The 71,009-nt window shown below is 39.5% G+C and overlaps 2 protein-coding genes and 1 long non-coding RNA gene across 7 annotated transcripts; 2 read left to right on the top strand and 1 right to left on the bottom strand.

The window, feature by feature from the left end:
* The first annotated feature begins 18,336 nt into the window (after positions 1–18,336).
* LOC138955839 (uncharacterized) lies at positions 18,337–23,472 on the top strand. The gene is made up of 4 exons (XM_070327356.1): positions 18,337–18,651; positions 20,130–20,531; positions 21,106–21,159; positions 23,405–23,472. Exons 1-4 carry the CDS (start codon positions 18,591–18,593, stop codon positions 23,470–23,472), a joined length of 585 nt encoding a protein of 194 aa, XP_070183457.1. The 5' UTR covers positions 18,337–18,590.
* Positions 23,473–23,850: 378 nt separating this feature from the next.
* Positions 23,851–58,649, top strand: LOC138955837 (uncharacterized). 5 transcript variants are annotated; one of them, XR_011452391.1, is made up of 8 exons: positions 25,913–27,134; positions 27,957–28,038; positions 29,361–29,592; positions 49,320–49,475; positions 49,875–49,918; positions 52,802–52,865; positions 57,687–57,785; positions 58,140–58,220. XR_011452391.1 is itself a non-coding variant. In XM_070327354.1 (6 exons), the coding sequence occupies exons 1-6, from the start codon at positions 23,867–23,869 to the stop codon at positions 58,185–58,187; spliced, it is 492 nt and encodes a 163-aa protein (XP_070183455.1). In that variant the 5' UTR covers positions 23,851–23,866; the 3' UTR covers positions 58,188–58,649. The 5 variants fall into 5 exon arrangements, 1 of the variants encoding a protein (XP_070183455.1); XM_070327354.1 differs by lacking the exons at positions 25,913–27,134; positions 27,957–28,038; positions 29,361–29,592 and adding an exon at positions 23,851–23,947 and having other exon boundaries at positions 58,140–58,649; XR_011452392.1 differs by lacking the exons at positions 49,320–49,475; positions 49,875–49,918; positions 52,802–52,865; positions 57,687–57,785; positions 58,140–58,220 and adding an exon at positions 30,739–30,856 and having other exon boundaries at positions 26,096–27,134.
* Positions 30,746–40,416, bottom strand: LOC138955838 (uncharacterized). The gene is made up of 2 exons (XR_011452395.1): positions 40,082–40,416; positions 30,746–30,817 (listed from the first exon to the last, which is right to left on the bottom strand). It is a non-coding gene; the product is annotated as an uncharacterized lncRNA (long non-coding RNA).
* Positions 58,650–71,009: the final 12,360 nt, after the last annotated feature.

Below are 71,009 nucleotides of genomic sequence, written 5' to 3'. Positions count from 1 at the left end.
CGAGAAACGACGATAAGTTACAGTTTTATGTCCAGCTTTAGGGATTTTAATACCTTTCCTTGACCAGGTAAGACAAACTGGATAATGATCACTGCAGGATAAAATAGGAACGCATGTTTCAATAATATTTTGTTTTTCTGACACATAAATATGATCAATAAGAGTTTTAGAAACAGCCATGACCCTAGTGGGTAACTGAACCATTTGTTGCAAATCAAAGCTATTAATTGTATTATTCCAATTTTTATGTGGCTTCATTGAATCAATATTAAAATCTCCTAAGAGCAAGATTTCTTTTGAATCCAGTGTTGCAGAGTCCATCATAATAGTAAAGTTATCTGCCCAATTTACTCTTTCAGAAGGGTTTCTATAAATAAATCCTAATAGTAAGGGCGGAGATCTTTTCAATTTAACTTCAATCCATATTGATTCAACTCCATGAACCTCAAGATGAGCTAGTCGTTTATATGTAACTGAATCACTTATGTAAACAGTAATGCCTGTTTCATTCGTTTTAACAGGATCATTACGAATAAGAGTATATCCTGGAACAATGATGTCAGAGTCTAACACATTATCTGATAGTCTGGATTCAGAAAAACCAAACATATGAAAACTTTTTCCAGAATTAAAAAGTACATTTGAAACATCAGTCATTTTGTTATATAAATGATTAATATTCAGGTGTCCAATGCGAAGCCCTTCCTTATTCGGCCAAGATGTTTTAGTTGAAGTCATGGTAATGTTTATAATTCCACAGCTTTTTTTCTTTTCCTTTTTTTTCAAATAATGACGAAAAGCAAGTAATGAAAAGTGACTACTTTTTCACAGACTATGCATGCCTGTTGAAAAGTTGCTTGCAATTTGAAAAAAATATAATACAGGTATATAATAACAATAATTATAAATGTTATACTAACAATTCCAAATTCGTAATAATAAAACTGAATGATGTCAGCAACCCAATATTGTCAGACACTATATTTCCAAATCTATATACCACCACATACACAAGGTGAAGATAAACACCACTTAGTCAACACATCAATTCAGTTGAACTCATAAGTTCACTGACAATTGATGAAGAATTAAATAAATTGCTACTAAATTCAAAGAGAATTAAAATGTCAGGAATCCGTTGATCCTTAAATTCAGAAATAGCAGCAACACCGTCATATAATCATATTGATGCACTTACAAATGTAATCAACTCCTTTTGATTACATTGTTAACAATCATATGATAAACAGAGGAAGTGTACGTATTTTGTTCTCACAAAAAAAGATAGCTCAGCCATGAGCATTGTCACAATTCGAATTTCATAATAATCAAACTGAATAATGTCAGCAAATCAATCTTATCATACACTCAATGACCAATAATATACACCATAACGGACACAAGGGTGCAAATAAAGACCTCTTATTCTACACATCAGTTCAGTTTCACTCATCATTTATTTTTCAAATGATGCAGAATTAGATAATTAGCCGTTCATTTCACAGATAATTGCAATGTCAGCACTTCGTTGATCCATAAATTCAGAAGTAGCAGCAACACTGTCACATAATCATAATGATGCATTAAAAAAATGTAATCAGATCCTTTTGATTACATTGATAACAAACCATATGATAATAAGCAGTGGTGTACGTATTATTTCTCACACAAAAATAGCTCAGCTATCAGCATTGTCACAAGGAGGGAAGTGATTGATTGATAAAAATAATGTCAATGTTATATCAGTTGTTCAATCTCTCTCTTTTTCACACACACACACACACACACACAAACTCACACACACACAAACTCTCACACACACACACACACACACACACACACACACACACACACACACACACACACACACATTAACAGATATAATGTAAGAATTCAGATCTGACAGCGTCAAATTGAATCATAACACTAATGTTTACTTCAAACTAGAGTTTCAAACGCAATGTTCATTGATGCGTAGGCTGAATGATTGTTAACATACGGACTTTTGAAGGATGAGTATGGCAACCAGCGTGTAGAGTGAAGATGTGGATTGTAATTCATAGGGGGAGGAAACCAAGGTGGTAAAGACTGATTATTTGCCCACCAGGCATATTCAGGTGATGTTTCTCTTTGTATTGCCTGACCCACACCTTGGGAGCAACCGGTATGTTTTTGATGTCCAGCCACTGCAAATCCTGGTGGCTGGATATGAAGAGGCGGCGATGGGATTTGCAGAGCTGACGGCATGCTTCTGTTGGCGGACATTGGAGTTGGAAGTAAGGTTACCCTGCCACCGGTTCGTACTGCTGGGCGATGGTTGAGTGAGGGCAAACGAGGCTGACCAGCATATTTAATGTTGCATGCCAGCCTCGCGATTCCTTTGGGACTTGGGTGTATAGAGTCCCAGTACAAAGCCTTTCGTGGTGCTCCACTCTGGGTGGTGAAAGTTTCAGTGTGGTCTGTAAAGACAACTTGTTCACTTTCACACACAGTTTTCAGTGCAACATTGGAGGCAGACACAGTTTTCTTCAGTGGATGGTCTCCCCGAGGAGGCACAATGGAAGATGCATGAATAACTGCCTTTGGGAATACACTTTTCAACAATTTGATTAAACTTGTCCATATGGCCTGTGTTACAACGCTGTTCCAGCAAGTGTTTAATCCTATGTGAAAGACGACGTGTTTCACATTTTGGCAGTGTGGGATGTTCATTAGCCAGTGGATAAGGTCGTTGATGTTAATTCCTGACACACTAATCTTTTGCGTATGACATCTTGGAAAAACAAGTTCAGTTTTCACAGATTTGAGGTTGGAGTCGCCAATCATAACATGGGTAGTTCCATTAAACACTCTTTCCTCTGCTAGTACCTCACGTGGTTTTTTTAGATCCACATTGTTTTCATGTTTGTGTTCATTACCAACACTTCTTTCTTTGTAAGTTTGCTTGGGAGGGTTTTGATTGATGACTTCATCGTTATCAATAAGTTGAGACTCACTGTCCTGTCTTTGACTGTTCAAAGAGTCACTCATCACGATAGCATCACTGTCCCCATCAATGTCTGTCAGCACTGCATACTTATTGAAAGTAGGTACTTCAGCTTTGTGTTGTCGAGGCTGCACACTGTATTCAACTTTATTCATGTCAGCTTCAACAGAGACAATAGAAGTTGAGGAAGAAATCGTAGATGCAGAATGCTCAGCTGGATTGACAGGAGTTTGGACATCTTTTTTCTTTGAAAGTTCTTTTTTTAAATCGCCAACTTGCGATTTTAGATCTGAGTTCATTTTTTTTAATTCAGCAATCTTGTTATTTAATTGTTCCATTCCTTCTTTCATTTCTTCCATTTGTACTTTTTCATTATGTTTCAGGTCAATTTTGATTTGATGTTTTGCACTCTCAATAAATGACAACAGCATATTTGGGGCATCTTTGTACAGCTCCTGTAATTGTTGAGTCTTTTTGTTGAGCGATTTCATCTGCTTTCTAATGGAATTCATTGAATATTGATGAATTCGAGATTTGTGACTAGGTTTGTGACTCTTGAGTTTCGTGATTTGTTCAGATTGTGTCAGATTTTGGAGTGAGTGTATGTCTGCTGAGAAAGCTGCTTCAGGACTGGATGGTGATTGTGTAAGTTGAGGAGAAGATATAGGGCTGAGTGCTCGAAGACGACGAGAGGTTCTTTTAGTAGTGTCAATGTGTGAAGGTTTTGTGATGGAGGAGCATGAGGAATCAATTACTGGATTAACATCAGGTTCTTCAGCATTTCTTTCCTCCTCAACTGCCACTGGAGACGCAGTTTTTGTTGAGAGGGTGTCATGTAACGACATCTTTCCCTTCTCCGATATTGAAAAAGATGGTAGTTTTAATCTGGATACATGTTCATTCACCTTAGCATCTAGGGTTGACTCATCACTTCTAGAAAAAGCATACACTGTTTTGATACAGTCAACTAGTGTCTTAAATTCTTCATCCCGCCACCTGGGACATTTGTTACCTTGAACAAGTACTTTACCAGTAGTGTAGAAGATTGTTATTGTTATTAGTTTTTCATTTACACAATTGACTTGAACCTTGGTTCTGTACAGATCTTTAGAAGGTAGTTCACAAGGTACATTACACAAGTCATTATTTTCCTCAAGGCTGATTTGTCTCAATGGATTGTTTGCTTCGTCCAACCAATTTACATTATAGCCAGGACGTGTGTTTATGTCACCAATGTATCTCTTATGAATAATTTTGCGTGCTAATGGTAAATATACATTAGGAACTTCGAAGGTTAGTTGATTTGGGTCCCTCTTTATTTCCACAGAGGGAACCCAGTCAGGGAGTTGATCACAATAAATCATCACATGTAAAACAGTTTTGTGTGCTCATGGCCAGCAGATACATTTTATTTACTATAGTCACACATGGTGACCATTAAATGAAGATCAAGATGAAATAAAGCTCCTCTCCGACTATGTCAACTTCCATAAAAAGGAACACACTATAATCCTTCAGGTCAGAAAATTGTTCCAAAAAGATTGAATAGAATGCGATCAACGTATGACGTTTTTCGATGACGTTCTGTTGGTTATGAAAACCAAGACATGACGTATTTTCAAGTTATGGAATGTGCACATGGTGTAAAAACGTCATGACGTTGTGTTGCCTATTTATTCACATAGAATCACAAGGAAAAAAACCACAATGACAATCAGCTTTTCATGTCCTCACTTGAAGTTGAACAGCCGTTTCCAAGACCCCAACTGTGACAATAAACGAAAACAACTAGCCCGCACCAAGGAACGGAGTATCCATTTTGTTATTATGAAAGTATTCCATTGTCACACAACAGTCAGAAAGCATCTCACAGCACAGTCCCAGAAATGAAAAGTGTATTCACAAACGAAAAAGGTGTTTTCCGCATTAAATGTAACACAGACTCAAACCTTGTTAAGCATGACACGAAATTGAAAGTTAACTATTGATAAAATACATTACCACACATGGTAGGAGAAAAATATGTCAGAGACATTCTACGGAGGGTCAAGCTTGGCCGCCATTTTGTTTTCCTCAAAAACATTCGCCTTTTGTTTTCCCCGTGCTTAGCAACAAAGAGAGAGAGAGAGAGAGAAAGAGAGAGAGAGAGAGAGAGAGAGAGAGAGAGAGAGAGAGAGAGAGAGAGAGAGAGAGAGAGAAACGCACGCTTGCAAAAGAAGTGAGAGAAAGAGACAGAGGGACAGGGACAAACATTGTGACAATGTGACTGAAGTATATGGGTTCATCGACAGAGAGAGAGAAATAGAGAGAGAAATAAAGAGAGAGAGAGAAAGAGAGGAGGAGGGGAAGAGAGAGAGCGAAAGAGAGAGAGAGAGAGAGAGAGAGAGAGAGAGAGAGAGAGAGAGAGAGAGAATAAGAGCAAAAAAGGTAAGAGAGAGAGACTTTCAGACAAAGAGAGACAGACAGATATAGAGGGAGATAGAAAGAAAGAGAAAAACGGGAGAGGGAGAGGGGGGAGAGAGAAAGAAAGAAATAATGAGAAAGAAAGAGACAGAGACAGAGACGTAGACAGAGACAGGCACAGAGGGACTGAGAGAGTAAGACAGAGAAAGAGAGAGAGAGCACGTAAGACAGACAGAGAGACTACGATAGAGAGAAAGAGAGAGAGAGAGAGAGAGAGAGAGAGAGAGAGAGAGAGAGAGAGAGAGAGAGAGAGAGAGAGAGTCAAACAGCAAGTTGAGTACAGTGCATTGGTTTCTGGAGTGCCACCAGGTACGTTACAGAATACTCCGCACAAACCCCCGTTGCCTAGACCATTCTCGGCGAGCGGTCGCCATTGTTACGCTTCAGTGACCCCAGACAATGGTACTCGTACCGAGTGCTTGCAAACGTTCGCGAGCGTTCGCGAGCGCCACAACAAAACTATGCGTTGCCTAGAAAACGTTTGCAAACGTTCTGTGGCGCTCTGCCTAGGCAACGCACCCCAGATCTGCCCAGGCTTTACATGGTGTGAGAGCGTCTTTCAACTTAAAGACATCCTATCATATCTAGATTCCTTCAGTTAATGCGAACACACACACACACACAAACACACACATACACACACACACACATACACACACACACACACTTATACACACACACACACACATATACACACATCCTTGTGTTTTGGTTGATCTGGAGACGCAAACTTTTTACCTCCATTCTGGCGACTCTTTTATTTGTAATGCTAGATGAAAAAGAAAACCATCATTGCACTTCTCTAATTATGTGTTGAAAATTGCGGTAATTTCAAAAAAGCAAAAGCATACTTTATACACACTCTATTGACCACATGTGTAAAAAGTTCTGGTGACCACACACACGTTTCTTACATTCAACCACAAGACATACATATTTCTGAAGAATTTCATTTCCCGCCAGATTTGTAACGACACATACGCAAAACCTCTCTGATGACCACATGTGTAACTTTCTGATGACCACCCACACTCTGCTCACCGCATGTGTTAAAGGTTATGGTACAACACACAAAGGTCTTACATTCAAACACAAGCCATACATACGTAACGTTTTGCTGACCACTCAAACATTCTGCATTCAACCACATGACAGCAATGTGCACTGAGATTTGAAACCTACACAGGTGCACATTCAAATACCTAAATTCCCGTTACTTTAACGAACCTGACTTGAATCTAACTCAATATCTTATCCTAACAAATCTGTGCATTTCTTATACATGGCAAATCTGAGAATGTGCATGCATTGTGATGCTTGTGTCTGCCATGTTTTCCATATGGTATACTTATGCCAACGACATTTTAAAAGACTTCTTGTTCTTTTTCTTTCTTTTTGTCTGAAGAGGTATAACTCGGATCTTTAAACAATCAAGATTGCGTGTTGGGGTTATTCATTTTGCATGTTTGTTTTCGCCTTTCTCTGAAATGCTCCAGCATCCGAGCGATTGCTTTTATTGGCCAGAAATTGAATCGAGGTGCTTTCGATACATCTTCTGTTCAAAAGGAGAGAGAGAGCTCAGAACTCAGAACTCAGAAAGTGTAATCGCTAAAACTTGAAAGTTCATTGCGATGCGGAGGTTTGGGGCGAGGGAAACAATTTCGAAATCACTAGACGTTTTACAATGTACAGATTTTTAGCCGACATGGTATTTTCCGCATCAGTTTTAATATTGTGATGTGCAGGGTTGCTCTCCTTGTGAAATACAAATTACATCGTTCTCTCAAATGTCTGGATGAGAACAAGAGTCCCGAATCACACGCGAACCGAACAACGAGACTGTCAACCGAGATAGGAACTTGTCACGTTTCGTAGCACAGACACTTCGTGTTGCACTGTCCTTAGTTTAACTTTGAATTTTCCTCTGTCGACTGGTGACCCATTGCGAGGTACCCCTGCTCTTCTGGTAGCATGTGGCGAGTTGCTTGCTTAATCATCCAGTATGTGCCTGGAAGATCGTCGCTGCTGCAGTCCTTGATCAACACAAAATCAACTGTTTCACATAGCAGTGACTGTCTGTCGCCTGTGTTGTCTCTGACCCCCCGTCGAAAGGAATTGTTCCTGTGTACATTTTTTAACAGAGCGAACAGATGATCTGTCCTTCAGTTGCGATACATACTTCTTTATGGATGACAGACTATAACCAAAGTCCAGCGCCCTTTGCTCTGATATGTCCTGTGTTTCTGTGCATCCTCTCTGTGACTGGGTTGTCAAAAGACGAGAATTAAAAAAAAGCGGAGAGAGAGAGAGAGAGAGAGAGAGAGAGAGAGAGAGAGAGAGAGAGAGAGAGAGAGAGAGAGAGAGAGAGAGAGGGAGGGAGAGAGTGAGAGAGAGAGAGAGGGAGAGAGACAGAGAGAGAGAGGGAGAGAGAGAGAGAGAGAGAGAGAGAGAGAGGGAGAGAGAGAGACAGAGAGAGAGAGAGAGAGAGAGGGAGAGAGAGAGAGAGAGAGGGAGAGAGAGAGAGAGAGAGAGAAAGAGAGAGAGAGAGGGAGAGAGAGAGAGAGAGAGAAAGAGAGAGAGAGAGGGAGAGAGAGAGAGAGAGAGAAAGAGAGAGAGAGAGGGAGAGAGAGAGAGTTTTGTGTTAATGTGAGTTTGATGTAATTTATAATTATATGCATTCAATTAAAAGCAAGGTAAATTCAATTCATGTTTAATTGAACTTTATTCAAAAACAAAATTATTGTTAACAACAACAAAAATAACTATAATAAAATTAGAAAGGGACAGACACTTTCTCTATCCGCAGTTAAATTGGTGAAACAAGATACATTATTTCTCATGGCGACTATCATATGCTTTAACGGCATCACAGATAACGGTCAACAACAATGGTCACCAAAACAAAAGTAGAAAGGGACAGACATCCGCAGATATTATGGCAGTTGTCATTGCTTTTGCTTAGTTTTTAGTGATAATTGCGTGTTGGTGCTGTGTGAATACCTACCTGTGTATCTGAGCTAGCTGTGTGTATTTTGTTTGTATTAAATCCACTAGAGCCAAAAGCAACACACACACATAACAAACACAGTTTTGAAACATTTAGAATCGAGCCACGGACCCGCCCCATTCCCGTTTCAACATGCTTAACTAATATGCGGACCAACATTCTGCAAAAATATGTTCACGAGTAAACGAAGATCTTTTACCTTTTTTTTTAACAATTCTACTTAGCGCTCTTTACTCATTGACATTCTTTTCAAGCTGGCACATTGCATTCAACCTCAATGTTTGAAAGTCTGCGGGTTTCTCTTCTGTTGAGTGAAGGTGACTTCAATGACATCCTTTGTCCAGTCAATACAATACACGTTTATGTAAGACACCCTCTAGTCCAATGATCGATCAGTTCAAACGAAGCAATATCATATTTCACAATTATTCAGCCAGCTACGACTCACAGTCACACATGAATGCATATCGCGGCATTGGTACAGCTCTCTTTAACAACTTGATTTATTGGATAACCACAAAACCTCCAACTCCCAGTGTAATAACCCCAAAGTCGCGGGTTAACCCCGATCGTGTCTGAACAGTGTCTTAACATGGCTATAGAATTTTGTGGGAAATTCCAACCCGGTGAACAGTTCTGGCGCCCTGTGCTGCAATTTTCTGAACTTATGCCAGCTGTTGACTGCACGACGTCGTTCTAAAATCAAATTATGCCGGAGCTGATGAAAGGAAGTAAATTATAGCGAGTTGGGGCGTGCCAGTGTGTGTGTGTTCAATGGTTTAAAGGCTAGTAGTGGTGGAGAGGGATAAAAGGGGCGAAAAGTGGGGGAGGGGGGAGGGGGGTAGGGTAACTTTTACACTGACATTAGAATTAAGAAGTTTGCCCTAGCAGATATCTGCTTCTTTGCAGCTCGTGTTAAGGCTGAATGAAACAAAAGACAACAAAAATGCCCCGAAAATGGAATACCATCCTCTCATACCTATTGCCAACATGCTATTTAACAGTTATTTTATTACCATCATTTTACAGTGGTTGTAACCAGTCATTGTTCTGTATCTTTAGTGAAGAGCGCGGTTAATGTTTTTTTTGCTTATATGTTTTGTATTATATTGCGTATATTACATGTTTTAATTTCTAAATATTTGTCGTAAAAAAAGGCAATGTAGGATTAACCATTTTGTTTTAGATAATTACAATCAGGCATTACCTAACATAAACTATTTCTGCCTGTCTGTCTGTCTGTATGTATATATGAGGGGGACTCATTATATTTTGCAACCTGGCCAAACTGATGAAGTCAGAACTTTGCTTTTTTCATAACATCAAAGACCAATTTTGAGAAGACTTGTGACATTACTTGATTCCGTGCAACCGTTTTCATGTAATGCAATACATAATCCAGTAAGGGTACTGGGTCGCCTGCCAGCAGTGTTGACCTTTCGCAAAGAGATTTTTAGAGCTATGCTGTATTATGGCTACTTCCAGGGAAACTTTGGTCAAGAGTGCTTTTTAAGTTTAAAATACTGTTTTGGAAATCAATCTCCATAGAAAGCCACTGTTTTCAGGTGGTTCAGACAGTTCATTACTGGCGCGTGGACGTTAAAAAAAACGTTGACCGTTGTGATCGAATGGCAACAATCGTTACCCCAGAAAACGTGTCTAGGGTAGACTCCCTGATTGAGAAGGACTCAAAAATGAAATACGCTGAAATACACAATAGAATGAAGATTTAATCGGGAAGTCTCACTTGTAGTTTTCACGGCTGCTGTGGCGTGTGAGGAAACGTTGTGACCGTTGGGTGCCCCATAACCTTAGTGAAGAGCAAAAGAGGGGTAGGGTGGACTGGTGCACCCATATGCTATGAACATTTCATCGCGTTTGGGAAATCGTAACAGAAGACCAAACATGGTAAAACCATTAGGACCCAAGATGAAGCAACAGTTGGCGGTGTGGGTCTTCCTAGATGAGAACCAACCCGTAAAAATCAAAAGAAACAGAAGTGCTTCCTAACAAACGATCGTGCATTTCTTTGCAAAATCCGGCCACGTTGCCACCATATCACTTGAGGAGAGACAACCGATAACTGCTGACTGGTATGTCAGCCACTGCTTGCTTAATTTCACGACGTCCTCGACCGGGTATCCGTGGCTTACTGCTCCATCACGAAAAACCCAGCACGCACACATCAGCTGTAACTCTTGACTTTCTGGCCCCCAATGATGCACAGCTTGTTACCTACCTACCATTTGCACACGCCTTAGACACCTGTGACTGCTTTCTGTCCCCTTCCGTCAAGAGGCAGTTGAAGGTAAAGCAGTTCCAGAACACCAAAGATGCCCGAGCATTCCCGAAGGCGTTAATGTTGACATACCCCAGTCAACGTGGTGGGGTGTCATGGACAGCTGGTTAAGTGGATGGTGCAATGTGTACACGCTGATGAGTGATTTTTTTCAAAAACTGGAGTTGACGTATTGGCTGTAAGTGTTGTAGAAAACCCAGGTTGCAAAACATAATGAGTGGCCCTCGTATGTCTGTCTCTCTGTGTCTCTCTGGTGTCTCTCGGTTTTGATTATTTTAAGCTGCTTTTTACATTTAGTCAAGTTTTGACTAAATATTTTAAGATTGAGGGGGAATCGAGACAAGGGTCGTGGTGTATGTGTGTGTGTGTGTATGTGTGTGTGTGTGTGTGTGTTTGTGTGTGTGTCTGTGTGTGTCTGTGTGTGTCTGTCTGTGCATGTGTGTGTGTGTGTGTAGAGCGATTCAGAGTAAACTGCTGGACCGATCTTTATGACATTTTACAAGAGAGTTCCTGGGTATGATATCCCCAGATGTGTTTTTCATTTTTTGGATAAATGTCTTTGATGACGTCATATCCGGCTTTTTGTAAAAGTTGAGGCGGCACTGTCACTCCCTCATTTTTCAATCCACACGCCTTAGACACTTGTGACTGGTTTCTGTCAATAAAATTGATTGATATTTTGGCCAAACAATCTTCGACGAAGGCCGGACTTTGGTATTGCATTTCAGCTTGGAGGCTTAAAAAAATAATTAATAACTTTGGTCATTAAAAATCTGAAAATTGTAATTAATATTGTTTAGTTTTTTTTATAAAACGAGCCACAATTACGTTTATCCTATTCTTCATCGTTTTCTGATTCCAAAAACATATAAATATGTTATATTTGGATTAAAAACAAGCTCTGAAAATTAAAAATATAAAAATTATGATTAAAATACAATATCTTGTCTTGATATTTCTGCGTTTTTAATGGGTCGCTGTATGAGAAAGCAAGTGTCTTTTCCTTTTTGCTAAGATTTTAATAAAAGTTAAAATTACAACAAATCTTTTTCAAGATTTAATAAAGATATTATCTCTTTTCTTTGAGATTCTATGACTGGCTGGCACTACAACCAACTGGCCTAGAACTTGACTCCAACAACAACAAATATATGTGCGTGCACAGTATCAATGTCACTTGAAGGTGACTCGACAGGCCTGTATGCAATATTAGAAAAAAAACTATCACTAACACACTCAGTTCTGAAGCACAAGTCTCTTTCTGACACGTTGGAACTCGTACCGATTATTGCAAGCCTGGCAAAGTATTTTCTGGAGAGCTGTTGTGTAGGTGCCAAATATTCTCTGCGCTTCCTTTGTAGCCATTTTATTGCCAGATATTATGCTTTCACTAACATTGACGTATTAGGTGACCCTATTTATCCGATGAAGCTTTCAAGTGTTGAAACGAAAAACTTTTTCCCCCTTTTGCATTTTCTAAGGTGAATGCGATCCTATTGACCCGATTCCCCCTTTTCGCACAATCAACGTTTACCTCAAGTCGTGGCAAGCACGCCTGAAGTTACTTTTCAAGATGATGAGAAAAAAAATGGCAGTCTTCAAAATTGTGATAAGTTTGCACAAAATGGCGCCAACAACACATTTCTCTAATCATCTTTGTTTTGCGAGCTCGCTTGGTGTTCCTGCATCACTCTTTTACAAAGTGTTCAACACACATAGTGTCAAGTCAAATAATGATACACATCAAAGTAAAGTAGTACATTGTTCTGTATTTTTAATGAAGATTGCAGTTAATGTTTTCGCTTTTATATGTGTGTGACTGTAATGCATTGTATTGCAAAAATGACATGTTTTTGATGTCTAAATATTGGCCGTAAAAAAACACTATGTCGAGCTAACGGTATCTTGTTATCAAAATAAAATCAGGCAATGACGAACATAAACTCTGTCTGTATATTTGGGTGTTTCTCTCTCTCTTTCTTTCTCTCTCTCTCTCTCTCTCTCTCTCTCTCTCTCTCTCTCTCTCTCTCTCTCTCTCTCTCTCTCTCGCTCTCTCTCTCTCTCTCTCTCTCTCTCTCTTTATCTCCCCTCCTCTCACTCTCTGCCACTTCCTGGGTAGAGTTCACCTTTGCTAATATCCCGCGCCGCGTGATCCTGTACTGCTTGTTGATATCGTTTCTTCCGAACTATTATGGCATTTCTTTGCCGCGGTGTCAATAGGAGCTGCCCCACTTTCTCCTAGATTATTTGTTTTTACTGTTCAGTTGGAAAAACAAAATCTGGTTGAGTACGTTCTGTCAATGTCATGCGAACGTGAATGTGCTTATCGGTCTATGCAGGTTTACTTGCCGTATATCTTGAAAGCGGTTAATATTTCTGCCCTATCACAACACACACACACAAACACACACACACACACACACACACACACACACACACACACACACACAAACACACACACACACACACACACACACACACACACACACACATCCTCACTCACTCACTAACACGCACATATATTAAACAGCTCCTTAAATCTGAATAATGCCACCTATTGAAAGCAGTGGTCCCTTTAAGCTCTTAACTGCAATTTGCATGAACCAAATTCTCAGACTCAACAGGTAATGCAAAAAAATGATTACAATATTTCTGCATGACCGAATCGCAGAATGCTCTATAACGTAGGTCTATTTCCATTGTGTTTGCTGAATACATTACCCGAGTCACAAGATTGCTGAAAACGATTAGTCCCCAGTAAACACTGTCAGCTTGCCTTGCTGGCAAACGCTCAACATATCATATCGATCTGTGCGAAAGCGTATAACCAGAGACTGCCTACGTGACTGCGATGATATTACACAATTCCACGCGCAACACGTGCTGACATAAATCACAGAAGCAGGCAGACTCGCTGGGCCTTCGTCCTTTCAATGTTTTGTACTACTCTTGTTCAGCCAGTCCTCCGCTTCTTAGACGCTAGATATGGCGAGTGTGGTGAGGAAGTAGCGTTTCTTAGGCAATTCTCGCCGCAAGGAAGTCTAATTTAGCAAGCTGAACTGAACTGCACTGAACTTTCTTTTACAAGGATGCATAAACACACATACACACACACACACACACACACACACACACACACACACACACACACACACACACACACACACACACACACACACACACACACACACAATGAAATAGGAGAACAGTTCGGGCGCTGTAGATAAATGAAGAGGTATACTCTTCCATGCAGATCGCGGACACCTCGCTCTTACTTTCATTATTATTTCTTCTAAAATGTGCCGGTCAAGATACCCCGTGTGCATTGTTCCAACACTCATGGCTGGTCAAAAATGGTATTCGCCCTGCAACACAGGCACCCATGTATACAGTAAAACAGCCGTTTTAAATACTTTGCAACACCTGTAGCCCAAGCAAAACATGTGTCCGTACCCCTTCTTATTAAAACACAGCTTGGGCCCTTGTTGATTTTAATCAATCAATTTTCTTATGCAACAAGTTAAACTGGCTTTGCATGCGATTATTCACTGGCATAGTTAATACACTTACAAGCCGTACATTTTCATTGTTTTTACTGTTGAGTTAAGCTACAGTATTAAACACAATGTCAAAGAAGTTTTATGAAGGAAATGTTGCCCACAGGCCTCTTTTGATTGGATTACTCTTCAGTTTTTCAGTTGTAAAACATACCTTGGCATTATGTCAATTATGTTTGCATTTTAATAATATCTGATAAAATATGTCAATCTAGATCAGGCTTAGACTCAGAAAGACTTGTATTTCGGCAACATGACTGATGAGCGACTCAGTGACGTAGCGAGATATGCGGTTCGTAGACCTGTGCAACAAGATTCTGTCAAAATAATTCGATGCAGACTTTTGTTTTCCCAAAATTAAAACACATTAATTTGTGTTATTAGCTGTTTGTTTCCATGTTGATGTGTTGTGTACAATCAAACCCCTTTTTTTAAGACACCCCAGCCCCAATTTAAGGCCTCTCCCCTTTAAAGGCTTGATTTTGTCGACTTTCTGTTCATAACCTCTGTGCACACAACTCCATTTTAAGACTCCCTTCATTTTAAGACCTGAACTTCTCAGATTGTTAAAGGTCTTAAAAGGGGGTTTCAATGTACTGCATTCTGTTAACTAATGTTGTTTCTGGCCTCGAGTCCAGTGATTCATGTTGCTTCAGTGGTTGGCGAACGAATTCCGCACTGACCAATGCCAAATCAGTGCCTTGTGAGCTTTGTTCAGTATTGCAATTGATCACCGAAAATACTTTGGAATAAAGATGAATAGAGTAAAATAAAACAAAAGAAAGGAGAGTAGAGAAATGAACAAAAATGAAGAAAATGGTTTTTTTACCTCACTGGCACGACTCAAGTCAAGTCAAGTCAAGTGAAGTCAATATTTATTAAAAAAACTAAAAAAACTAGCGTTACATGAATTAAAAAAAAAATATTGCAATAAACACGACAAAACAATCTGTAATAATGAAACACAACACCGAAAATAAATCAAGCTTAATTCATAACTAAATAATTGTAATCATACATTTTGTTATACATGAATGTATATGTTTCTGTGTTCGTTTTCGTTTTAATAAAAAACGTCATCAAATAATCAGAACACTTTCAAAATACTCTTAATTAATACAATATATCAGATTCAATAACTTTCGGTTTTTTTTGTTAATTAAAATAAACGTTTAAAGTTGACTGCATTTGAATTTCTACGAAAATACAATGGTAACAACCTTTTCCGCATATTTTCAAAACAATTACACTGACATCTAACACATATTCTTTCGTTATGTGGTATATTTAACATTCGGCCTTTCTGTATTGGCAATTTATGATTTAATGTTCTAAAGCGTACAAAAGAGAGTGCTAGGTTATTGGGTAAAATGTTCAAATAATGTTTAAATATAAATGTATCTTTAAACAATCTATAATTCAAACAAGTTTCTTTTTCATTTAATTCTGAAAACCACGATTGTATATATATTGATCTTTTAGGCATTGCAACGTTTTCAATTTAAACCATTTTTCGGAACATCGTAAATTAAACTGGTAATTCCAAAAACCACTAAGACCAAGAGCATTCAAAGTTGTTTCAACATGTTTTAAATAGGGTGCTTCATATATATTTGTTACATAGAGGCGATGCAAAAAACGGTACAATACATTTGAAAACTTATTACTATTAATACAATCCACCAATTTAAACCAAAAACTAAATATTCTATTTTTAACTAGGACATCTAGTGAAAATTTGCCTTATTCGCCTAATACCATACACGTTGGGGTCGACTTTCTCAATTTCAAAACAATCTTATAAAAACGAAGCTGCAATTTCGTTGTTAAATTGACCAAATTTGGGCCCCATACTTCACAGCCATATAACATAATCGGTGCAACTATTCTATCAAACAATTCAATTTGAATATCTATGGAAAACGACAATTTTCTACACTTCTTTAACAAACTAAACATTGCTCGAGAGGCCTTATCATATAACCAATTTTGTGTTTTATCAAACTTATTTTTATAATTAAAAAGTAAACCCAAATATTGAAAACCAAACACGACCTCAACTAATTCATCTTTATATTTAAATAATGGCAATTTTAGTATTTTACCTCTTGAAAATACAACTATTTTTGTTTTTTTGGAGTTCACTTGAACCTACGACCAGAGCATGTCTCTGCTACGACCTATCGACTCTTACCACAGCTGGTTCGATAACCACTGCGCTTGCAAGATAACGTAACAAAGCAAAAACATGTTTGGTTGTCTTTATAGTACCGTTTTTTGAACATGATATGTGACCCTCCACCACGAAATGAGTCGCATGTCACCTCGCGCGGTTCTGTACTAGGCTTAATATAAGTCCGGGGAGTGTATGATAACAGTGTGAGGGTCACCTTAGTCACAGGCTTATAACTCAAACAGTTCTTGCTCTTTTCTAAAACGGTTTTCACCACTGGATAGAGCATAACAAACTCTTTAGGAAAATGTAAAAATATGAAAATCATGCAAAAGTGACATGCGACTCATTTCGTGGTGGAGGGTCACATATGGGGGGGTAAAGACACTGGTGATTTTTTCAAACCGGTGTCTTGTGCCTATGCTTGTCCCCAAGCTGTATTGCAACTTCGAAGGGTCTGTCAGTGTTCGTTTGGTTCAGTAAATGATTTAGGTCAGTCCCTCACACGGTTTGATATGCACGAGGAAAACGAGGAATGACTGTCATTTTTATATTTAGTCAAGTTTTGACTAAATATTTTAACATCGAGGGGGAATCGAAACGAGGGTCGTGGTGTATGTGCGTGTGTGTGTGCGTGTGTGTGTCTGTGTGTGTGTGTGTGTGTGTGTGTGTGTGTGTGTGTAGAGCGATTCAGACTAAACTACTGGACCGATCTTTATGAAATTTGACATGAGAGTTCCTGGGTATGAAATCCCCGAACGTTTTTTTCATTTTTTTGATAAATGTCTTTGATGACGTCACATCCGGCTTTTCGTGAAAGTTGAGGCGGCACTGTCACGCCCTCATTTTTCAACCAAATTGGTTGAAACTTTGGTCAAGTACTCTTCGACAAAGCCCGGGGTTCGGTATTGCATTTCAGCTTGGTGGCTTAACAATTAATTAATGACTTTGGTCATTAAAAATCTGAAAATTGTAAAAAAAAATAAAAATTTATAAAACGATCCAAATTTACGTTTATCTTATTTTCCATCATTTGCTGATTCCAAAAACATATAAATATGTTATATTCGGATTAAAAACAAGCTCTGAAAATTAAATATATAAAAATTATTATCCAAATTTATTTTTCGAAATCAATTTAAAAACACTTTCATCTTATTCCTTGTCGGTTCCTGATTCCAAAAATATATAGATATGATATGTTTGGATTAAAAACACGCTCAGAAAGTTAAAACAAAGAGAGGTAGAGAAAAGCGTGCTATCCTTCTCAGCGCAACGAATACCCCGCTCTTCTTGTCAATTCCACGTGCACTGCCTTTGCCACGGGCGGTGGAGTGACGATGCTACGAGTATACGGTCTTGCTGCGTTGCGTTGCGTTCAGTTTCATTCTGTGAGTTCGACAGCTACTTGACTAAATATTGTATTTTCGCCTTACGCGACTTGTTTTTCTTTCTTTTTGTTGTTGACTTTTCCGTCTGGTAGACACTCGGTTTGATATGACAAATCTTCTAAACAGACAAAGGTACCATGACACATATATAGCCCCACTGCGCGGTATATAGTCTCTCACAATGAATGGTATTATCGATTTATAATTGTCGTAATATACCCAGTACAGCCATTCTACGAAGTAGCACATTGAGTGTGTGTGTCGAGTTCATGAACATCCAACGCAGAAGAAGAACAACAAACGCAGTTTTGATTAACAGCAGGTATTTAAGTATCACATAATTAGAAGTGAGAGATGTATGGCATGTGTGGTTAGGTCAAAGTCCCGACTGGAACTGGTTGAAAAGAGGTCGTCCCTCCATAAATTGTAGAAGGCGCTGATGAATATGTTTTTTCTTCTTTAGGGTAGTAGATAAAAGAACAACCACTCCAACCCGGCGATATGGCGTCCACCAAAACATCTGATACAACAAAAACGATTGCAAGTTAAATTGCGCACTTCAATCAGACACCACCTTCGCAGAGAGAGGCCGCAGTGTGTGCGGCTGCATGTGGTTTATTGAGCAGTACAATCAAACCAAAGATACAATTGGGATTCAACAAATTGTGTTGAGTAAGCTGCAGAAACACAATTGCATTTGAAGAGCAACTGTGTATGACAATGTTTTTCTTTCTAACAAAATTGGGAGCGCTTCTTCTGGTCATTGCAGGAAAGGGTAAGTATTAATTTGGGTACCATTCCCGTCAGTTATTAGTGAACAAGATATAGAAGATACCCCAGGAAATCATGAATGCGTCGGTTATGTCATGAGCGGCCTGTGCACGTCAACATTTCTGTTCGAGCGGAAATAAAACCCACCAGGATTCAACGTGCACAATATGAGTCTTATCTTATCGTGTGAACATTTGAAGATTGTAAGTTTCCATCTGGAAATACTGCCAATTAAAATTAAGTGAATTTTGGAATAAATATTTTCCGGTAAACTGGAAAGTGAAATGGGGGTTTCAGAAATTAACCGGTATTCTTTTTACAATTTCAAATGCGCAGGACCGGTAATTGAAAGGGAGGTGTGTGTGTGTGTGTGTGTGTGTATGTGTGTGTGTGTGTGTGTGTGCGTGTGTGAATGACGTCATTGAGAAGTTACATTACAGAAGGATATTTTTGGTTGGCTCGATTTTATATAAAATCGAACTGGTCGTAATTACCGAACTGTATTGTTTTCTGTTGTTTGTAATTGGAACATGCCATTGTTCTTCGGAAGGAAACTCTTGTACAACCTTAACATGAGCAAATACCCTTTTGTTGGCATGTGATATATGCCCGTTCCTACGACAGGAAGCAGGACACTAACGAAATATGTGATCATCTATTCATTATTGCGACCTGTTACGTTTGTAGGTACACAAACTTATCACTGAAATGCAGGATGTACTTTTCTCTCCTGCTTTCGCCTGATCACGTCTTCCAAATGGTTTTGCAACTAATGACAACAACAGAGTCTTCACTCTTGTGAATGGTTTACTGGAGTTGCCTACCTATGCACAATGGCAACTTCCGGCAAAATCAATCAGAAAACAATCAATCATGCGTAATTACAACCAGTTCATTCTTAGTTAGGGTCCAGACTTTGTTTTCGCAGTTTAGTCAAGCTTCTCCATCCATAAAATCAAACCCGCTGAAAATGTTTGTTTTTTTGTAATTAATATGACTTGTTGATGACACGTCTACTCATGTCTAATCTATTTCAATACTCACGTTAACATCGGTTTCTACAATCCCTCCACTCGGGTACATACCATATATCAGCAGCGATAATTTCTTCCCGTACAGATTGTCAACTGCATTTGTTTAACTAATTTCTTACATGCTACTAGTGTAAGGTAGGCTCGATTTCCAGTGTGCTGGAATATTATATTTATTCCAAAGTTCACTTTATGTAAATATGTAGTCTTTTCAGATGGAAACTAACAAACTATAAATGTTCACAGGACGCAAAAAAGACGTAGAATCCTGTTTTCTTATTGTGCGTGGAATGTAAAACCCTGTCAGGATCTGAGATTGTGAGTCGAAATGTTTACAGGGGAATGACTTTGCCTTTACGTTGCTTAGAATCAAGTGCTAGTGCTGTATGGTAGGGAATTTGGAACGAAAGTTGTCATTGCAAATTGTCCATACTTTTCATATTGGTTTCAGTTACCTGTGCGGATGATTTCGACTTAACGTGTCCAAGTGAATGGAATGATGGAGGAGTTGAACAGCTGGTGTGCACTATTCCTCTCAACAAGTTCAGTCCTTCTCCTTCGGTATGCAGCTTTTACAACGACACTGCGGAGTTTAAAATCGTCAAAGGCGGAAACGCTAATCTTGGTTGCACAGTCAAGGACATTGACACCGCTTGTAATAACAACATCAATGCGAATGGCTGTGGGTGTCAGGAAAAGAATGCAACTTATGTAACGCTAGTCTACAACATCAAAGCCGCAAGGAATCTGCACGAAAATTCAGGGTGGAACTGTGTACCACAGTGTTTGGATTCGAGTGGAAACCCTGCAATCACGGCAACAATAGCATCAGAGTGCTCTCAAATTAACTTCGGTAAGGAGAGCCGCTTGACATCATTGTTTTACAATTAAATGCTTTTTTCGCATCTTATAATAAATCTCCTTAATAAATCATTCTTCACGTTTTAGTTTAGCGGTCACACGGAAAAAAGGCGCTTAGTTAAGGAATTTATTTCACAGGCGGTACTCCCCTATCCTAATAAAGGCTGACAGAAACAAGCGGGCATCGCTTTTCCCGAAGAAGAAATTTGAAATTATTGAGAAAGTTGAACACAAATCTCATGCACTAAAAGATTTTCAGGTCTTAGTCCCCACATTATGAAATGCTCTAATACAGAGGAAAAAGAACAGGCAACAATTCTACATTGGAGCAAACAACCTGCTTAAAAACGAATTTTTAAAGAATAATCTATTGGATTACTATTGTCATCTTTTCTTCTTTTTACCCGGTATAAAAAGGAAAATCAAATAACTTTCATATAAATACTGACTGGATAAAAGCAATCTCGCTTACTAGAAATCTGGCATTCATGCCCTTTTGACTTTCCCATTAAAGGGGATCTGACTGCACATACCATTCCTGTTCTTGTTTGACATTCCTTTTTCAGCACCTGGTGACGAGCAAGACCTCTTAGCCACGCAAACATTTGTATTCATTTGTGGTAAGATTTCTCTCTCTCTCTCTCTCTCTCTCTCTCTCTCTCTCTCTCTCTCTCTCTCTCTCTCCATCTCCCTCTCTGTCTCTCTCTCTCCCTCTCTCTCCCTCTCACTCTCTCTCTCCCTCTCTCTGTCTCCCTCTCTCTCTCTCTCCCTCTCACTCTCTACCCCTCTCTCTGTCTCTCTCTCTCTGTGTCTCTCTCTTCCTCTCTCACTCTTTCTTCCCCCCCCCCCTCTCTCTCTCTCTCCCTCTTTTTTTTTTAGTCTGTTAATCGTTTGCTTGTTCATCGTTTGTTTTTATTACTTATTTAATTGATATTCCAACATTTTTAAAATGTATTATCATTAGATTAAACCCTCCCATGGGCGAGGCCTGGATGTAAAAAAGCACCTGTTTGCTTATGCCACTACCCTCGTAAATAAAGAATGTGTCATTGTCATTGTCTCTCACCCTCTCTCTCTCTCTCCCCTCTCTCTCTCTCTCCCCCCTCTCCCTCTCTCTCTCTCTCTCTCTTTCTTTCTCTCTCCCCCCTCTCTCTGTCTCTGTCTGTCTGTCTGTATGTCTGTCTGTCTCTCTCTCTCTCTCTCTCTCTCTCTCTCTCTCTCTCTCTCTCTCTCTCTCTCTCTCTCGTATCCCCCATCAAGTGAAAATATGTTGTTGTTGTTGCTTAAATTAAGCTGTTTACCAATGTTACTGTTTTTGTTACGGACACCTCTGTTAGTCTGCAGAATTAACCCTGTTAAATATGTTTGAACATGAAACAACGAGAATGTTGTATGTGCCCAAGCGGCGAGATGTTCTTTTCCATACAGGTAAACGCATAGGCAGATGAAATGGGTGGTGATATACAACATTGTCTACACTGAGAGCAGAGTGTATTTAGATGAGCTGAACTACGAAACTCGGCTTTCGTGAGAGAAAACATTGACGCATTGGTATCTATGAAAACTACATAAATAATGATGATGACCGGAACAGGAGAGCTAGGCGATGCAAATCGCTCGCTGAATAAAATTAATTTAATTATTTGGCGAAGTTTCGGAGCCTTTTTGAGCTAATCATTGAACGTGTTTCTAAATCACAGTACAACGAATGTCCTTTGACCTTTTTAAGGTCCAAATCGTCAGAAATTTCTCCAAAATGGCGGCTTAGACAATATATCTTTAAATAAACTTAGCGAACCCCAAATAAAGCATTATTGTCCATGCCTTTTATTTAAGATTTTCTCTGCAATTTAAGGCACTCAACTTGGCTATCTGGTACACCTTTTTGATCAAAGATGCTCTTTTGCAGAGGTCATATGACCTTTACTCTAATAACTAAGGGTACCCTCGAAATCGAACTGACAAAAATCGTAAGGGACCAGTTGATGCATCCACTATGATTCCTAATAGGCCCAACTTGGCAACTATTACCATCAAGAAGACTGTCACATTAATGTTATGTCCAGAACAGGTTGAGCTGATCATGATTCAAAACAAATTAAATCAACAAACATGTGACAGATTTTAAAACTTCTCTGAATGCATAATATCTTAACAAATACCTCTAATAATCCTCATTTTAACCCAAAGTACGTCTGCGATGTCGGTATACTATCCTGCTTTCATTTCTAAAATACAGCAATGTTTTGTCTTTTTGTCCCTCACGAAGCAAAACCTCCCGCAATCGATACCTGCAACAGCAGGGATGGCATGATCCAAGAAATACGAGGCCAGCCGAAGCGCTTAAATGGCATAGAAAGTTTAAATGAAATTACATAGTAATTAATGATTCAGTTGGGTTGCAAAATGTATTGCGAAATGTTTCATTTTGCTCAGTCTATATCACTACACATTTAAGTAAAACTTGAATTTGTTTCTTTCGTACGATCAATTCCAACAACGAGTATCCTTCATTTAACAGTTGTTTCTCGATCTGCTCAATATATCTTCGCACTTCTGATTTATAACTTTGCAATCTTGCCCCTTTGGTGTATATGGGTGTGTTCCAATGATCATTTCCACCAATCTAAGACACGGCTAGCTTTTTTCATGTTACTATTTCCCAAGCGATGCTGGTATAAGCGGTGTATGCCACTGTTTTGGCAACAAGATTTACAGTGTGCAAATTGTTAATGATGACATGCTGGTTTGTAAATTGCAGGGATCAGCACCATAACAACGGTGAACTGTAAAGATCAATGATTATGAAGTTCATGAATTATTTATTTTGTAACATGCAATACATGTGCGATTGTTTTGCTTCAGTGGGATGTGTAGCAGTATTCGCTGTAACCGTCTCTGCAATCGTTTTCCTGTTGAAGAAGCAAACGTGAGACACTTTTTTAACATCTTGCTTTGTATCCTTCTGATGTAAACACACGTGTTAATGCAAATACTTGTCACAATTTGATTATTTTAACTGTGGGACATTGCCAAGCTTAGCTTGGAAGCACCTACAGCCGTCTAGCAACGTAATGTTAACCATTATTAGCTGCAACAACACAGTTGCAACTGGTATTACACATGTTCTCGGAACGATTTTGGACGGGAGACAGACGCCTCCAGACGATTGGGGGGGGGGGGGATGGGGTTGGATGGGGGGGGGGGGTAACCTGTACGGTCATCATTAACACCGATCTTGGGATTTTCTAATTTTGTTCTCTCCAAATTGTGTGACTAAGGCCTTTATTACAATTGTTTTACAGGAAGGTGTTTGTTGGCACCGGTATGGAACCAACTGATATAATCGACAGCTACATTCAGAAATTGGAAGCCAACAAAGCAACCCTTGATAAAATAGCCAACCAGGTAATTAGTTCTTTTTTTAGAAGCATATTGTCACCATACCATGCAAGTCAGGTAAATAAACTCAAAGCATTAATGTCCGAGTCGTTTCAATCAAACTTTCCATGGCATGTTAGGTCCTTAACTTGACTATATACCGAGAGGAACTGTACTAAGCTTGTTAAAAGTAGAGTACAGAGGCCCAGAGAAGTCAGAGAGGTATGGTCTGTATTGTTCTTACTGTAACATTAGCCAGCGTGTATATAATATGAAATCATATACATGAAGATGAATAAAGAAGGAACAAAATACGAAGAAGGTTGTAAGGCGGTGATGATTGCATTGTAACAGATCTAGGTCACACCGTCTCTCAGCCAAATAAGACATTCTACTTTGTTGCTTTTCTGGTAAATACGTCTCGGTAAGTGTATATCTTGACAATATTCCCTCACCAACTGGCAGTCTATCCTTTTCAGTTTTCTGAAATAAATGTGGTGTTTTTCTTTCTTTGAATGTATTTATTCGATTACAATCGTGGGAGGAAACAACTTGTGGAACAGCGAGTTAGGTAATCTCCGCCTGACGCTGCCAGTGGTTTCTCTTTCCTGACAGATAGTGTTTTCTTCCTCCATTTTGTTCGATGCCCAGGCAGGGTTTGGTTTGATTGAAAATTACACAGCAGGTCTGACAGAGCTTTAAATGCATCTCTTCTGATTTGTTCAGGTGTTCATTATGTGTCCGGGGAATTTGACCGCATCGCGGCCGTGACAAATGTTGCTCTGCTGGTAATTTATCCCGTGTCGCTTGCAACGCTAAATTGACCTTTGTGGCCTTCAGCTCCAGCAAGGCTTTCGTTCCTGGAGACGGATGGTTCGGCTTTAGATGGTTGCTTCCAGGATAAGGAGCATGCATGTTGACTTCATGGAATAATGAGATGGATATGGTCGTAACAATGTATGATAATTGTCTGCATATGGGTGATTCCCCACAACAGGGACGCACCTCAATTTTTTCTTCTTATATTGGCACAGTTAATGGACATGGGATATTTATAGTAAATAAAACTGTTCACGGGATCTTGCGGCAGATTACCTCAACATTCATTTGCTTTCTTTATATCATCCCAAATGTAAACAGAATCCAGAAAAATGCATAGAATGCAATGCGGTTTGGCTAAAAAAATATAATCTTTCCTTAAATGAGAGAGAGAGAGAGAGAGAGAGAGAGAGAGAGAGAGAGAGAGAGAGAGGGGGAGAGAGAGAGAGAGGCAGAGAGAGAGATGGAGAGAGAGAGGCAGAGAGAGAGAGAGAGAGAGAGAGAGAGAGAGAGAGAGAGAGAGAGAGAGAGAGAGAGAGAGAGAGAGAGAGAGAGAGAATGACAAATGACAATGACCAACTTTTTATTATCGAGGGTAATGGCATAAGCAAACAGGTGCTTTTTTACATCCAACCCTCGTCCATGGGAGGGTTTAATCTAAAGATAATACGTTTTAGAATTGTAAGAATATCAATTAAAGAAGTAACAAGTCACGTAAGGCGAAATTACTACATTTAGTCAAGCTGTGGAACTCACAGAATGAAATTGAACGTAGTCTGCCGCTAGTGCAAAAGGCAGTTAAAGTGACGAGCCTGTTTGGCGCTGTAGCGATTGCGCTGTGCTTCATAGCACGCTTTACTGTACCTCTCTTCGTTTTAACTTTCTGAGCGTGTTTTTAATCCAAACATATCATATCTATATGTTTTTGGAATCAGGAACCGACAAGAAATAAGATGAAAATGTTTTTAAATTGATTTCAAAAATTTAATTTTGATAATAATTTTAATTGTTTTTAATTTTCAGAGCTTGTTTTTAATCCAAATATAACATATTTATATGTTTTTGGAATAAAAAAAATGATGAAAAATAAGGTGAACGTAAATTTGGATCGTTTTATAATTTTTTTTTTAATTTTCAGATTTTTAATGACCAAAGTCATTAATTAATGTTTAAGCCACCAAGCTGAAATGCAATACCGAAGTCCGGCCTTCGTCGAAGATTGCTTGGCCAAAATTTCAATTAATTTGATTGAAAAATGAGGGTGTGACAGTGCCGCCTCAACTTTTACAAAAAGCCGGATATGACGTCATCAAAGACATTCATCGAAAAACTGAAAAATAATTCCAGGGATGTCATACCCAGGAACTCTCATGTCAAATTTCATAAAGATCGGTCTAGTAGTTTACTCTGAATCGCTCTACAAACGCACACACACACACACATACACACATACACCACGACCCTCGTCTCGATTCCCCCTCTCTGTTATAACATTTAGTCAAAACTTGACGAAATGTAACAAGTCGCGTAAGGTGAAAATACAACATTTAGTCAAGCTGTCGAACTCACATAATGAAACTGAACGCAATGCAATTTTTCAGCAAGACCGTATACTCGTAGCATCGTCAGTCCACCGCTCGTGGCAAAGGCAGTGAAATTGACAAGAAGAGCGGGGTAGTAGTTGCGCTGAGAAGGATAGCAGGTTTTTCTGTACCTCTCTTCGTTTTAACTTTCTGAGCGTGTTTTTAATCCAAACATATCATATCTATATGTTTTTGGAATCAGGAACTGACAAGGAATAAGATAAAAGTGTTTTTAAATTGATTTCGAAAATTTCATTTTGATCATAATTTTTATAGTTTTAATTTTCAGAGGTTGTTTTAAAGATATAGTGTCCGTGCCGCCATTTTGGAGAGTTTTTTTTTGTCGAATCCGATTTGAAGATTTTGGGGAATCTAGTGTACCTTAATTAAGACGCACCTGGCCCGGTTTGCTCAATAAAGCACCACAAGTAGCCTATGCTAAATGATTAAATTAAAATGAGTTTTTTTTACGTCTGCTCTCCACCATTTGAAGATTAAAATTGGCCGTCATAGACTGGTTTTCGTCGCGAGCGCGTGCCGTTAGCATGACGACTCAAAACAATGGCGGATGGGATATTCGCTCAGTGGGACAAGCCCGCAAGTTTCAGTAAGAAATCGACTCCAATTGGTTCAGAAAGCAGCTGACTGACTCCGAACGACACAGAATCACGAGAAAGACACGCTCGGCGCACGAAATGCAAAGTTTTCATCAGCAAGCAGACGGAAAGCTGAATTCAACTGAGTGTTTTACCGTTCAGGATGCTAGCGACGTAACCTACAGATACAGATACAGATATCCTGCTACTGGAGTTGTAAGTATTAAATAAAGCGAGTGTTGTCGTGTATACTTTGGAAAGACCTGGACACATTTTGCTGCCGTGTTGTATGTGTGTCTGCTTGTGTGTAGTGCGAATGAAGGATCAATGAAGCGGCCGAATGTGTCCAGTTTTCCTGTTTTTGTTTGAACACGGACACAGTGTCAGTGTGTGTGTTTGCAACTACGGTGCGTGTGTGTCTGTGCACTGCACAGGAGCGTGTATCAAAACGCCGGTCGATCATCGTAGTAAGGGTAATTAAACATGCAGAAGTAAATAATGATCGACCGGCGGTTGAATACAAGCTCCTGTGGTGCACTATATATGAGACAGAGACTGACAGAGTAGCCAGTCTGTGAGTAATCCCCCTAAAAAAAATTGAGATGGAAAAAAGTAGGGTCAGTCAGCACACGTGATACTGATATTTTAACGCTTTATGGGCAGTTGTTTCTTTGCAGTCTTTGGAGGTTGTGCAACAGAACATGTTATTTATAACTGACATTTTATATTGTCAGTGGTATGAGTTTTTTTGTGCAGTAAGAACTATGATTGAAGTTTATTGGTAAAGCTTTGTGAAAGGGTTACTTTTAATGAAGAACACATTCTTCCTCAGTGTTCATTGAAGCAAACACTAAATGTGGCAGAATTTCATTCATCCTTTCTTTTTTGACTGCCATTTTAAGTGTCGCTGTGCATGTTCAAAGCTTCATGTTCAGAACTGATGTTGCTGTAGAACTATGTAATTGGCCAGCCTTTGGTTTACACTTAGTGGTTGTAGATGTTGCTATAATTACTATAACAATTTTCTGACATTTTCAGGGACCAAGCACCCGGACATCAAACATTCTTGCAATGTGTGGCAATAATGGCATAACATATTTCAGACAAAAAGATCAGTAAGGTGAGTTTAAATGTTCATAATTTTGGTGTAAGTCAAGCTTATCTTTTATCTTGAGCAACTATCTCTGTCGTGTCTCTCTCAGGCTGCGCACCCGACATAAGTTGCCAGGAACCAATTCCTTGAGTGTGGCAATGGTTTACCATTTCTGGTTTACTTGAACTGCAGCCATACAGAGAGGAATTGTTGAGTGATTACAAGTTATGGAGTCTTTAAAAAGATGTAGTTTGAGGATAAGACACTGTAAACGTTTAGAAACAGTATTTTTCTTCTTCATTGTTATAACAAAACTGCAGCATGTGTCTTCAATTTCTGAAGATGCATTATAACGACAGTGGCACCCCCCTTTTAAGACCTCAAACAATCTGAGAAAATCAAGTCTTAAAAAGGAATGAGTCTTAACATGGGGGTAATTTTACAGACGTTATGAACAGAAAATGTGAGAAAACAAGGTTTTAAAAAGGAGGGAGTTTTAAATTTGGGTCTTAAAAGGGGGGTTCCACTGCATTATACATGCCATGGAAATCATGATGATTTTACAGATAAATACAATGACAATTGAAAGCAATTTGCAGCCCAGTGTCTTATTATCTGATTATCTTCTGTCTATTTGTATCATTGCACCTTTGCTACAAAACTCGTGGTTACAACTTGACCAACAGTCAATTATTATCAATAAACTAAGCAACATGCGCACACAAAAACATACTCAATTGTCGAGAACAGTGTCAGTTTTATTCCATGTATAATCTTAAATGTAAATGTACACATTTTCAGAAACAAGTCTTAGAATTCTGCATTTGAATCCTATAAAAGATGTGAACTAATATAACCCACACCCATGATTTGTATTACTTCAACAGGGTATAATTATGGCTTGGCTTGCTGCAACATGTTCTTTCTTTCTTTCTTTATTTGGTGTTTAACGTCGTTTTCAACCACGAAGGTTATATCGCGACGACTGCAACATGTCAACGAGCACTCTTTAACACATAATTTGTCTGCACAAGGTTTACTAGACCTGTCAATTCAACGCATTAATCAAGATACTTTCAGGACCCTTCCCCAGACTTAATTGTTCATGTCAGCTGTTCTTTGTGCCAGATTGTGTATCCCTTTTGACTGACAATAATGCTGCAGAGGGAAATACTACAGTGGAACTTGTACAATTCTGAGAAAATCAGCTACGTCTTAAACAGGGGGAGTAAATTTACAGAGATTATAAACAGAAAAAAAAAAAAAACCAGGATCTTAAAGAAGGGGGGGGGGGGGGGGGCTGTAAATGAGGGTTCCACTGCACAGCTAAAAGTGATCTTTCTCTGCAGGTACAATATAGTGTCTACAATACAAAGATGGTTTGCAGTGGAGGTTGACGTTGCAAAGTGCTATGCACACATCACTGAACACAAAGTTCGTCCCCAAAAGGCGGAGCAGCAGGGAAGTTTTCTACAAGCCAGAACCCCCAAGTCGATATAATCCCACGGTCTACACATCTGGTCCCCACAATGCCCTCCATCTACCAAGGAAATTGTTTTACAGCAAACTGTCACAAACATTGTAGGTGCACCTTTATGTCTGCTCATTTGAGTTTATTTTATGCAAAGAATTGCAAGTGAAATCACATGTATATATACCTGCAACTCCAATTATCCCAATACCTACACGAAACTATACTGAGACTAGAAATTAAAATGAGGAAAAATATTAGTACTGTAAACTGCCTTTTAAGTGTCCATCCGCTTTATGCACAGATTTTGCCCAAAGTAGGGGGTGGGGCGTTTACTAGGTACTGTGCCTGTGCAGGATCAGTTCCTCGTTAGAAATGGTGATATTTGGTATCTTGGTGTGAACATTTTAATAGGAGATGTATCTGTGCACAATTAGTCACCCTGTAAGTATCTTTCGCCTGGTATGCACGTGTCTAAACAGAAGAAAAAACCCACTAAAAACCCAACAAAAAATTCACTGAGAGTGAATGAACACACATCCTACAAACCACAAAGTAAATAGTCAGTCAGTCAGTCATTGATACTGATCCAATCCATAGGAAATGGCGTAACCAAACACTGGTCGTTTCACATGCTCCCTTAAATCACTAAAATCAGACCTCTTCAACTTCCGAAGACGCTCTCTCATCTCCATCTTCTTTTCACATGGCTATGCAGATACTCCAGTGACCAGAGTATCAAATAAACATTATAGTTGTCTTTCAGCATTCCCTAGAATGACAATGTCACTACAGGGTGCAGAACTGTGCACATCATTTAAAAAAAAACACACACACACACAAAATATATTGACGACACTGATCCAAATGTTGGAGGATGGGCGTTAACTAGGTACTGCGGGCGCTGAAAAGGTAGTTTATGGTACATACAAAAAGCAAAAAACAATGTGCTTTGAGAGATAAAACATACACAAATTCAGAACGGTGCTAAATACAGAGTATGGTTACACCAACCCCCAACGAAATGTACTTCATATAACACCACAATGTACTTCAATACAGGCGACTAGGACGAAAGTCAGTGTACTGGCCAGTTGGATCTAAATTGTCATTCCTATGACCCATACACAGCAACTGCACATGGCGACTCTTACACCTTCACCCAAATAGCCAAATATGTATGTCCACAATGTAAGCTGTGTGAATGTTGCGTATCGTTTTGTTTTATTGATATTCCCATCCTCTTCTTCTTCCAGGGCGAGGGCACCTCCAATCTCTTCTCTGTGTGTGGGCCAGTGGGAGCCTGCTGTCATCAAGCACCAGTGCCTTGAAGTCCTGGAGCATACACAGAAAACCATCCATCATTAAAGACGCTTGATTCAGAATCAAACTTCAAATAATAAACATGAACCAAATGCAAGAAAAAGTTTGAAAATAAAAAGTAAAAGAATAGTATTTGTAATCTATTCATCTATGTAATGGGGTGCAGGTGTGAGTAAAAGGTGTGTGTGTGTGTGTGGTGGGGGGGGGGGTTTACTTGTAGGCATAGGCTTTCCAGATTGTTGGCATTCTGACACACTGACCAGTGGCACTGTGTAAAAATGTGTTCCAGGACTACCGATGAGCAAAAGTGCCAGTTACACATCTTTAGGTACTTGGAATGAATGCCCAGTTTACCCATGCATTGAACAGTAAAACCTAAGTTTGCCACCCCCCCCCCCCCCGCCTTTTATTCTAAATATTTGTCTTTTAAGACATTACTTTCTCAGATTTCTGTTTATAACCTCCATTCTAACACATATTGCTTTTTACATTTAGTCAAGTTTTGATCTTTAATTGAGTTTGTAATATCTTAAAAGAAGGGCTCCACTGTATCTCTAAAAAATGTTCTGCACAGGTGGTATTGAAGCAGCAGTAGTCAAGTGCTAAACCGCATAAAGGCCTGTTTGGTATACTATTCGATTCTGATGTTTCAAGCAGAACTGCTGTGTGACATGTGGTTGGAAAATGTGTCTCAGGGATTGTCTTGATTTTTAAACAATTGAACAGGAAGGCAGACATGAATTTGAACTGCAAGGCATACACAATTCTAAAACCTAAACATCATAATTATGACTTCCTACATTTTTAGCATGATCATGGAATCTGCTCGCCAATATGTCATATATATTATAAAGATCAGTATGGAGGCAGAAATAATCATGATTCAATCTGAAAAATATCCTTCATTTACAAAGAGCAAATGGGTGTAGTTTAAACAGTAAACAAGAATTCATATTTTAGAATACAGTGGAACCCCCTTTTACGACCCCCCAAAATCTGAGAAAATAAGGTCTTAAAAAGCCAGAAGTCTTACAATGAAGGTACATTTGCAGAGGTTATGACCTAAACATCTGAAACCCAAGGTCTTAAAATAGGGGAGATCTTGAATTGTAAAGGTTTTTAAAAGAGGGGTTTCAAACTTTCATGGTACAGCACCCCAATTGTGGGGACTGTTCATTTGTATTTCCCTTTATGAGACACTAAAAGGTTGTGTGTAGTGACATTTAACTGCACAAAATATCGACAAAATCTGGATGCTGAAGCTGAATTTTAATTATTTGTCATTATCTTCTGAAAATAGGAAATAAATATATGTGTACACATTCACAAGTCAAGTCAAGTCAAGTTTTATTCCAATAAAACCCCGTGAGGGTACATGGAAAATTAAAAAAACACAATAAAAACACATTTCATTCAACACCAAATAAAAGGAACTAAAACAAAAAGAAATCAGACTATGTACAAAAAAGGGAGTTGAGGGGTGAGGGAGAGCAAAAACAATACAAGAAACAATTCAACAATAATAATAATAATAAATAATAATAATAATAATAATAATTGTCAGTAAGTACTGGTGTCACATGACTGATGTGAACCAGTTGATTGGCTAATGGCGATGCGCTTAAATCTGTTAGCGCACTCCAAGAGTGCGCTAACTTTTCCACAGAGCGTATTCTTACGCCCTTTGCCAAAGCGAGACTGTACTCTCATCCTCAGAATTAATTAATGACATGTAGCTTATATTCTCCACAATACCAAATGACCATAAATTCCCTGCTTCTCAATTAAAGCAGAAGTGGGGTTTTTTTTCTGACAGATTGCATGTGCCTGTGCCACAGTGGCACTGATCTAAAAATAGAAGCCGCTGTATTTCATCTCATTTTTGCTGACTTGCATAGATTCTTCTCATAATATGCCGTGTTAGTGGCATGTAACTTATCATCCACATTACCAAATGATGAGTTAGTATACAATTCCCAGCGGCTAACAGAAAACACAAGTGTTATTCTGATAACGTACACAGCATTTGGAAGACTGATCGACTCTAGCAGACTAACCTGAAATACGACTGCATCAGTTCAGTAAATGAATGGTTTCCGAATTATTATTTCAAGGCAAGAACAATCGTAATCGAAAACGTGTAGGGTTCAGAACGTTCTTACCATATAATTCTGCCTTATTCGTGCAGACTCAGTGACAGTGCAGACTGCAGTGGTTCGATTGTTCTAGCCTAGCAGTAGCAGACGACATAAACCCCGCTCAGCAAATTAACATGTTGGGCAAATGTGAACGAAAAAACGATGGGGATATAATACGTGTAGGGTTCAGAGCATTCTTACCGTTCATATTTAGTATCAGACTCCCCGATGAGTGAAGATACAACACGAGATATATGCCACATTTATTTTGAAAATGTGCGAACTGTCGAGTCCTTCGTGGGGTAGTCAATTCAAGGGGAGTCACTCCGCACAGTCAATCCATCGACGCTCGACTGAAGGTTTCGAATCGCGAATAATGAAGAGCACAGTCCTTTCTCCGAGTTCAAATGAGGTCTCTCTGAAAGATCATCACTGTTCAGCTATAACGCTACACTGGAATTTACCAACATAAATTAAAATGCGTGTGACGAAAGCACGACACACTTGAGACACCGGCCCACACAAAAGTAGATCTTACTGTACACGACCTGACCACACAGTTATGCCTATTCAAATGCGCGTGGAAAAGTGTGCGTTTGGAATCTTCTTTTTTCTATGGCGGTACTGACAATATCGTTATTGAAACAAGCCCAGTGCACTAAGGGATTTATAGAGCAAATCTCGAAAATAATTATTGAACTCAGCGCTATGCGCTTCGTTCAATAATGAATTTTCTCGATTTGCTCTATAAATCCCTTAGTGCACTGGGATGTCTCAATAACTTAAATAATAATAATAATAATAATACTAATAATAATAAAACACTACAAGTGCAAAGTGATTACATACATTTCTTTACTATGGGAAATGGGGGGAAGGGAGAGGGGGGGGGGTGATGGGTGGGTTAACATAAGGACAAAAATACTATTACAAACAACACAAAACAGATAACGGAGTATAAAGCTAAAAGATAATTAAATTTTACGCGCTTCTCAAACAGTCCATGACAAGTGTCATGAACTTTGCGAGTTTTAGCAATAAACTCTTTTTTGTAGTGGAAAAAAGCTCTCTGAATTTAACTGAATTGGGGCGGGCATAATAATAGCACCGTAACAACTGTTTTCTATAATTGGTAAAAAAAAAGGACATACAAAAATATAATGGAACTCGTCCCCAAGGTCACCTGATAAACATTTGTGACAGATTCTGTCTTGTCTGGGAATACCAAGAGTCCTACCTTTTTGTATAGGCAATTTATGATTCAGTGTTCTAAATTTTAAAACAGCGTTTGCTAAATTAACCGGCAGGATGGACAAGTACTTTTCAAACTCAAAATTCTCTTTATACATTCTATAATTATAATAAAACTCATTGTTATTTATTTCTGAATGCCAGGTTTGGACAAATTGGTCTTGTAGCCTATTTTTCATCAGTGCTTTGAAAGTATTAAAATAACCACCATCCGTTACATTATTGATAGTTTGATTGTGCCAAAAATCAATAAAGCCTAACTCATTTAGAACACCATGGACAGAAAGCAAAAATTTTGACTTGTATACACCAGATTCATACATTTTAAACAAAAAACGATATGTCACACAAGAAAGTTTGTCAGAACCATTAGAAAATGCCAGAAGTCAACCCGTCACAAAACAACAACATCCGCCTCCAGGAAGCCAAAGCCAAATTTCTCAAAAAGAAGCTACAGGCAAGACGGAGAAGCTGGCAAGAGAAAACAAGCTCTCTGAACCTTGAGAAGGATGGCAGAAAGCTCTGGAGGCTCACCAAGCAGTTGAATGATGAGAACACCGGCAGAGGAAAGATCACATTAGAAGAGAACGGGAAGGTGCTAACTGGAAAGCATGCTGCCAACCAATTTGCTGAAAGCTATGCAGCTGAGAGCAACCTCCATGTTAGCCCCGAGAAACAGAGAGAAGCAAGAAGAGAGAAAAGAGAGAGACCTGCCAGACAGTCGACAGTGGACGCCATGAGTCAACCACTCACACTCCACGAGCTGCACTCAGCTCTGAAAAAGTCAAAGGCAAAGAAGTCCCCTGGCCCAGACGGCATCACCAACGAGATGCTAACCCATCTTGGTAGTGCAGCAGAGAACAAGCTACTCGAGGTCTTCAACAGCAGCTGGCAAGAAGGATCGCTACCACAACTCTGGGGAGAAGCGATCATGATCCCCATCTTAAAAAAAGGGAAGGATCCAAAGAAGGCCACCAGCTATCGCCCAATCAGCCTCACCAGCTGTGTTGTGAAGACCCTGGAGAGAATTGTGAACGAGCGCCTCAGGTGGTACCTGGAATCCAGGAACCTCCTCGCCCCTGAACAAGCTGGATTCCGACAGTTCCGCAGCACTGAAGATCAGGTCACTTACCTAGCGCAAGAAGTTGAAGATGCCTTTCAGGAACAGAAGCTGGTCTTCGTCACCTGGATAGATCTTCAGAAGGCCTTTGACAAGGTCTGGAAAGATGGACTCCTTGTAAAACTGCTGAGGAAAGGCGTGTCCAGCAACATGTACCAGTGGATTCGCTCTTACCTCTATAACCGCAGGGCAAGAGTTAACGTCGACCAGACCAAAAGCAAGAAGTTCCTCCTTCGTCATGGCGTCCCTCAGGGCGGAGTCCTCTCCCCCACACTCTTCCTTCTCTTCATCGACGATCTGGTGTCTGAGATGCCCAAGGGGATCAAAGCTGCTCTCTACGCAGACGACCTTGTGATCTGGTGCAAGGAGGAGCACGCAAGTACTGCCACCTACAGAATGCAGCAAGCGGCAGATAGGCTGAACGCATGGGCAGAAGATTGGTGCGTCTCCATCAACAAGGAGAAATCCTCCACCACCCTATTCACACTGTCGCCAAAGCAGAAAGCCGGAACCATTAGGCTTGGTGGAACTCCTCTGAGAGAGGATGAAGAAGCAACGTACCTTGGTGTCACCTTTGATAGACGGCAGACCTGGAAACCACACATTGCACAGGCAGAGACGAAGGCCCGGCGCAAGCTAGCCATACTCAGGAAGCTGGCAGGTACCACTTGGGGAGCGAACGAGAAGATACTGAAGACAGTATATTAGGGAACAATCAGACCCCACCTCGAGTACGGCTCCACAGCGTGGTCAACCTCAGCCAAGACAAACCTGCAGACCCTTGACCGTGTGCAAAACCAGGCCCTCCGACTCATCACTGGTGCAATGAAATCCACGCCCATCAAGGAAATGGAGAAGCTTACCACCATCCAACCCCTCTGTCAGAGAAGAGAAGCCAAGACTATGGTACAGGCCGAGAAGCTCAAGTGCCTACCCGACCACCCCATGAAGCACAGACTGAGCAACCTCACCAAGAACCGGCTCAAACGGAGCAGTTTTGTACACGAGAGCAAGAGACTTTCTCGACAGTACAGGGAAGTCCTCCCACAGAACACTCTACCTCTGACTCAAGAAGAAGAGGAAACCCCCAAGGCAACAGAGAAACCAGGCATCCAGATCTGCACCAGTGTTCCACATGTTACCTCAGGAGAAGATCAGAATGACACAGCTCGACAGGCACTCACCTTAGCCCTGATCGACGAACAGTACCCAAAAGAGGCGTGGATCCATGTATACACCGATGGATCAGCAACTAACGCCGTGCTCAATGGAGGTGCAGGCATTCTCATCCAGTTCCCTGGGGGACATACAGCTACATCCAGCGTTGCCACTGGCAAACACTGCACAAACTATAAAGCAGAAGCAGAAGCTCTCATGCAGGCCGCCTCCTTGGTTCAGGACTCCGCAGACCCTTGCCACCAAGTTGTCTTCCTCTCGGATGCCCTTTCAGTCCTTCAGGCCCTAGAGAACGACAAACTCCCACAGCTGGCCAAAGCATTACAGATGGTCAGACAAACCAGAAGAGTTGTCCTCCAGTGGATACCAGCACACTGTGGGATACCAGGAAATGAAAGGGCAGATGAGCTGGCGAAAGAAGGAGCCGTGGAAGACCAACCTGAAAACAGTGTCAGCTTTAGTGAGCAGAAGACAATCATCAAGGCATTGATGAGGCCAAGGACAAACAGAGATGACTACCACACAATGTCCAGAGAGCAGCAAGTCAACCTCATCAGGCTGCGTACTGGCCACAACAGGCTCAATGCTCACATGAACCGAAAGTTCAAGCTGGCGCCATCACCAACCTGTGCCTGCGGTCAAGAAGACCAAACAGCGGAACACATCTTACAGCGATGTCCCTTACTAGATGAGGAACGAAAAGAAGTGTGGCCGTCACCAACTCCCTTGCAGACCAAACTATACGGCAGTCGACAGGAGTTGGAGAAAACGACAACATTTATCACCAGTGCTGGACTGATTGTGTAACCTCTGCGAACGCCAAGAAGAAGAAGATTAGAAAATGCAAGTTTGTACCAAAAATTCAACATACGACATTTCGCTTGAATACTTACAGGGAACTGACCTAATTCACCCAAAACCATGTTTGTTGGTGTTGATTTGCCAACTTTCAAAATCATCTTAAAAAATCGTATCTGTAATTTGTTAGCTAAATCAGACATGTAAGGGCACCATACTTCAGAACCGTAAAGTAAAATAGGGACTACAGTTTTTTCAAAGAGGTCAATTTGGACATCAAGAGGCAAAAACAGTTTTCTAGTTTTACGTAATAAAGCAAACATGGCCTTGGAGGCACGGTCATACACATTCTTCTGTGCAACAGTAAATTTACCATTGTAGCTAAATTTAATACCCAGGTATTGAAAATCATACACAATATCAAGTTTCCGACCATTGAATGTAAATGTCGGAACTGTTCTTACTTTCCCTCTTGAGAAAATCATTACTTTTGTTTTAGTTACATTCAATTTCAAAAACCAATCTTTACAATATCTGTCCATAATATCTAGAGCGATCTGCAAGGATTCTGGCGATTCAGCAAAAATAACCGTATCGTCAGCATACAACAAAATGAACAACCCATACAGAACGTTAATATCACTGTTGTCACAGTTTACATTTTCGGATTCACGTCCTAAGGTATTTAGAGCTGACTCCCGATCAAAATAATTCTTCAGATCGTTTAAATATACGGAAAAAAAGCAGGGGAGACAAGTTCTCACCTTGTCTCACACCGGCAGAACAAGAAAAAAAGTCAGACAACTTAGTGTTCCACTGTACACAGAACTTAGCTTTAGAGTACATATCTTGAACAATCGTCAACATCTTACCACGCACACCACAATTTAACAATTTCTGCCACAAAAAAGAGCGGTTAACAAGGTCAAAAGCCTTTTCATAGTCAACAAAAACACAGTACAATCTCTTCTTTTTAGACAGGAAAAAGTCTATTATAGCATTCAGGGTAAAAATATGATCAGTCACACTATGGTCGGAGCGAAAACCTGCTTGTTCTTCACCAATAGTGTTATTGGCATCAAAACAATGAGTAAGGCGGTTGTTTAACAGACAGGTGAAAGCTTTTCCAAAACAGCTCAGGATGGAAATACCTCTATAGTTATTAGGATCATCCTTACTACCCTTATTCTTGAAAAGGGGCTTAATGACACCAATTGTCCAATCTTCGGGTACTTTGCCGGATACAAGGACTAAATTAAAAAACTTAGTAATAACTGACAAGAGATCTGCTGAAACATTCTTCAAAAATTCATTTGTTATAGTGTCTAAGCCACAAGCTTTATTATTTTTTAAGTTTCTGAGAGCAATTTTAACCTCTTCTTCAGTAAACAGGTCATTTAGTAAATATGTATCTATAGAAAAGGTACTTTGATCATTTTGCTGATCTGCAGAATTAGCATCATTGTCATCTGTCTTACCAAGACGTTTAAAATGCTCAAAAAATGCATCACAGGATACTTTAGCATATGTTTCTCTCTTGTCTTGGCTACAACCATTTATTATCTTCCAAAATGCCTTAGGATCAGAAAATTTTAAACTTGATATTTTCTTCATAAATTTTGATTTGTATTTTTTAAACGATACTCTAAGCTGCTTTTTGTATGCTTTACTTGCTCTGGATAGGTTATCTTTAGAAACTCTATTCCTAAGACGTCTCGCATTATTTTTTGCGTTAAAAAATTCTCTACGACTTTTCTCACATTGGGAATCAAACCAAGGGAAGTTATCATTTTTCCTTTTTTTAGTACAAGGTTTACCTTTTCTAGTGTTGTTCTTCAAAAGTCCAATATCCGAGGCAGCGTTTTTCATAATATCACAAATCTGAGAACAAAACTGGTCAATCTGAAGTTGCGACAATACACTGACATCATCTAGTTGTGCAGATAAAGTACAATCTAATTGTCTAATAATCTCATCTGCTTCTTTTAACTGCTCAGCAAATTTAATTTTACTGTCATCGAACCATTTCGGCCTGCCTACAAAATCAGAACTTTGTGTTTGTTCACAAGAAGAGTCACATGCTTCCAAATTATCGTGATTTGAAAAGCCGAAGACAACAGAGATCGGGCAATGGATATCAGAATACAACTCACAGAAGTCAGGTACACAAAAATCAACAATAGTATTGATCAATGACACTGAAGCAATAACATAGTCTACCACACTACTTTCCTTGGATGTACATTTTCGGCTATTTTCTGGTAGGCCTATGCGGCCGTTAATTATAAACGCGTCCATTGTTTTACAAAAATCCAACAATGCAAAGCCCATATTGTTTGTACTATTGTCATCAGACAACCGATCAGGTAACGGTGAAAAAACACAAGAATTATCGTCAACATCAACAAGATCATCTTCGACATATTCACTGATAGAGCCAGTTCTGGCATTAAAATCGCCCAGCAGACAAAACATGTCAACATGCAAATTTACAATGTCGTTTTCAACCATGGCAAAAGAGTTCCTGTCAAAATAATCTGATCCCTCAGGAGGGAAATACACACACCCAAATAGAACTTCATGGCCAAAGACACGTCGGTCAAGCTTAAAATATAAGACATCATTACAAAGTTCATGGTCGACAAAGCTAGAAACTAGAATAGCAAAAAACAATAGGCACCAGTAATATAATTTGCGACTGAGACCCGCAAACCTCACTTTTTGTCATTATTTAATATACCCTGCAACAAAGTCATCCACCTAACAAATCTTGCAGAATAAAAAGGTACTTACTGGAATTATTGAGTTTAGAGGAGGGTTGGACTTGGAGGGCGGTGTTGTTTTTTGGAGCAGCCTTCTTCCCCAGCAAACCAATTTCAGTTTGAGAGGACTTAGACCAGTCCTTTCCTCTTCATCTGCCCACACATAGAGACTGCTAATTCCTCTCCCTATCCTGCCTCCGCACTTTTTCTCTTGCAGGGGCAGCTCTGTTGTTGTTTTGAACATGAAGCTTCCATAGCCTGGAAATAAAGACAAATTCATGAAAAGGATACACTATTCATCAATCCACCTTACAGTTAATGAGTTATTGTATCAAACTTCAATCATCAACTTCAAGAAAAGCTCACTTGAGTTTGACATACATACTCCCCTGCATGCGCACGCGCACACACACACACAACAAATGCACAAGACAATGATTTCCTCGACACTGTTCAGTGGGATAAGTATGTCTTCTCTTTTGGGTTACTATTCTGAGAATAAACACGATTTTCAGAGCTCTCTCATGTTCGGTGAAATACTGCTTCGAACTCCGTCTTGCACGCAAAGCGCACGTTTACTGTTCCAAGTGATCCATCAGTGACATGAATGGAAGTTTTAACAATGCATATATACGTAAAGGAGTAAAAGTGCAACTTCAGAGACATATATTTGAAAGGATCACCAACAGGCAACACACATGTCCAAGATAATCGGACTAAGTCGCCCACCCACCCGTCGCGCCAAAGCCAGCAATCTGGATGCTAGCGACGTAACCCACAGATACAGATACAGAAGTACTACCAGTACTGAATGATCTCTATCAAGGCAAATGATTCGGAGTGCACCAGAGCTATTTGACTCGCATGATCGATTCAGGCTTTGCAGTCCTGCTCTGAGCAACTTGTAAACAGATACTGACTGTCTCATCGAAAGCATTATTTTCTGTCAGATAACGTTTACTATAATAATAATAAGAAGAAGAACATTTATATAGCGCTAAATCAAAAACTTTCGTTAAAAAGGCTTGCTCTAAGCGCTTGACATCTAAACTTAAAACGTCATTCACACTCTTTACAATGATGTACAAGAACTTCATGTCACACTCTTTCATTCAGTATAGCACCATTCACACAGTTGTTATTCTGTACAAGACAATAAGTTAGTCTAACATTTAGAATGTTCATAAGATGAAAACGAGAGAAAACCAGACTGATTAAAACAACTGCTTAGTGCTAACAAAGCATGAATCTAATTGATAACGTAATACATGTTTAGCTGTTAAGACCATAAAAAACCTATATGCTAAAATAACTTCGAACTGTTAAGAACTTCTTATAAGATACACAGCACATCTAGATAAACACCAGAATGATAAAACAAAAGGCAACTCGTTAAAACTATTAAATGCATCAATGTCTAAAACACGAAAGACTCAAATATAAGATACACAATTCTCTAGAATTGTTTATTAAAACTGAAACCGACCTGCCCAAAGCAAACCATACCCACCCCCTCCCTACCCACCCCCAACCCTCCTCCTACACTAAATACTAATTATTTCTACTCTTAACTTCCCAACTACACGTTATCCATAAACTATGCACAGGAACATGTGTGTCAGCATTATGTGGCACCGACATGACTTGTGCATATCTAGCTTACAGCTAAGGGTTAAAGTTAAAGGACTACTGCAGTGAAAAATTATATTTATAATAATTTAAAACAAAAGACAAAAATAACAAGCTGAATAGAGATGGAACCGTTACAGAACAGGATGGCAAAATGTTGCGACTTTAGGAGTTGTGTTTCTGGAAGAGGTGAGTTTTGAGTGCTCGCTTGAATGACTGTACTGACTGAGAGTGGCGAATGTGAGAGGGGAGAGAGTTCCATTGAGTAGATGCGCAAAATGCAAAAGTGCGTTGTCCATATGCTTTTGATTTTGTGTGTGGGATGACTAGGGTGCGGCTATCAGAAGAGGAGCGGAGTTGTCTAGCAGGAGTGTATACAATGAGAAGTTCAGAGAAATAAGCAGGAGACGAGGCAAAGAAGAAGTGAAAGCAGAGAGTGGACAGTTTGTATTCAATGCGGGCTTGGATGGGTAACCAGTGGAGTGTGCGGCGAAGTGGTGTGACATGATCTTTTTTTCGTGCTTTGAGGATCAGGCGTGCTGCAGAATTTTGAACTTTCTGTAGTTTGTGCAGGAGGTAGAGTGGACAGCCAGAGAGAAGAGAGTTACAGTAGTCAAGTTTAGAAAGAACAAGAGAGCAGACTAGAGTGTGTGTAGTTTGAACGGACAGAGTATGGCGGATGGTTGCGATCTTGCGGAGTTCAAAGTATGCGGACCTACAGATGTTGGAGATGTGCTTGTTGAGTGTCATGTCTGAGGAGATGGTGAAGCCGAGGCTTCTAGCTGAAGAAGAGAAAGAGATGTCGGTATTGCCTTCTTGGACAGACAAAGGTTGAGAATTTGGGAACTTAGTAGACTTTTTCATGCACAGAAGTGCCTCTGTCTTATCATCATTTAGTTTTAACTTATTTTCTACCATCCATGACTTAACATCTAAGATACAGGTCTGAATGGTCTGGATGGCGGCATGTGTCTCAGCGGGGGAACTAGGCTTATACAACTGGGTATCATCAGCAAAAGACTGGTTTGAAACGGAATGATTTTGAATGAGGGCAGACAAGGGTTTGGTATACATAATGAAGAGGACGGGGCCAAGTACAGAGCCTTGAGGGACACCGAAAACAAGGGGGGCTGGGGCTGATCTCTGGCCATCGACAAGCACAGCCTGAGTTCTATCCGTAAGGTAGGACTCAAACCATGCCAGCGCTGGACCAGAGATGCCATACAAGGTCTGGAGCCTGCTCAGCAGTGTGACATGATCTATTGTGTCAAACGCTGCCGAGAGGTCCAGTAGGGTGAGCACAGACACATCACCACCATCCAGAGCAGACAGAATGTCGTTGGTCACCTTGAGCAGGGCAGTCTCAGTACAGTGAGAAGGACGGTATGCTGACTGAGAATGCGAGATCAGATCATGAGTGTTCAAATACACTAACAGCTGCTTTAAAACTACTTTCTCAATGATCTTTGACAAAAATGAAAGGTTAGAAACAGGGCGGTAGTTCTTTAAGACATTTACATCGAGATTGGATTTCTTAAGGAGCGGTTTCACAAGTGCAGTTTTGAACAATGATGGAAAAACACCAGACAACAGGCTATCATTAACAATCTGGGTGAGAACAGGCAACAGAAGATCAAGGTTTTCAACAAGTAATAGTGTGGGCAATGCATCAAGTGGACAAGTTGTAGGTTTGGATTTCAAAATAATCTCTCTAAGGTCCTTCTCACTGACTTTCTGGAATGCTAAAAACGTACAGGCAGGGGAAGCATCAACATGAGTGGGTGCAGCAGAATTAACAGCTAGCGTGTCAAGTTCTGATCTAATATCAGCTACTTTCTGGATGAAAAAATCACTAAAAACATCAGGCAGCTCACTAACAGGAAATACAGTGGGGAGTGGGGACACCTTAGTGCGGCCAGTCAAGCGGTTGCAAATATCAAACAGTTTCTTGCTAGAAGAACAAGTGGCAATCTGAGTCTGCAGAAAAAGTGTCTTAGCGGAGTGTACGATCTTGGTTACAACGTTCTTGGTGTAGTTAAAAATCTGCTTATGTACAGTGAGACCCGTCCGAAGGCACTTGCGCTCGGCACGCCTACGCTCACACTTTGCATCACGCAGTTCCTCACTAATAGCAGGATACCACGGTGCTGACTTGGACGGACGGACACGGCGACGCAAACTGGGAGCATGGACATCTAGAGCGGCACGGAGTACAACTTCAAGCTGATCAGCTGTAAGAGAAGGGGACAGCGCAGTCTGCAGCTCTTCCCTGAAACTGCAGTAACACTATGACTATGTAACACTCACCTTGTCAGAAAATAATCGCCGAGAGACGCCCTTTTGATTGTTGTGACAAATTGGACAAAGGGAAATCACCCAACCATTACAAGAGTGCTCTTTCCTTGGATTCTTTTACGACAGTTAATTAGCTATCAAAACTGTTGAATTTGCAAAGTAAAGTTATTCCTCGTGGATGGTAGCATTATTTTTAACATAGAATCTTATGGTGAAGCGTTGAAAGCGATCTGAAGGCCTTTCCCCGGCGGATACTATCACTTTTAATCAAAATATAACATATTTATATGTTTTTGGAATCAGAAAATGGTGAAGAATAAGATGAACGTAAATTTGGATCGTTTTATAAATTTTTTTTAATTTTTTTTTACAATTTTCAGATTTTTAATGACCAAAGTCATTAATTAATGTTTAAGCCACCAAGCTGAAATGCAATACCGAAGTCCGGCCTTTGTCGAAGATTGCTTGGCCAAAATTTCAATCAATTTGATTGAAAAATGAGGGTGTGACAGTGCCGCCTCAACTTTTACAAAAAGCCCGATATGACGTCATCAACGGTATTTATCGAAAAAACGAAAAAAACATGTCCGGGGATATCATCCCCAGGAACTTTCATGTCAAATTTCATAAAGATCGGCCCAGTAGTTTGGTCTGAATCGCTCTACACACACACACGCACAGACAGACAGACAGACACACACACACACACACACAGACACACACACACAGACACACACACACACACACACACACACACACACACACACACACACACCACGACCCTCGTCTCGATTCCCCCTCTATGTTAAAACATTTAGTCAATACTTGACTAAATTTAATAAAAAACAAACGACGAACAAGCCAACGATTAACAGACTAAACAATCAAACACAAATATACATACAACCGAACATAACATATTATTGTCAAGGGCATAATGACTAAACTAAATAAAGGTTTCAGAGATTGTGCACTCGCACAATCCCAAAGTGTTGACGCATAATCAATGATTGATTGAATGTGAGCGTTAAAGAAAAGTTGCCTGCCATGCCTGTTCAAGAAGTGTTTTATTCTGGACAAGTACAGCCTCTTTGAAAGTACGTTATATACTCCTGTAACGTGATCAGTCCACGGTAAATCGTTATCAAGAATAACACCTAGAACTTTGTGTTTATTAACTTCAACAATTTGATTATCAATCGTTAAAGGTGGAAGTTTAGATTTTAAGTTTTGACGTTTTTGTCTGGTGGTAATAAGCATGCTGTTGGTTTTGTCTGGATTAAGAGCCATTTGGTTTAATTCGGTCCAAGCTAAAAGCTCTTTAACACTTTCTTGAAGTTGCTTTGACAATACCTTCACATTTGAGTGGGAAGTGTGAATAGTGGTATCATCAGCGAAGAGTTCACAGTTACTGCTTATGTGTAGGGGAAGGTCATTAATGTGAATGGTAAAGAGAAGAGGGCCGAGTACAGATCCCTGAGGAATGCCGTGACCGACCGACTACATGCTAGACATGGAGCCGTTGGCGCACACAGCTTGTACTCGATCAGAAAGAAAAGACTTGATTAACGATATTGTATCCTTTCTAAGGCCGTACAGTGCGGGTTTCCTAAGAAGGTCATGATGAATCACATTAAATGCTTTAGCAAATTTAACGAAGAGAGCAGCGTTTGGGCCATGAGCAGATTCGAACCCGAGACCTTCGCCTTTCCATGTCAGCGCTCTACCGATTGAGCTATGAAGACTCGTCCGCCTTTCCATGTCAGCTCTTTACCAATTGAGCTATGAAGACTCGTCAAAGAGAGCAGCACTTAATTTATCTGAGAAAGAGAGAGATAGATAGAGAGAGAGAGAGAGAGAGAGAGAGATAGAGAGAGAGAGAGAGAGAGAGAGAGAGAGAGAGAGAGAGAGAGAGAGAGAGAGAGAGAGAGAGAGAGATTCAGATTCAGATTCAAAACTTTATTACAAAGGGATAAAGGTTTTAGGCGATGCCTAATCTTCCAACCTGTCCCTTTTAGACATACATGACATTATGCATTACAATTATATATTTATAACATGTATCAAACAGCCACACGAATAACTAATTAACTAAGAATTTGTAATCAGGTTAAAACTAGCAAAAACACTAGCTATAATAACGTGGTTCATGGATTAATAAAATGATGATTAAGATGTGATGCAGTTACAGTTATGATTTTAAAGTGTAGGGAGACAATTATTTTTGACAGAGATATTTTCGAAAAATTTTTTTAAAAGACGAAAAGGTTTGACATATTTTACAGTTCATTGGAAGTAAATTCCACACAAGCGATCCCCAGTAGCATAAACTAGATTTATACAAATCAATGCGGGGGAGCGGTAGCGTATAATTCAAAAGCCTCGCTCTACTAGGAGGACGCTCAAACAGGTCTTGGATGTATGAAGGTGTTTCATGGTTGTACATTTTGAACATGAAACACACTAGCATTTAAAAAGAACTGCTGTTGTAGCGGAAGAATGTTCAGTTGAGTGTATTTTTCTTGAGTAGTCATATTGGGATCTCGGTTTAATAACTTTACACATCTCTTGTGAAGTGTGTTTATTATATTTAGTCAAGTTTTGACTAAATATTTTAACATCGAGGGGGAATCGAAACGAGGGTCGTGGTGTATGTGCGTGTGTCTGTCTGTCTGTCTGTCTGTCTGTGTGTGTGTGTAGAGCGATTCAGACTAAACTACTGGACCGATCTTTATGAAATTTGACATGAGAGTTCCTGGGTATGAAATCCCCGAACGTTTTTTTCATTTTTGTGATAAATGTCTTTGATGACGTCATATCCGGCTTTTCGTGAAAGTTGAGGCGGCACTGTCACGCCCTCATTTTTCAACCAAATTGGTTGAAATTTTGGTCAAGTAATCTTCGACGAAGCTCGGGGTTCGGTATTGCATTTCAGCTTGGTGGCTTAAAAATTAATTAATGACTTTGGTCATTAAAAATCGGAAAATTGTAAAAAAAAATAAAAATTTATAAAACGATCCAAATTTACGTTTATCTTATTTTCCATCATTTGCTGATTCCAAAAACATATAAATATGTTATATTTGGATTAAAAACAAGCTCTGAAAATTAAATATATAAAAATTATTATCAAAATTAAATTGTCCAAATCAATGTAAAAACACTTTCATCTTATTCCTTGTCGGTTCCTGATTCCAAAAACATATAGATATGATATGTTTGGATTAAAAACACGCTCAGAAAGTTAAAACAAAGAGAGGTACAGAAAAGCGTGCTCTCCTTCTTAGCGCAACTACTACCCCGCTCTTCTTGTCAATTTCACTGCCTTTGCCATGAGCGGTGGACTGACGATGCTACGAGTATACGGTCTTGCTGAAAAATGGCAGCTACTTGACTAAATATTGTATTTTCGCCTTACGCGACTTGTTTTCTTTATATGAACATCACTGGCATTGCACCAGACAGTAGATGCATAGCAAATGTGAGAGAGACAGTGTGCGTGGAAAAACATTTTGAGGGCATCCACAGGAACAGCGCACCAGAGCTTGTTAAGTAAGAAAAGGTTCATCATCAATTACAACTCCAAGCACACGCGGTGTTGATGGACTTGAGCAAAGCTAACTGTACCATGCATAAGATCAAGGCTCAGAGGCTGTCGCTGGTGTTTTTGTCTTGTGGTTATTAACATGCTTTTTGTTTTTATTAGGATGCAGTGCCTTTCTGTTACAATTACACCAATCATTAATATTTGCTATACTTTCTTGGAGTACTTTTCTTATGAGATTTATATCTGTATTACTGCTGTGAAGTGTTGAGTGATCCGCAAAAAGATCAAGTACAGCATTTTCTTGTTTGAGGTGTAATGGTAAATCATTAATGTATAGTCCAAACAGTAAGGCACCAAGGATAGAACCTTGTGGGACTCCACATTTTACAGTGCCTTGTGATGAATATGAACCGTTTAGGTAGACTGCGTGTTTCCTATCTGACAGATATGATGTAAAAAAGGACACAGATGAGCTATTCTGCAGGTAAATAAGTAATTTGTCTAACAAAATAACGTGATCAATGCTTTCCTGAGATCAAGGAATACCGCTCCAACCATATCACGATTGTTTATTGCTTTTAGCCAGGTATCACAGAGCCGGGTAAGGGCAGTATGACATGAATGTTTAGAACGAAAACCTGATTGATAAGAGTGAAAAATATTGTTTTCTTCAACATATTTAAGGAGATGGGTGTGTATATGTTTTTCCAGGGGTTTAGACAGTATAGAGAGAATAGATATTGGTCTGTAGTTGTCAAGGCTATCGGTGTCTTTTGACTTTGGTATTGGAATAACTTTAGCCGTTTTAAACACTGATGGGAAGACATTCTTCCTGATAGAGAGATTGTATACATGGGTTAAACTGTTTACAATATAAGGAAGTGACATTTTTACAATTTGTGAATTAAGTTTGTTTGTGTCCATTGTCTATTTGTTATTTAGTTTAGAAATTAGTACACCAACTTCAACGACCGTGATTACAGGTATATCAAACGAGTCAGATGGCAAACATTTCTCATTACAAAATTGACTGAGTACTTCAGGCACCTTATAGCCAATCTGATCAGAACTGGCTGAGGAATCAAGAACATTGTCGGTCATGGACAGAAAGTAACTATTACAATCATCAGCAGTTATATTAGGATTAATACAGGATGGGGGTTTGCGTGATTTACTAGTCAGTTCATTCATTGCACGCCATATATATATATATGTAATTTGTATCATATCGATTATAAGATTTTGAAAATATTTCTTTTTTGCAAGTTTCACCAATTCAGAAATTTTGTTTGGCATTTTTTTTTTAGAGTTCAAACTTTTATTTTTTTTTAGAAAATCTCGAACTAATTTCACCTGTCATCCAGTTCGGTACAGTTGAAAATGTAACTCTTTTCCTGCGGATTGGAGCATGTCTGTCAACAACAGATAATAATGTTCTGACAAATAACAATGCAGCTTCTTCAGGATCAACACAATTTGACACCAATTGGAAATTTGCCAAACTTAAGTCAAGTAAAAACGCAGACTTATTAAGTTTTTTAAAACATCTATACGTGATATAGGTATGACCTTTTGACATTACCTTTGGAGAGAGAGAGAGAGACAGAGAGAGAGAGAGAGAGAGAGAGAGAGAGAGAGATAGAGAGAGAGAGAGAGAGAGAGAGAGAGAGAGAGAGAGAGCGGGACTAACACACCCTCACACAGACAGACAGATTGAGAGAAAGACAACTTTGATGTCCGAGGGTTTATTTGTCCAAATGTGAAAAGCATATTATTTTGGCACATCGTTTTTCTTCAGAAAAACTGTTACGGGAAGTCGCTCATCGAAATAACAGTTGTCGACAATCGTGCCTTACAGGAAGGCAATCCATACGATCATTCTGAGTGGCTGCACGTGTTGGTGTCAGCTAATCATCCCATCTGCTCTTCGTGCTGGAATCAAATAGTCGAAGAGGTACACAGTTGGTATACATGAATGTCGACCTGAACGATCTGTTAATGCTTTATACCTCTGTATTTTTGTCTATATGTATACATCAATGCCTGCTTGTTCTTATGAATTATTCTGCATGAACTAAAGCTCTTCTTTGATGTCAATTTATTACACTATTTTAACTCTGTAAAGCTATTATTGACCTTTAACATGATTTTTGGCTTAAAGTAAAATAATTCTTCTTCAGTTTATTTTACTCTGTTTAAAAAAAGTGAATCATTTTGGATTTACGAGCTACAACACATACAGACGGTATTGTCTGCAACCTTCACTTATTAGCCTGTCAAGACAATTAACTGAGTATTACACGTCGAAGTTTTGCTTTTACCCTGATATAGTGGTCCTTGTACGTTTTTGCAGGTCGAAAAATTCATAAAGGACAATGTAACACCGAATTACGTTTGGTAAGCACAATGCCTCTCTCTCTCTCTCTTTCGCTCTCTCTCACTTTCTCTCTCTCTCTCCTTTTCTTATACTTGTTTTCTCTCTCTCTCTCTATCTCTCTCTCTTTCTCTCCCCATCTCTCTCTCTCTCTCTCTCTCTCTCTCTCTCTCTCTCTTTCTCTCATAATTATTACATTTCTCTTATTTGTGTTATTGGATTTAAAATCTTGCTTGTGTCATAATCCTGGCCTTTAATATTGAGCGGTTGTTTGTAGTAGTGTATATTTACTGATGTGCCTGTTCTCTATGCGCATAATGTTACATTTCCATTTTGCATTATACATGCTTACTTGCTTGTGTGTGTGTGTGTGTGTGTGTGTGTGTGTGTGTGTGTGTGTGTGTGTGTGTGTGTGTGTGTGTGTGTGTGTGTGTGTGTGTGTGTGTTGCGTGTTTGTTTGTTTGTTTGTTTGTGATCTGTGTGTCTTAATGTCTGTAGTTTTTCTTAGCTTATATGTATTTTGTATTTGAGTGCCTTTTCATTCGTTTTGGTATTTGTTTGGTTGGTTGCTTCCTTCCTCGACACTGAAATGTAATTTTCATTTTGTTCCGAAAAAGTAATATTGCAACTAATGCGAGCTATTCGGGACAATTGAGCTGTCTTTACAGACTTAAAGGGGCAATCTTTTCCATAAAAGCAGTTATGCTCATCATATTAGATCTTTTCAGGCTTTTTAATTGAATAAACCATCACTCCACTTGGACACATACCAACGATTAACATCCTGACTGCATCATGGAGCTGCGTGTTTGTTGTTAACCGTTAGAACTCCAGATTCCAGCCAGCATTACTTCCCCTGTAGCCACATTATTTTGCTTACCTAGCGCAAGAACAACACCCACTCACTTTCAACACCTACAACTTCTTTGAAAATGCACTAATACGCATGAAACGTTGTGGATGTGATGGGGTTATATTTAACATGAAAATAGTTTTGTTTGCATGCATCATTTATTTTCTTAGCATAAATACAAATACAAAATGTAAAGGGGTTGTGTTAGCTAGTCCGTGGAATTTTATGAAACTAACCAGTCTATGTCTGGTGAAACTCCTTTGATCAGGTAATCATGTTGACCATCCAACTTCCTGATCCTGGTATCTAAGTACATAATTATATTTGTGGACCAGTGCATGTCATGGGACGATCTTTTTAATAGTTCGGTTAGCAACAACAAGCAGATAAACACTTTGATCTGCACTAGATCCACAGGTCGCCATTTCCAAACACGCAAACTTTTTACGTCTTGTCACTGGCTTGCTTTGCCCTGAATTTGAGTCAGTTTCTACGCAGTGTTTCTCCGACCAGCAAGTCAAGCATTTGCTACGCAGTCAGATTATCGGTAATGTTTGCTGGTCCTGTCATGTTACTAAACTGGACCAGCCACTATTTGTATCCATCTGCACTTTTGTAAATTCCGTTTCGTAACCGTCACTGTCACTTGACGAACTGTCATTTTTTTTAACAGCGATACACAGTTCATTGCGAAGATCTTCCTGAGTAATTCGTTCCAATTCAGCATACGATTTGTTGTCAAGAAACAACTCAAAAGAAAGTTTCAAACTCATCATCCTCCATCTTGCTTGTCGTAGCGCTAAAGTACTTTATCGATGAAAAAACAAAAGCAGAAAACTTCGACGAAACCGACTCAAATGCAGCGCAGACGACACGACGAGATAACGGAAGGAAGTGAGCCTCGCTTTGGCTCAAGTGCCGTTAAAAATACCGTTCTTCTCGTAATTTTATTACGATTTTCAGATTTTTAATGCCCAAAGTCATCAATTCATTTTTAAGCTACCAAGCTGAAATGCAATACCGAAGTCCGGCCTTCGTCGAAGATTGCTTTACAAAATGTTCAATCAATTTGATTGAAAAATGAGGGTGTGACAGTGCCGCCTCAACTTTTACAAAAAGCCGGATATGACATCATCAAAGACATTTATCCAGAAATTGAAAAATCATCTGGGGATACCATACCCAGGAACTCTCATGTAAAATTTCATAAAGATCGGTCCGGTAGTTTACTCTGAATTGCTCGACATACACACACACACACACACACACACACACACACACACACACACACACACACACACACACACACACACACACACACACACACACAGACAGACACACAGACACACATACACCACGACCCTCGTCTCGATTCCCCCTCTATGATAAAACAATTAGTCAAAACTTGACTAAATGTAAAAAGAGAAAAAGCCTAACGGTTTTGAGGTTTTGTTTTCTGCAACTGTTTGACATGTGCAAGTTATCCAGAGAGGGTGAATACAGCCAATGACAATGTTTTGAGCGCTCTAGCGCCGTTAGTTTGTCAGAACAAGAGGTGGTCCATATCTAGAGCCAGTCCATATTAGGAGCCCTTCCCCTACTTAACATTCTCTGGAGCTTTCTTCTAGCGTTTAGCCGGTGAGCGACGAAAACAAACAATTTCAGCGCAAAGATGTGTGAATGTGTGCCTGTCTATCTGACTGGCTGTCGCTGAGACCTAGAAACAAACGTTTAACAAACATTGCAGTGTCCGTTCACGACCTGTAGTCTTGCGTCCTTTGAAAGAGGAAGAAGAGAGACATAGACAAAGTTTCATGCTGATAAAGGTAAATAACAAAGTCGTCATTGTCGAGCGGTAAACAGTTCACAACAGCAAGTGTCTCGCATGCATTTCTTTAGCTCTATCATCTGTTGTCGCACTGTTTTGACGAAGAATAGCTGGCGGACATGGAAATTAGCGAACGCAGTAGGGTCAGAATGGGAGACATGTGGATAGGTTAACTCAAGCAAGTTTGTTGTGCGCCAATTATAAATATTTGTATCTAACTTTCAGTTTTGTTCCTGTGTCATCTGCTTGGGTTGTTCAAGAGAACCGTCTGAATGCCATCGGAGAACAGGTATTTGCTCCTGTACCTTTTCGTGTGCGATCACGTGCATGTATGTTTGTGTGTGTGTGTGTGTGAATGGAGGGTTAACTGGCGTGCACCAAGGCTAGTCTATGTCGGTATGTGGCTGGAAAATCTAAGGAACCCTATGTCTCCGATTCTGCAATGACAGGTTACTGAAAGTGTACATGTTGATTCTTGTAGGTTTGTTCCTTGCTGATTGCTCGTTTGCATAATATGGATGTTGAGACAGTACCTACAGTATTGTCATCCTCTTACATCAACGCCGAAAAATAGACATATACAGCTTCTTTTCTGACCATTTCAATGAACGATGTGATTTATTTGATCAACAAGGACTAATAATAGATGACCTGCTAAATATCATAATGGTCAAGTCGGGACGCTTTTTGAATCCTTAAATTAAAAGTAACTGCAAGACAACCTCAAGTTCTGAATTGGGAAACTAATGCATTTCTTTTGTTCATGTTAAGATATCACATTTCAGGGTATTTAAAGTATTGACAAGCAAAGTCGGAAAAAACAGCGTACCCAGAATGATGGCATCTTATTGACAGGATTGCTTTAACTGGGTATAATTTGTGTCGCAAGTAAACGGTAATAATTCTTTTGTTTCTATTATCTTGACTGAGAATATCATAAAAACGGCATGTCTCGAAAATATTATCAACGTTTTCCTGTTATTTCATATTGATTTCCATGTAGTCCACACGTCTGTTATCATTTGCTAACTTTCACCATTTTATCGTGTGCTAATTCTTAGCATGCTTGAAAACACTTAGGCCTAAAAAAAAAATAGGTGTGGTTACGGTAACCCGACCTACCCTATTTTTAGGGGCCGATCCTATAACTTTTTATTACATTTGTCTAAAAAAAAAAAACTAAAAAAAAACCGAGTGCAAAAAACGCAATGAAAGCTAAAGCGCCCGAGTCGCACACTTATTTCCCTGTCAAGTAGGTTTAATTTGTACACATTTGAAAAAAAAGTAAAAACAAAAAAAAGTGATTGCCTACCTACCTACCCTATTTTTTTTGCTATGTTACCGTAACCACACCTATTTTTTTTTGGCCTTACTATGTTAAACGTATATATTTCCATGTTGCTTTCAATAAGAAAAACATGTGTTCTAGTTGATTTTGATTACACTTCTCGTGAAAGTGAAACACAGAAAAGGCCTTGAGTGTCATCAGGCTTTTTATTTTGTGACGTTGTATTATCATCCCAAAATGACCGAATGTTATTTTGCGAAGAGCAGCATCAAATGACAATCTTAGGTTAGAGGCAAGGTAACACAGAACACTACGTGATTCCTCGTAGCCAAATTATGAGTTGCAAAGAATGTCTGCTAATGCCCGATTACACGTAGTTTTCCAGCCAGTTTAAATTCTAGATCAAGACATTACTGACATTCAAAACTAAATTACAGAATATCTTATGTAGGGGAGAGTTACTGATTGCGTACCTGTTATCCATATCGTACCACCCCCATTCCCGCGAAATGACGAATGCCTGAAGCCCCTGCTGAAGTGTGGGGAGAACCCCGTAGGAAAGAAGCATTCTTCCGGTGTCAACATGGCAGCTAGCGAGAAAACCACCAGCAAGAACGAAAAATTCACTTTTTTCGCATTTTGATGTTATTTTCGTTGTGACAAATTTGTGTGACTATGCAAAGACTACACCACTGAGCAAATTAACTTGACTATACATTAATACCTTGTTGAGTGTAGGCTGCATTTGGATCAAAACATTGGCCTTTGCTTTACATGTAGAAGGCTAGATCTACTTATTGTCCAGCCTACCGAAGTCACGCATATCGTACCAGCCAGAGTCTTGATATAGTACCGGTGGTACGATAACAATGACTTCTGGTACGATATGCAGGATGACACAACCTCCTATTAATTGCCAAATGATCCATTTAGGAGTACTTATTAAGAAGTCTGAAGCCTGAAGTTGTTTCAGAAAAATGCTTCCCCCCTCGAACTGGACATCAGAGGACATGAAAAAATGTCTGGCAGCCATTGCAAACGGAATGGGCTTCAGCGCTGCTTCAAGAGTTATTGATATTGTACCACAAGGTCACTAATATCGTACCCCTAGTACGTTATAAGTGACTGACAGGTACGCATTACAGAACTGGTCTTGTAATTCGTACCATTTGGATGATTTTTTTAAATCCGTACTGAAACCAAGTTTGCGTTTTTTTCATTGAAAACAATATACGGAACGTTGAAGGCACAGGGGATGAGTGTGTATGGACAATTTGAAGTGCCTAGTATAAAATGGTTGCGTTATAGAGCTGTTTGTCCTTAAGTGGTACGATATCAGTAACTCTCCCCTAAATTGGTTTGTTCTTATTAAAACAAGCTCGGACTCTGTACAAACTCTGCAATGGTAAAATGCGCAAAGATAAATGTGAACACTTTTACAAAGGAATTCAAACGCTAACGTACTTCAGTCTTCACTCATACAAAAATAATTGCAACTCTGTGCAATTTCAGATTAGAAGAAAAGGGACCCGAAAGTTGCGTTTGAGGTCCCTTGCAACAAATATGATATGATTGCTTGAATGTGATGAAGATAATCGCATCAGACCAGCAGTGTCTGATACTTTCACAGTATGTATCAAGTTTGAATATTTTTTTCTCTCAGAAACGCAGCCAAGTTCGGTGCGTTCATAAGTGATTCGGAAAGAAGATTTAAAACTGCCAATGTGCAAAACTTAACACACCTTCGACCTGGATTTGTCCTTCAACTTTAAGCTAAGTGGCTGTAAAGATCAACAGCAGTACAATCGTAATGCTGAATTGTCTACTATATTCTTTATGTCACTTATCTAAAACAGTTGATGGAGTAATACAGTGTCACCCTTATAAACGTCCTTGTATGCTACAAAAATTGATGAAAAATAAATGACAAAGGCACCTGCATGTTTAGAAGTTTACATTCATAAAAAGGTGCGTGTACTTGACGTGTTATTTACACTAACGATATGATAGCAAAAGTCGATGGCGTGTGTGTGTGTGTGTGTGTGTGTGTGTATGTGTGCGTGTGTGTGTGTGTGTGTGTGTGTGTGTGTGTGTGTGTTTGTGTGTGTATGTATGTGTGCGTGTGTGTTTAGGGGAGTGGGAGCGGAGATAGAGAGAGAGAGAGAGAGAGAGAGAGAGAGAGAGAGAGAGAGAGAGAGAGAGAGAGAGAGAGAGAGAGAGAGAGAGAGAGAGAGAGAGCTGAACTCAACATTATTATTCGAGGGTTACAGAATAAGCAATGCAAACATGTGGTTTTGTTTCCATATGGCCCTTTGAGGGGGTAACTTGATCACAAGAAGAACAGAAAACACATTATACATTACATAATTAGCATGTCCAGCAATCAATACAACATTTCAAGATGCTTTTGTAATTCATAAGCATTAATGGAAGATCATCAGCTGCACAAAAGTAGTAGTGCTTCTAAGTTTTGCAAGAGAAACAGCATGGATTGTTTCTTAAATGATAAAAAGACCAACACGCACTGTACTCACGTTAAAATGACGAACATGGAACAAATAACGGCGACGTTTCAACCTCTTGGGTCTTCTTCAGGCACGAAAAGATTAGAGTTAACTGATTTTCAATTGAACGATATCACGAATGGAGTTCAACGTAATTATAGGGCGACAGAATATGAGAGACTGGACTTGTTAAGGTACATTCTTTGGGTTGGGGCACTTAATTGTTTTCAATTTTCTTGAATTATTTATTTTGAAATTTGAGGATATGAGTATAGGTGCATTCCATGATATGTATAAAGTGCACCTCCGTTCATACATGGTATCGCGTGGTATATCGTCGAGACTGGATCAATAAATATGTTTACGCCACTCGAGGCTCTGCCGGTAGTGACGTCATTTTACTCATTCACCTGGTGGATTAATCGGAGGATAAACGTGTCTATCCCATGACCCACCAAAGCTTACTTTTGCTTTTAAATGTCTTCACAACGTACAGAGTATTCATTAGGACAAAATCGTCATCAGAAGACAGGTACTCTGCTTTGTTTTTGGTCTACGCCGAATATGGCCCTGGTGCTTGACACGGAGTGTGGAAGCTCCAATCGTCCCTTCACTGAACGGCAAAAATGCACAATCTGCTCACATGTTGCCGCTGGTCCTTGTTTCTTCTTTTCACTCTTTTGTCAAAATTGTAATGATATCCCAGAAGATTTTTTTTTAGCTGTTGCGAGAAATGGGATTATAGCTGCCACTTTACAGTGGTTTGCTCCGCAATAGATCTTTGAGTCTAAAATGACGACAACGTTTTTAGAACAGAGACCACAGTGTAAAAGAAAAACATTTGACGCACATTTTTTCATTAGGAGATAGGGCAAAGGTGAAATGTATTGCCTACTAGACAATATCGCGCTAGATGTGCTCACTGGAATAACAGAGGAAGGTCATGGGATATAAAATACACGTTATCATCACACCTTTGATAAAATAAATATGAAGTGACGTTACGATACCTCCTTTCGCGCACTTTCACACATTCTATTATTTTGAAAAAAAAGAAAACACACCTGAGTTTAAAACAATATTTCGGCATGTAACTGCCTACTTCAGGGTGGTATGGAAAGAATAAAATGACGGCACGTCAAATTCTATTATGTTGTATGTTTTTGTATGGGGGCTGGGCCGCTATTGCGCGGGTCCGCTATTGACAGATTCGCGCAATAGCGGCCCCGCGCAATAGCAGCCCGCGCAATAGCGGGCCGACCCCTTTGTATGAATGCAAAGAAACAGTACCTTCCTGATTTTGTTGTTTCATGTTAAGACAGGTGCAGCTATTTACCTTCCTGGTCAAAAAAGACATGGGGCAAGGATAACGATAGAAGGATCTTCTACGCAACAAGTTGAAGCGGCAAAAAGGATGGTAGTGCTATCTGTTTCTCTCTCTCTTTCTCCCTTTCACTCTCTTGTGTGTGTGTGTGTATGTTGGACCCATATCTGACAACGCAGTTCGTGTTTGTTTTTTTGTTGCTGCCGATGACGATGTTTGTTCTCCTCCTTTTCTGTACAAGTAAACAAAACAAGTTTCAGTTCACTGTTTTCTTGCTCCTTAATTATTTTAGCAGAATTGCATCTGGCAGCCTATGCAAACTCATCCAAACCTTGTTACTTTAGTGCAACGAATTCTACTCGGTGAAACTGCAATTGTATTTATGGATATGTAAGGGAGCTTTATTTGTGGAAAATAAAAACACTTGTCACAATTCCTTTCGTACAGGTGGAACAGCTGATCCAGACCCCCTCCTGCAGTTCAGAGAGGTGCTAACTCATACTTACTGGTTAATTATTGTTACTCTTAAGTCTTCTTATTTTGTCTTTGTGTAAAGTAGTGTAGCTTTTTTTTCTCTTTTGTTGTTGTCTTTCGTTTGAGCTTGACACCAAGTGTTAAACTCCACTGGTTGCATCTCTGTGTGTATCTGTGTATAGTATAATTTACCATTTTCCCCTTATCGGTTATGATTTCGTTTGGTGTTTTAAGGTGATTTTGATTTTTCTTCTTAAAACGTGAAAGCACTGTTTTAAGATTGATCATGAGTAATTCTTCTAACTCATGGCCCACAAAAGAGGGTCTTCGTATAGGACACCTTAATATCAACCATGCAATTAATAAATTACACGAGGTTTCCACCATGCTTTTAAACTCAGGAACACTTTTTCATGTTATGGGGTTTACAAAATCAAGACTATCTGACACGATTTTGGATTCTGAGGTTTGTGTCCCAGGTTACAGTGTTGTACGCAGAAACCGCCAACAATGTAAAGAAACTGGATTGCTTGTGTATATAAGTGAATCATTGACTTACACACGTTTTAACACATTTAGAACAGTTTGTGGAATCCGTCTGGATCGAGGTCAAATTACAAAGGGCACCTCCAATGCTTATTGGTTTCTGTTATATAAATCCAGCAGAACGTGTAAACTGGACGGAAAAATGTTCACATATGTTAGATGCTGCTTTGTTAGAATAAAAAAAAACCATTCTCTTAGGAGATTTTAATATTGATTTATTAAAACAAAATAAACCATGGTTAGATATGTTCAACCTTTATGATCTCAAACAAGTTGTGAACACCCCTACTAGGGTTACTGCATCTACCAGCACTTTGATAGATCATATCTATGTTTCTAACCCCCGTAACGTTGCAGAAGTTTGTGTTCCAACCAGCGGCTGTAGTGATCATTTTCCTGTTTGTCTCACGTGGTCAAGAAAGGGTGTAAAAATCCCCAAAGTTGGTCACAAGACAGTAAAGTACCGCTCCTTTTCTAAATTTAACAATAACGCCTTTCTTGTAGACTTAAGTAATGTTTCTCTCTCTGATGTTTATAATTATACGGATCCTGATGATGCAATTACACACTGGATGAATGCCTTCACAGAAATATACGATAAACATGCCCCGTGGAGAATAAAGAGAGTCAGGCAGTAAAACCTAAAGGTTTGATACTGAATTACAAGATGCCATTGGCCATCGTGATTTCTTAAAATCAGTTGGCAAGGAAGCGGAGAATAGAGAACAAAGAAATAAAGTAAACTCACTTAAACGAACCAAAAAAATCAAGTACTTTCATGACCTAGCGTCATCAAAGCAAAATTCAAAGAATATATGGAAAGCAATAAATGAACTTACAAATAAAAAAGATTGCCAGTCATTCAAGTTGTGTAAAGGACATATCCCCTGATGATTTAAACACTCATTTTTTTTTCTAAAATAGCTGAAAAAGTGATTACAAATGATAAGTCCAAATCGAACAATTTGAAAGTTTTAGAAGAATATTGTCAGTCAAAACAAGTTTCAAGTCTAGCGAATATTCCTCTACTTACAGTACCTGAAGTTTTTTTACGCACTTACACACCTTAAGCAAACAGGCGTCCGGGGAATCGACGGTCTCGATGGTAGGATTCTTAAATTGTCAGCCCCTGTAATTTCTGAAACACTCACTTACCTTTATAATCTTTGTTTAGACAAAAATTATTTTCCAGTCGTCCTGAAACAGGCTAAAGTCATTCCTCTGTTTAAATCAGGTGACAAAAAAGACCCATCAAGCTAAAGGCCAATTTCAGTATTGTCTGTTTTATCAAAACCACTTGAAAAACACATTAACAAACATATTCTAACGCATTTTAACCAAAACAATTTACTTCACCCTAAACAATCGGGTTTTAGAGCTAACCATTCCTGCCATACTGCCTTAGTTTCTCTTGTTGTTATAAATGGCTGGAGAAAATTAATGACAATGAATTATGTGGTGCCATTTCTGTTGATTTTGCCAAACTCTTTGACGTTATTGACCACACGTTGTTACTGAGAAAGTTTGCATTGTATGGCGTCGAAATCGAAACTGTCAAACTTTTTGATTCATTTCTCACCGGCAGACAACAAACTGTGATCACAGTTAACGAAAAAAGATTAATTAGTGCTACGATTACAATTTCAGAAATCAATCCAAAAATGATTTCATCTTATTTTTTATCATTTCCGGATTCCCAAAACATATAGATGTGATGAAATCTTTATGCTGTATTAAAAAAAAAGCTCAGAAAACGAAAACTAAATATAGAAAAGCGCGCTTTCCTGCTAAGCGCAATACACTACCGCGCTATTCTAGGTTGTCAATTTCACTTCGTTTTGCACTTGAAAAGTGAGCGATTTCATTGTTGCGGTGAAAAAATACAGTGCGTTTAGTGTCATTATGTGAGTTCGACAGCTTGACAAAATGTAGTAATTTCGCCTTGGGGGCTTGTTAAGTAATATCTTTTGCCTTTATGGTGTCAAGTGATGAGTAAATATGTTGTGGGTTTTGTGTTTATTTGCGCAGGAGTACTGTGTGTGTGTATGTGTGTGTGTATTTGTTGGCGTGTCTCAGTGTGTGCGGGTATGTGTGTGTGTGTGTGTGTGTGTGTGTGTGTGTGTGTGTGTGTGTGTGTGTGTGTGTGTGTGTGTGTGTGTGTGATTCAAAGTCAAGTTTTATGCATGTATTTGTATATTGTGCATCATAATATAGTCATTAAATGGCATTTTACTTCGTAAATTACATTTACAGATAACAATTGTAGCCCAAGGAGATTCTAAACAGTTACCCTGCAATAATGACTCAATACAACAATTCTCAATCAGTTTAATTGTGACATCTGGCTGCTTATACATTTTTTCATGTCTCTGTCTATGGTCGTATTGTTAGTATGTCAAGGTCCTATTGTAAGGATTTCATCTGTGATATTTTCCTTGACTCAGCAAATATTTAACTCATTGGAATCCCGGAGAGATATCTCACATTTCGGGTCGCAAACATACTTACAAGGGACACGAATCAAGTGCACGTTGTACAATAGCTTACGTGCCCTAGCTACTTGTTTGTACATTTCGGTTTTTAATGTCATTGCATTTTTTTATTTGTGTAATTCTGCGAGACGCCAATTCATGCATCAGTTACTAATTATTATATAGATGTTTGAATTCAGGAGAAATTAAGTAATACGATGTAATCATTTTTAAATTTAGTCAAGTTTTGACAGACTGTCGTTACAATTTTTTTGTTAATGTAATTTTTTTTTCTTGTTTCTCTGATTTCGATTTTTGAGGTAAACAAAAATTCGGAAAACTTTGAAAGCCAAATGTATATACGTGAAAAATGAAATCATGTTCTGTTTGAAGATCCAACACGTAATGTTGATATTGCTGTTTGTGCTCATGCGCACGCGCGTGTGTGTGTGTGTGTGCGTGCGTGCGTGCGTGCGTGCGTGCGTACGTGCGTGCGTGCGTGTGTGTGTGTGTGTGTAAATGTGTTTGTTGTTGCTGCTACTGTGCCTGTTGCTTTTGTTGTTTTCGTTGCATTGTAACTAAGGTACACACAATTATTACACAACATTTAGATAGTAGATAACCAGACTATTCTGTAAAAAGCGAATTTTTCCCTGAAAATAGATGAACTCTTGGAAGTCTTTGAAAGTGTTGATTCTCTTACGTACACACATTAACAGCTGGTGTAATGATGAATAAACTGAAGAACTTAAGCTGCTCTAAATGCATATTATTAGGATTGACAGTTTTGAAGTAGAGTTTATCTGACTGGTAAGCAGACATTGGTCCAATTTATGGCATAAAGGTGTGTAGATAACAGTACATAGGGTTTCCGTCGCGATATAACCTTGAACGGTTGAAAACGACGTTAAACACCAAATAAAGAAAGAAAGACATAGTGTTTTCACTTTTTGTAATTCTCATACGCATTTTTGTTTTTTTGAACAGATTTGCGGAGAAGAAACTACTGTAATCTCAATCAGTAAGAAACTAATGAGGCAAGTTTTCTGTTCCAGTCTATTTAGTATAACTGGTAAAGTGTTTGCTAAATATTAGAAAACATGTTTTGAACTCGTGCTGTCAAATGTGGACTTGCACTTTGTTTGCATTGCTCGGAAAATAAAGGATTCTGACAGAAATCAAGCATACATCAGAGTTTACATTGTGCTTGAGTGGAATCTTTACATCCTTTTATCAGTTGTTTTTCTCGGTTGTTAGTTATATTGATTTATAGGATACAAATGTGATAAGATAATGTGGTTAAAATGTGATAAGGTGATAATGTGATATAATTTTTAAACAGGCAAATGCATTGCTTTTATTTTTAGGCTTATTTTAGTAAGTGTGTGGGTACAGTGTTTGCGTGTGGCGATATGATGTGGGTGTGCGATGTGAATGTTGCTACATGCATGGTTGACTGATTGATTGATTGATTGATTTTACAGACCCACAGTCAAGCCTGTAATTTCTCTTTTAGAGATGAATAAAGATTATTGTATTGTATTGTATTGAATAATTCTTTTGGCTGAATCCGTGGAACAAATAATCAACAGAATAAAAACTGTCTGACTTTTCATTGCGAAACCAAGCTTTTCCGAATTCTAGCTGGCTCAAAATGCAGCTGTAGGTTGTATATTTCATTGACAAAAGAGTTAATGGTGTCGTAGGTTAGTGGTGCAAAATTATGCGGGGTCCCAATAATTGAAACAAATTTGACTAGTTTTAAACTAGTTTACCAATTTTCCAGGAGAAAAACTTAGAAAACACTCCATCCTCCCACAAGTTAAAGCTGAACAGTGAGAAGACGGAGGCCCTTCTCGTTGGAACATGACAGAAGATTGCTTCCCTCACTGTGACCGACCTCCAGCTGGATGACGCGACTGTTCCTTTCTCCCCCGCTGTCAAGAGCCTTGGCGTCTTTCTCGACTCCACTCTCTCCATGCAGACACACATCTCCTTCATCATCAAGACCTGCTTTTTCCACCTGCGACGCATCGCCTGCATCCGTCGCTACCTCACCCACGACGCCTGTGTCAAGCTGGTTGTCTCCCTCATCTTCAGTCGTCTGGACTACTGCAACTCCCTTCTGGCTGTCCTCCCCGCCTCATCCATTCATGGCCTACAACGAGTCCAGAACGCTGCTGCCAGGCTGACGTTGAGGAAGACGAAGCGAGACCACATCACCCCCCTACTTCGCTCCTTGCACTGGCTCCCTGTCAACACCCGAATCTCCTACAAACTGTCCACTCTGGTCTACAAGTGTCTCAACGACTCTGCTCCCGAGTACCTTCAATCCTCCCTGGACCTGTACACCCAGCCCTCCGACCGTCCCCTTCGTTCTGCTGCTGACCCTCTCCGCCTCCACATCCCTCGCTCGAAACTCGCATCTGCTGGTCAGCGTGCATTTCCATCCGCGGGCCCCTCCGTCTGGAACTCCATGCCGCTTGAGCTTCGCCAAAGCCCCTCTCTTGACGCGTTCAAGAGTAGGTTGAAGACTCAGTTCTTACCATAGCTGGCTGCGACTTTCATGTTCGACGTGATGTGTTGTGCCCCAAAAGACATTATTGTGCTGTGCTCTGTGAGAGGTGTTTTCTTTGTGCTTAATATTATTTTGTTTGGACCTAGCTATTGATGTGTACATTGTTGTTAAACAGTTGTTTGTTGTATGTTTACCAGGGTTTGCTAGTGTGTGATAGGGTTCGTGTCCGTCTGGAGATGTTATTTTATTTGTTAGTCCTGTGTTGACAACTCTTCGACAAGCGCTTAGAACTGTACCCACGGAATACGCGCTATACAAGCTTCATATTGATTGATTGATTGATTATGCTTTCAGTGTGTTTGATTTTATTTGTTGACAAATTCCCTAACTCGTCTATAATAGTCTTCTTTTGTGATATATGTGTGCTTGAAGTCAGGTTTACTGGTTTATGTTTCACCAATAGATTGCAGTGATGAGCTTTTACTTGTCTTCAAGATATTTGTAAACGTTGTGTGTGAGTGGTTTTTTTTCTTCCAGTATAATTCTTTTGCTTTTTTCCCGGGAATATACCCGGGTTTTTTAACTAGAAATAGTATCAGTCAACCGCTCTTCGGGTTATAACTATTTGTTTTATTTATTTTTTCAAAAATGATCCCCAGTCAAAATGAGTGCAGGTGAAAGTGGTACAGCAGTCACAAAGCAACATTCTGAGCTCTTCCGCTTTATGTTAGTAAAACATCGACTGATGGAAAATATTTGTATTTTGTTGTTTTGGTTTTGTTATCTTGGTGAACCTTTGCATTGTTAAATTTATTGTATTAACTATATAACTATTTAGTGGAAATAAAATATGTGCCATATGTATCACATCTGTTCGTACAATGTAGTGAACGTGCAAGCGAGAGGAAGCACGATTGTCTGTCTTTCTGTCTTCGTCTCTCTCTCTGTCTGTCTGTCTGTCTCTCTCTCTCTCTGTCTTTGTCTCTCTTTGTCGCTGTCTCTCTCTTTTTCTCTCTCTCTCTCTTTCTCTCTCTCTTCCCCTCTCTCTCTATCTTATGTATCTATCACACACTCTTCCTCTCTCCTTTTTGTCTCTCTCTTCCTCTCTCTCTCTCTTTCTCAATCTCTCTCTTTTTTTCTCTCTCTCTCTCTCTCTCTCTCTCTCTCTCGCTCTCTCTCTCTCGCTCTCTCATTCTCACCTCGTTACCCAAGTTATACACATTTTAATATATGTACCGGTATGTATGACATGGTAACGCAAAAGATTACACATACCTGTTTTACATGCAACAAGAAACGCATCCAGTCCACTACTTCAACAACAGCAAACATATTTATTCACAAAAGGCAAAGTAAGCAAAATGATACAATCAAAACTTAAGGACAGCACACTTTAAGACCGCAAAGACAGAAGAAAAGCCACAACTTGCTTATACATCGAAACATGCATATAATTATAGAGAATACTACATGACTTGCTGTGTCGTACCAGATTTACAAGAGTTGGTTTTTTTAGATATTGAACTGTGAGCGAAAGCGAGCTGTTCACTATTTTAAAAGCAACGACAGGACAGTCAGTGTCGTAAGTAGAGGGCTTAGTAGGTAGCGGTGCCTGTGTCCCTTGCCAGGAACAGCCCAATACTGAACACCGTCGAAGTGACTCAGCAGCAGTGCAGTGTCATCTTCCGAGGGTAGCCTACTGCAGCGGCCTGACATCTTTCCCTGGAGTGTTTGTACAATTTGTGAGGGTGCCCAGGTGTCTGACCAACACTGGGGGCTCATTGATTCGACAAAGTCTGGCGGCGGAACGAAGTTCAGGGGTGGATGTTGCAGTGCAGGGACGGGGCGACGGCATGGGAGCATACTGGGAGAAGGAACAAGCGTCGGGACAACCAAGAAGAGCATAAAACAAACAAAAATAAAATAAATACATAAAAAATAGGAAGAGAAAAAAAGTATCTTCATTCCCGAACAAAAGGGTTTGTAAATAACAATTGATCTGCTCATGCTTTAATATGGGATAGAGACACAATAAAATGCAACAGCTTTGCCTTTTTTCTGTGTAGACTAGTTTTGCTGCATACAGTTTAAAACTATACACAGCCATTTGCTATGAAAACGAAAACAAAAACGCATCTTTGCACAAAGCAACTCGCCAGGTTGCTCTTATTAAATGCAAAAGCCAAGATAGATCTGTGGTGAATTACACTGGAGAAAAAGTTCCTTCATGCAAATTATAGATCAATCAATCAATCAATATGAGGCTTATATCGCGCGTATTCCGTGGGTACAGTTCTAAGCGCAGGGATTTTTTTTAAAATGTTTTTAATTTTTTTTTTATGCAATTTATATCGCGCACATATTCAAGGCGCAGGGATTTATTTATGCCATGTGAGATGGAATTTTTTACACAATACATCACGCATTCACATCGGCCAGCAGATCGCGGCCATATCGGCGCATATCCTACTTTTTCACGGCCTATTATTCCAAGTCACACGTGTATTTGGTGGACATTTTTAGCTATGCATATACAATTTTGCCAGGAAAGACCCTTTTGTCAATCGTGGGATCTTTAACGTGCACCCCCCAATGTAGTGTACACGAAGGGACCTCGGTTTTTCGTCTCATCCGAAAGACTAGCACTTGAACCCACCACCTAGGTTAGGAAAGGGGGGAGAAAATAGCGGCCTGACCCAGGGTCGAACACGCAACCTCTCGCTTCCGAGCGCAAGTGCGTTACCACTCGGCCACCCAGTCCCTTGATAACTTTGTTTAAACGGTCTCAAGCAAGTGTTTGCATTTATATGCTAATGAAGAAGAACAAGTAGCTACAATGGAGATGTCTGATTTGAATTTCCTGCAGATTCTGCAATCAAAACAATCACTCTAACCTGCTTTCCAAACAAACATCTTGAGAATCCATGAATAAGCCATAAAAAAAATTATAGAATCTAATGATTGCAGTCAGAGGCCCACTCCTCCTGTAAACAGCTCGCCTCACCATCTCAGATCTGGTCAGGCTTGTACATGGGATAAGGCCATAACAACACTTGGACACATACCAAAAATAAACAAGTCGCGTAAGGCAAAAATACAACATTTAGTCAAGTAGCTGTCGAACTCACAGAATGAAACTGAACGCAATGCAACGCAGCAAGACCGTATACTCGTAGCATCGTCAGTCCACCGCTCACAGAAAAGGCAGTGAAATTGACAAGAAGAGCGGGGTAGTAGTTGCGCTGAGAAGGATAGCACGCTTTTCTGTACCTCTCTTCGTTTTAACTTTCTGAGCGTGTTTTTAATCCAAACATATCATATCTATATGTTTTTGGAATCAGGAACCGACAAGGAATAAGATGAAAGTGTTTTTAAATTGATTTCGAAAATTTAATTTTGATAATAATTTTTGGCTCACGAAGTGTAGCCTATGCGATCGTAACTTTGTCTGTCTGTGCGTGCGTGCGTATGTGCGTATGTGCGTGCGTGCGTGCGTGCGTGTGTATGTCTGTGGTAGAAACTTTAACATTTCGTCATTTGAAGACGTCACATTATGGCGTAAGAGGGTTAGACGTCACGCGAAGGAATGTCTCGGTCATTGTTATTTTGAGCGGGCCGAGACTATTTGGCAGTCGTGTCTGTAAGTAGGCTACATGCAGACAGACAGATCTAGATCTAGTGTCTCGCTTTCTTGCACAGTGTCACCTATGCTTACTGTGTGTGTGTATGTGTGACGGAGTGATTGAGTTTGTGTTACTGTTTGTCGATTTCTTACGTGAGCCTTGAAGGCTTCGCCTCTTGTTATATATTTAATTTTCAGAGCTTGTTTTTAATCCAAATATAACATATTTATATGTTTTTGGAATCAGCAAATGATGGAGAATAAGATGAACGTAAATTTGGATCGTTTTATAAAAAACATATTTTTTTACAATTTTCAGATTTTTAATGACCAAAGTCATTAACTAATTTTTAAGCCACCAAGCTAAAATGCAATACCGAAGTCTGGGCTTTGTCGAACATTACTTGACCAACATTTCAACCAATTTGGTTGAAAAATGAGGGCGTGACAGTGCCGCCTCAACTTTCACGAAAAGCCGGATATGACGTCATCAAAGACATTTATCAAAAAAATGAAAAAAACATATGGGGATATCATACCCAGGAACTCTCATGTCAAATTTCATAAAGATCGGTCCAGTAGTTTAGTCTGAATCGCTCTACACACACACACAGACAGACAGACAGACAGACAGACAGACACACATACACCACGACCCTCGTCTCGATTCCCCCCTCTACGTTAAAACATTTAGTCAAAACTTGACTAAATGTAATTAACAGCCTGCATGGGTGCTCTCTGTGCATAAAGGGGAATTTGTGGATGAGTTCGAATCTTAAAAAAGTAACTGGATGCATTTACAAAATTAAGTCATAAGAAAATGCCATTGTGCACAGAGAGGGGGAGTTCATTTTTGGTATCAGTCCAAGTGGAGGAATGGTCCTGGCAGGATCTGACACATTGAGACGAACTGTTATCACAAAAAGGAGTGCGCCCTCAACTTCAAGATTAAACAGGGTAAGGGGATTGTTATTAACATTTTGTGGACAAATACGAATCGGTTATAGGACACTCGAAACAGGGGCACAGCAACACGTTGGCGCAATGACATGTTGACACATTGACACCATGAAATTTGGACACAACATCACTTGACATAATGGACACCTAGACACAACGACACAAACACACACACATACATCTAACTAAGGGTACACCCAGAATCGCCCTGACAAAAGCGTAAGATACCGAATAAAATAAATCCACAAACATTCAGAATATTCGTGTTCAGTCAGGCGAATTTTAACAACGGAGTACAGAAAATAGGCAAGACGGCAATTCGCAATTACATGTTCTAGAATGTCAATTACTTTGATTTTCTTTCCGTATTTGAAAATGGCCTTTTTTTGAATTTTCGTCCATTTTCAACTGGTACCTTACGTTTTTGAAAGGTCAGAGGTACCCTTATTCGAGCGGTGGTCAAGTGTGTGTGTGTATGTGTGTGTGTGTGAGTGTGTGTGTGTGTGTGTGTGTGTGTGTGTGTGTGTGTGTGTGTGTGTGTGTGTGTGTGTGTGTGCGTGCGTGCGTGCGTGTGTGTGTGTATGTGTGCGTGTGTGTTTGTGCAAGCTGAGTTTAGTTAAGCACACCGCACTTTCAGAGAATCATATACATCTTCATACGGATATGCAGATCTTAGTTGTCAATATGTTTTAATTGTGTTATGCTAACACGAACTGAAGTGTCAGAAAGGCCATTCATTTACCTACCTTATCATGCTCACACACATCTTGGTTCTACATCAGGTAGTGTCTGTACAGTGAAATGAGAAACACAGATAAATTACTCATTAAGAACGGCATCAAACCTCGCCTATTGTGGCTTATGAGAAGAAAGACATGTATCAACAGCGTTCGACATACCTTACTATAACTGCCAGTCTGGATAAGTGAACATAATTGACTTGTTTGGAGAGAGAAATGATCGTTCAGTCAACTTCAGTGCAAGAATTCTTCAGTTTAAGCTGTTTTGATGATTTGTCAGTTTTACTAAAGGGGACTTAGTTATTGTAAGTTGACTTTTGGGATGTCTGTATTTTTCGTTTCTCTGTATGGACACTATACCTCACGTACACTCAAGCTGTTTGTTGCAAACCGAAAGGGAATGACTTGCCTTGCTTACATCATAGTTGGTTTTATGATAAACAACCTCATCACAAATAGCCACACCTATATGCATCTGCCTAGTTTCTTTTCACAAGAAGGTTATGTATTTTCTACAAGTGCAAGACGTAGTCAGACACAAAGCAAGCAAAATCAGCGAAGCCTAAGGGTTGTAGGAGGAGACGCAAATCTTCCACTCAGACCAGGAGCGCCGCGGCGGCAATGAACTGAAAGCGAGATGTAGACTTGAAGACGTTCTTGCAGTCCTGGTGAGATGATATCACACGGTCCGAGAGAAAAGTTAATGATAATAGCAATAATAATGCATAATATTTATAAAGCACGTGTATCCCGGGTTTAAACCCTGCTCAAAGCGCTGTACAATCATTGGGGGAAAAACAATAACATAGCATTATTTGCAGTGCACACACCCACATATAAATGAATAACACATTGCACTATACATTATCACAAACACACGCGTGCACACACACCCACACACGCACTACAATACACATTGCACTAGTACGTGTAATACATGGTGACCCCCCAAAATATGCAACCCACAAAAATGTTAAAAACTTCTACATCTGTTCACTGAATAGCTTTAGTTTGGGGGGAAATCAACTTCAACCTATGCACGACCCTTCGATCAAATTGTCTGACTTTTGTGCAATTTCAACAACAGGTGCCAAATGCGGGGATCGACTCAACAGTACGAGGTTTAAAATTGAGCGGTTGCCAAGCTAATCCGATTTAAGCGCTATTCACATGGATTATTGCGTTTATGTCATTGATGAATTTTGCACGACATTGCACAGGTGTAACTTTACTACAATGTGGGTTTTTTCCCCATTCATTTGAGTTTAGCAAACAATTTCATAGTTGTTGTGCTTGAACTTCAGTTCGTCCACGATCATTCTACAAAGTTTCGAGTATGTAGGTAAAATGTTCCGACATGTACCTTTTCTCAAAAATGTGTTTCAAATTACACCTCCGAATTTGTCAATGGCTCGAAAGCTTTCCTGTCTAGGGATTGCCTTAAACCTAGCTGTAACTACTTTCTTCAGGTCACCAATGATCTAGGGAGTGGAGGGGTTGTTTGTGTGTACCCTTACATTCAGATAATCTAAAAGGTAAAAATCTGGAGGGTTTAAATCCGGTACGTATTGCTGCCTCTCAATGTCAAACCTCGTTCTGTTGAGTCGATCCCCGATCTTGGCATTGTTTGGGTTAAATTGCACAAAAGTCAGACCATTTGCCACTTTTGGAAGGGTAATGTAGAGGTTGAAATGTATGTACCCCAAATATAAAGTGGTTCGGTCAACATATGTAGAAGTTATTAGCATTTCTGAGGGTTTCATTGTTTTTTAGTAGTCCTTTATATTATCAAAAATACATGCACACACGCATGCGCGCGCACGTGAAAAACTATGTACAGTACATGGAGCAAAAATGACCATCAGAAACGGAGAATGTTTGAAAGTGTATTTATGGTAGATGTTTACGGAAAAGGTGTGTTTTAGTTTTGATTTAAACTGTGACAGGAAAGAGCAACTGTAGAGGTCAGCGGACAGATATCCAAAC

This window comes from Littorina saxatilis, unplaced genomic scaffold, assembly GCF_037325665.1.
Source record: "Littorina saxatilis isolate snail1 unplaced genomic scaffold, US_GU_Lsax_2.0 scaffold_487, whole genome shotgun sequence".
Classification (NCBI taxonomy): Eukaryota; Metazoa; Mollusca; class Gastropoda; order Littorinimorpha; family Littorinidae; genus Littorina; species Littorina saxatilis.
Note: the sequence above shows the minus strand (reverse complement) of the source record. Positions and strands in the feature narration are given on the sequence as shown.

What these genes read in the sequence shown, in the direction of transcription:
- LOC138955839 (XM_070327356.1), top strand. Translation starts at nt 18,591, where the DNA reads ATGACAATGTTTTTCTTTCTAACAAAATTGGGAGCGCTTCTTCTGGTC. An exon ending in TCTGGTCATTGCAGGAAAGG is followed by an intron (nt 18,652 to 20,129) that starts GTAAGTATTAAT and finishes TATTGGTTTCAG; the next exon opens with TTACCTGTGCGGATGATTTC. An exon ending in GTGCTCTCAAATTAACTTCG is followed by an intron (nt 20,532 to 21,105) that starts GTAAGGAGAGCC and finishes TTCCTTTTTCAG; the next exon opens with CACCTGGTGACGAGCAAGAC.
- LOC138955837 (XM_070327354.1), top strand. Translation starts at nt 23,867, where the DNA reads ATGGAACCAACTGATATAATCGACAGCTACATTCAGAAATTGGAAGCC. An exon ending in TTGATAAAATAGCCAACCAG is followed by an intron (nt 23,948 to 49,319) that starts GTAATTAGTTCT and finishes GTTTTTCTTCAG; the next exon opens with AAAAACTGTTACGGGAAGTC. An exon ending in GGAATCAAATAGTCGAAGAG is followed by an intron (nt 49,476 to 49,874) that starts GTACACAGTTGG and finishes ACGTTTTTGCAG; the next exon opens with GTCGAAAAATTCATAAAGGA.